The following is a 60,948-nucleotide window of genomic DNA, read 5'->3' on the forward strand; positions in this document are numbered from 1 at the left end:
CTCCACTATTATTTGGATTGTCCACAAATGGCAAGTTCAGGTCAATTATACATAGTAGTAAAAAGCCAGATTTAGGGTTTTTGATCAGCGCTGCCAACGTAGAGATGGGACGACCTGATGGTATACAGGTGGTATATAGAAGATAAAACTATTACGTCCGTACGACATGTTCCAAAGCCAAATTGGCATCTTCATCAGACACCAGTTCGGGGTTGAAATGCATTCTACGGGCAAATAAATGTATCTTCTATATACCATTAGTTCGTTTTGTCTCTACGCTGGCAACATTGCTATAAAAAAAAAACTAAACCCGGCTGTCTACTGCAACTTCTGATCACACTATTATCAGATGGCCTTGGAAGGGATAAGGAGTAGTGGAATATTTAACCTTCGGCTCACAATAGTGTTGTGTCTAGTACACAACCAAGCAAGGTTACCATACCATATTTCTTCAAAACCCTTCAAGTTGCCTGAACATTCTTCACTACGGGCACCATCTCCCCATTTCTCTGCCCTTTTTTTTCCTAATTGTACATAGTAACCCTGGTTTGTAGCATGATGTAAGAACCATGTAATATTGCCCAAGTCACTTTGTCTTGGAAAACTATGCCCAAAATAATGTACATAGAGAGTCTAATGCAAAAATAAATACTTGTAAATATGTAAGAGGCTGTCCTATGGAAAATCTTGTTTTCTGTCGGGGATGTTTGATACCACTGTAGGCGATGTTGAGGGGTGATAAATATGTAAAGCTCAGGAGTTTATGGGAATAGTCAAAACATTTGTATGATAATTAAGATAATCAGATTTTTAGATTTGGTTACAAGATAAGAGAGCAAGTAAAATAGTAGGACATATATATAGTAGGCAAAGGCGTAGCTGGGCGTTCCTCTACCTGGGGCAAAGACTCAGTTTGCTGCCCTAGCCCTGCACCTAAATACCCTGACTAAGGCAATGTGACTCATTGGCGCACCCTGTAGAGCAGGAGGCACATGCCTTGTCAGCCCACTTCCATAGCCGTGCCCATGTAGTAGGTCAGATTGGAGAACTGGAATGGAGGAAAAATGGGAAGAACTTTCATGTTGGATGTTTCTACCATAGTGAGCAGCAGGAATTTGTCATATGTTCATGGGTTGAACAGGAATAGTTTCCATTTTTCATATCGCAATACCAAGATACACCAGTCTTACACTGGCCCACAATTCCACTACTAATTTGCTCCTTTTTTAACCTCTACTTTTAATAAATGAGTGTAAAAGTACATTTACTGTTTGATCACATCCACTTTCTCCCCTATTTCTATTTTGGAGTGAAGAGACAAACATCTTGAATTTTTGCTCAAATTTTAGATTTTACTTTTTGACCTGTGCAATTTTTTCTAAAATCAGGCGTAAAGTGAATAATAAATGTGGCCCATTGTTTTTGGGAAGTGGGGCAAATTAGAGGAGGTAATCTGGAGTTTACTAGTTCTCCTCCATGGATTGTGGGGCCGGTCAATTTAATAGACAATAATAATTAAAATCTGTTGTTGGGAGTGTTCGGTAGAATTAGATAGCAAAAGTTTATTCAAGTGTTGACTTTATTCCAGCTCAATAAAATACTCTTCAGGTCAATTGGTGTAACAGTAGCCATGGTGAATAAGGCTGCGGCTATATACAGATTTTTATTTTTTTTGCGGGACAGCTTAATTAGCATATCACCCTTAACAGCTTCAATGGTAACCGGCGCACCCCTTTCATGAGACTTGTGAAGCTTTTTCACAACAAATGTTTACTTTAATCGATATAGTTGTCCCATGCAGTCACCTGGTGTAAATTTATTTTGTTTATTTCCTGCTGCTAATATAGAGCCAACATATTCCATAGCGTTGTACAGTGATTGTCACCATTCACATCAGTCCATAGCCCCAATGGAGCTCACAGTCTAATTATCTAAACTTCAGACACACACTAGGGGCAATTACATTGCAAACCAATTAACCTATCTTTGTGTTTTTAGAGTGTTGGTGGAAACCGGGGTACTCGGATAAAACCTACAGAATTACCGGTAGAACATACAAACTCCATGCAGATGCAGATTTGATCCAAGGGCCACAGTACTAACCACTGAGCCACCATGTTGCCCCAATGCAATCTTACAGACCTCTACTGTCACCCTACAAAAGGTCCATGTTAAGTGCCAGACTTAGAAGCTCCTTACAACAGAAAGGAATAGAAATAAGAAACTGGTTTACATACTTAATTGTGGACGATCAACATTCACACAACTGCAAGATAACTTTGCCAGGTCTTTAAGTGCAAGACCCTCAGTGATCAGCTCACTGTTGGGGATTTTGCGGCTCTAAAGGGGTGGTCCTGGTGGGTCATCCCTTTTTTTTTTAAACATATTTTTATTATTTTTCAAAGAAAATACAGCAAACATATAAAACATGTAAACACATATAACAATGCATCATGTTACATACATATACAAATCAGCAGTTATAAGGTTACACAACATTCTTCTAACCTCCAATCAATATACTTGTGGGCAATCGGGAAGACGCTTTATTACGTGGTGCTGGCTAAGTTTGGATTGCTACTTGGCATCTCCGCATACTCATTGGGGAAGTCTGAAAACACCTACTGTGCCTATTAAATTCTTCCGGTTGTACCATTCTTTCTGAAGGAACATACCAGCTCTTTAATCTCTGTCCTGGAATAGTGCGCCCCAATAAACATTTCCAATATAAAGAAAACTTTGCTTATACCCTTGTCTTTATTTAGTTCTGTATCTAAGAGGTCTGTCCCCAGTAGGTATTTATATTTGGTGACAAACATAAATATCTCCGAGACCTCTGTTTTAAGCTGTCCATATACTTAAAGGGGTTTTCCCCACTAATTGCATTGATCCCTTATCCACAGGGGATAAATGTATGATTGCTGCAGGCTCCCCCATTGGGACCCCACCAATCACTATGACGGGGGTCCCGACCCCCGCTACACCTCACTGCACTTTCATAGTGAGAAGGATTTTGACTGGAGCAGCAATTGAAAATGTCCGCTGCCACTACATTCAATGTCTTTGAGCCCGACAGAGACAGTCGTGTACAACGCTTGGCTGATTCTGTCAGCCTTAAAGACGTTAAATGGAGCAGCAGAGCACACACGCTTCATTCAAAATCCTCCTCACTGTACGATCACTACCACAGGGACCCATGTTCTAGTGATCATGATGGTCCCAGAGGTAGGGCCCCCAGCGTTTGACATTTATCAACTATCCTGTGGCTAGCTGATAAATGTAATTAATGAGAAAACCCCTTTAAGACAGACATTTTTTTCCGACTCTCACACACACATGCACGCATGTGTGTTTAATGGAAAGAGGGGAATAAGTTGGTGGCAGACACCTCTAGCAGTGCCTTATCTCCTGCGGCTTATCTCCTGTATTGGACTTCAACAGGCTTGATCCTTTTTTCCACCAACATCTGCCATGGGGGATAAAGTTGGGAAACTCACATATACATATATACCCTCTGAAATCGGCGAGTTCAGCCAAGTGTCATCTGATGTATATGGACACCTCTAAGTCACTGAGCATAAAGACATCTTAATGCAACCAATGAGTCATCACTTTAATGTCTGTGTTTAATGGACAATAAATAATGATAGAACTTCAAGTTTTGCATATTTAATTATGACACAGATTATTCTAAGGGTTAGACATAAAGCACCATTGAGAAATAATAGGGAATAAATTACTGAACTTCTTAATTATAATGTGCTGCTCACTAACACCTCCCTTCATTCAATGGCAAAAGTTACAGTGTGCTGCCGAGCTACATTATAAAGGCTAAATTAGAAAAGGAAGATGGGAATTATACCTTTACCGGGATTTATGAGATGTGCACAAAAAAAATCTGTAGATATAAATGTAAGTAATCTATCTATCTATCTATCTATCTATCTATCTATCTATCTATCTATCTATCTATCTATCTATCTATCTATCTATCTATCTATCTATTTATTTCTCTATCTTTATATCTACATATTGTTATCAACCATGACTAATATTTATTTTAGACTCTCGAGTTCACGTTTTGATCTACGTCAAATATATACACTTGTATGACAAAAAAAAGGTATAGAGATATATACTGTTACATACTCATAGGTGTCTTGCTACTGTTTTCGCATATGTTGGCCAACTTTTTTTTTAGGGTACTGAAAAGCATGGACTATCATCTTCTGGACCACAAAAAAAACTTAATTTACTATATATTATATATTTAAGACAGAAGACAACGGCAGACAGTTAAAAATATATGGGTATACATTCGGATTTGTCTGGAGAAAAAAAAGTCCCATTAATAAATACCCTATTAGGGGATTCTAAGTTCATAGAAGGGAGTTTGTCATTTGGTACCTCCATCTATTAGTAACAGCGAGAAGCATATACGAAGAGCACCTTCCTCTCTAGAGGAACCAGCATATCCATGTATGACAGCTTATTGATTTTTATGCACAACATGCAATGCTTCATGTTACCTGTGGGGGTGCTAAAGGAGAATTGAACGCTTGTTACCAGATTCCCCGGCAGAATACAGCTGACTGATGAAGGTCCCAGAACACACTATGATCAGTTTATTTTTGGGGGGGCCTTCTAATATAAAGATACTGGCGCTCTAAATTGTAGATTGGTGGCTTTTCTGTGCTAAAGATGATTATTGTCTAACTTTCTTTTAAAGCATTTTATATATTCAAGTACTTCAATTAACTCAAAGTCTAATTAATATACATGTTGAACGTAGAATGATGTCAATGAAACTGCCAATGATGAAGAATCAGAACGGGAGATGTGGTCTAGTAAAGCTGACTATCTGTTGTCTATGGTGGGATATGCAGTGGGACTTGGAAATGTCTGGAGATTTCCATACCTTGCTTTCAAACATGGCGGAGGTAAATAGACATCATTACTGAAAGAGGTGAAAGGTACATTGTCTGGAAATAAGTTTCAAACTTATTTATAACAGCAAAAATAAGTACATTTAAAGCAGATCCGTCATCAGACTATGCTAAGACTATGCCTATGTAAGGGCAGCATTGTATGGGGATAAGTCTGCTCTCCTATTAGCCAAATGGCACAAAAAAATATTGTGCCGTTTGGTTAATTGGAGTGATCAAAGAATACACCGGACCCATAGCATTGAGTCCAGTGTATTCATGAAAGGAGCGCTCCCATTGCCTCCCCCGTCTCTTTTTGTCATCCTCATAGTGATTGATGGGCTGCTGTGTATACACCACTGAGAGGGGCTGGAGGAGCGCACCCCTCATGAATACATCGTGAGGGCGAGAGTATCCAATTAGCCAAATGGCACAATATGTTTTTAGCTCCTACCTTACAAAGAGCAGCATAGTCTGATGACAGATCCACTTTAAATTGGTTCCTCAGTTCTTGGGTTATATATATGAATATGCTATTTGGACTAATGAAAGTCCCACAAATTAGGTGCTTCTATAGAACTACTTTAGTCTATGTAAAACATTGCACCAACTTACACTGGCATAAGATATTTATTGCAGAAAATGTTTCACATCTTTTTTTAAGTACACCCACAGTGCCCCTATTTTTATGCCTTCTATAGTCCCCATAAGTGCTAAGATGAGTGCATCAACTTAAATGCCACATACAGTGTCTCCACAGGTACCAGCCATTCTGCCCATCACAGGGCCAGAAGAGCAGTAAACCTTGCTCGTGCGCTGCCCCACTGGTGATTGCCCCTGATGATCAATCAGTTTCTTTATTATAGCCAATCTATAATTGACCAAGGTGAAATTTTCTGTTTGCTTCGGGTCTTAAATGAGGGCATCAGTACTTGCACTATGCAGATCAGCCACCTTCTTTATAAAGAAATACTCCCTCTGTTGGTTATAAATTGAGGGGTAATAGGGCATTCACTGATAATGTTTTGAGCCATGTAGAGAGATGCCCAGGTATTTCAACATTGGGGCACCCCTGTTAACATTTTTGAAAGAAAGAGTAGAGATAAGACCAAGGGTGTATATACCTACATAAATACAATTGCTACATAGTAAGTACATTGTCTCAGAGGGGATTAATCTTCCACATCTTCTTGTTTCAGAGCATGCTCACAATCTAATGACTTTCTCATATTCTTCCCACATAAAATTTAATATGTAATCATCAATGTACATAATATAAAACACCTCCTGTTATAATATTTGGATTGTGCTCCCTGAAGAAACCTACTATTAGTAAAACGGATCTCCACCCATAACCATTTGGAGCTTGATGTTAAGCAACTCACTTCCATTGACATGATCCAGTTCTCTGATAGAGCCCTTGTCATAGAACTAGAAAATGTTACATTTTGGATAAACGCACCATTTTAAAGGATATTAGAGCGATACACAGAACAGTCCCCCTGATATATACTATTAGGGGACTGGACTCTTCTATTAATTGTTCACTGAATTGGTTGAAGAGGCACTGAAAATATGCAACATAGCGAGATCACAACAATAATTAATAGTGAAGAGCCTGGAGATAGGCAGTGACCCCATAACAGTGCGTCCCCTGCTGGACTAGTTTAGAACTATGCAGCCACACAAACTGGAGTTTGGTCAGAATTGTAGTGGTCATGCTTAACTAGGTTATCTATGTTTTATACAATAACTGGTGCACTTTACATAAACTTACATTTTTGCTGCATGACTTTTGTCAGATGCTCCTTAGCAAAAGGATTAAAATCAACTACTGTCAAATGATCCTTGAAAAATGCTACACTATGTTGTGCGAATATCCGTAATTCGAATTGGGTTCCATTCGATCGAATCTGACATCCGATTTGATCAGAATTTATTCACACGAATAGCAGGTGCCTGATTGCCCTGAAAACTCGTGTCTGACTCTCTGATGTCTACTAGGACTGTTTGGGTTGGCCACTTTATGTTTCTTTTCACTAATGTGTGGGAAAAAGCATTTTGTGCCACTCCCTAATACATAGTTATCAGAAGATCAGTCTTTCTCTATGAAGCGCTGCCCCTTGTTAGCACTTCTCCACAGACTGTACGGCGCTCCTGTACTGAACATGGCCGCTGATGGAGGGACATGTGACCAGGCGCGTCCATCACTGGCATCCATTGAATAATACTGTGAACAGCAAGGATAACTAGCACATGCCAGTGCTCTTGCCTAGTCTTATTTAATGTAGGCCGCTGATAAACATGCTTTGTGATATCCCTCTCCATCAGCGACCATTTTCAAAACTAGAGCGCAGTACAATCTGTGGAGAAAGCTGTACTAACAAGGGGGCAGCGCTTCACAGAGGAAGACATCGGCGCTGATCTTCTAATAACTGTATTAGTAAGTGGCACCTAACGCTGTTTCACACACATTAGTGAAAACAAACATAAAGCGGCCAACCCGTATAACACCAAGCCAGCATAATGGTGGCCGCCACTTCGACTAATCCAAAACTTTTGGGAACTTTGAACCAATTTTGATTTGTGTAGAATTTATTTTTCCATCTCTATTGCTAATGAACAAATTACAAAGCAAGAGACTTCTGCTAAAGATCTACTTTACTCCAGTCCGTTTGTCAGCCATTGGCTGTCTTGTGAGCCACGATGTACTAGGTGCAATGCTCTCAGGGGCACCTATTCCCCATCTGGGACTACCCCATTATTTCTGTCTCTTGGAATCAGGTGTATCACTTTATAAACTCTTGTCTGGGGCTCCCAGGAACCTGCATCCCAAAGATTTGGAATTGAAACTCCTGAGCCCCAATGCAAAATCTATAATATTGACTTAATCTACCAAGTGCCATTTACAATGCTGGTGTCTTCTTGTGTGGCATAGTGACTTTTTACCCATTCAGGCACCAAGGCCAGGTGCGACCACTACCTCTGCAGTCTGCACCCCCTATAACTACTGCCCTACTGCTTCCCTGGGGTAAATTTACTTGGCTTGGAAGAAATCGTCCCTTATAAACATGAAGGACGGTTTTTATGTCTCCTTCTGTTTTATGCCCAGAAGCTCCTATTAAACTAGACACCCACTAAGACCCCTCTTAACCATTGCATTTCTGTACTAGACAATGCTCTTTCCCTTTACAAGCTCATTTACTGTACGTCTCTAGAGATACTCCTGAGAGATTTTGAATGGTCTGGGGCTTATGGTCCGATGCCAGGACAAACTCCTCTGCAGATAATTGAAGTTTTCTCCGTAGTAGTACAGTATGATTGTAGTTGTGGTGCCTCTCCAATGTTGACCCTGTACTTGATTTCTTGAGATTGGTTACTCGGTACCCTGTTAGTTTCAAGTTAATTCTTCAAAGCAAATACAAATAATACTTTAAAAAAAAGGATACAGCTGACATCATTTATAACTACTCAGAGAAAGGAAAGTTTTACTTTTAAACAAGGAAATGATAGTATTTCTTTATTCAAATTAGTCCCCCAGGTATGCAAAGACAAACAAAATAGAATTTCTGTATTCTGGGTGGAGTTACTCTATAAGTTACTTTACGCAACAACCATACCATTATAATACAATTACATGTAAATAATACAGTGTGTAGTACGTTATGTAAGCTTGTGCATTTCTCAAACAATTAAAGTAACATCCACAACTAGTGAAGAAGTGAATGCATTTTATCACCATAATAATATTTATTTCCTGTTATTTTTATAGCGCCAAGAAAGTTTGTAGCGCTGTACAGATATTGTCAGCACATCTGTCCCTGTCCCCAATGGGCTCACAATCTAATTTTCCTTTTCTTAGACACACACTAGGGTCAAATTTATAGGGAGCCAATTATCCTATTAATATGTTTCTGGAGTGTGGGGGGAAACCGCAGTACCCGGAGAAGAACCCATACAAACACACAAGGAGAACATACAAACCATGCAAATATCTTTGGTCAAACCCAGCACTGCAAGCCAACAGAGCTAACCATTGAGTTACCATGTTGCCCATTTTCAATTATTTATAATTAACTTAAAACACACTGCAAATTCTAATTCTGTTTGAATCTGCCATTAAAAAAAATATGAATATAAAATCAAAGTCATATAGAAATACAGTAGGGTCCACATAGACAAACTATGGGTGCAGCATTATAGCATTATACAACTCTGAGCTTGTAGAAAGCCATTTACAGCCGTGTACATGAGCCAATAATTAACCTGTGTACCTGTTTCCAAAAATCAAAACCGGACCATGTGGAAGAAGGATCCTCTGTTCATCTTCAAGGATCAGGAAAGTTTACGTTTTTTACTACTCAGTACAGATGGTAGAGACGATTCTCCAGGTTCGAGATTTGCCGCAAATCCGAATGATTTAATCCAATTTTTGAGAATCAATCCATTCTTAAAGATTCTTTGATCCATACAGATAACAAAGAAGTAACAATGTTTTTGGATTTTTTTTAGGAGCCTTCCTAATCCCTTATACAATTATGCTGGCATTGGCTGGTTTACCAATGTTCTTTTTGGAATGTTCAATTGGACAGTTTGCCAGTCTGGGTCCTATTGCGGTATGGAGGATTGTGCCACTCTTTCAAGGTAAGATATAAAGTCTTCATTTCAGTTGTTATATTCTCTTTGCTGGTTACGGGAACGTTTTTAAGATGGTTGCAAATTTCAATTTCAATTACAGCTACAGTGATATGGAAATGTATTTACCCACTTTGATTTACATAAGGAACAAAAAGATGTTGAAATAATATTGTATGAATGTGCATGTTGGGCAGGGGCAAATCTAAGAAAAAAAGGTGAACCTGGGGTCAGATATCTCATCTCGTTTTTGCCGCACATTTTCTAAAATGGAGTGACATTAATATGACCCTCCAGTCCAGGTGAAGGGAGTGTTTTATCAAACTTTTAACAAACTTCTTGCCTCGATCTGTAACGCACCTCAACTCACATAGACGACTGGATTTTATGTGTCATTGAATGGGGCACTTGAGATTTACTACATAGAGAACATATGCTAATAACGTACAAAAGAAAAAATATATATTATTTTAATGTGAAGCTTTTTTAATCTCAAATATTTGTTATGCAAAACTCCAGTCACGTTGTTTATTGAATTTTCCACAAAAAAAGGAGACAATACACTTTGATATAGTAAATTCTAACAATTGTGAATGTAAGGACTCATGCACACATAATATTGATCCGTGTTGAACGGATCTATAATAAAACACCCATAAATCATACTATTAATCTCCGTGTCATGAACCATAATTGCTGCTTGTTGCAGAGGGAAAATGATTGGCCCTAGGTTGCATGATACCATGTGTGTTACCTTCTGTGGGTGCCCTTTTTCCATATGGAGTATTGTCATACAGTGTACAAATAACCATACCGCCCAAAACACAGTGCCATATGTTGGCCAAATAACATTTCCAAACAGTTGCCTAAATAACAATGCCTAACAGTGCTGCCACCACTAATAAGCTATTAAGATTAATAGTAGTCACAAGCTTAAGGTATCAGGCCATCTGTGGCGCACTTATAGCTCCCAACAATTGTGTCCTCATTAGCGGGACACTTTTGAGCCCCACCCCGATCCCGCTGAGAACGGCGGCAAATCATCCTAAGCACACCCACTTTCATGCAAATTTGCATAAGATATGCCAACTTTGCGGCACAGTCGTGGGATAGTGGAAACTGCACAGTTGGGAGGCACGTGCAGTGTACATGGTGCACACCCCTAAGGCTGGCCCTGAGGTGGGAGAGTTCGTTTTTCTGAAACCAGATTAGTATAAAGAGCCTGGCGTAAAGTTGACACTTCCCAGAATGCAAAGTATCTGCAAGCATTGAGTCTAGGAATGCTCAGAGATCCCAGCACTGAAGCCTGCAGAATTATGAATACAGCTCTGGACTATAATACAATCTTGCAGTACAGAAATATGTTAATTAAAACAAATACATCCTTTACCCTTGTGAGTGGCATAACTAGAGGCCTATGGGCCATGTAAAAATCTCTGCACCGCTTCAGACCTTTCTGCTCTGATCTTTTAAATTATCCTTACCCAAAATATTTAAATATCTATGAAGAGCTACCTGGAGAAAAACATATCTGACTTACATGCACCGTGTTTGTGCTGGTTCCAGTTGTGCCGACTTTTCAATGGTCACAGGTGTATTCAGTACATGGTACTCATATATATGTAAATTCCATTGATTTGAATGGGGGCCATAAAATACTACATTCCTATTGGAGTGGCCATCTGCAGTAAGTTGGATGGGACAACCCCTTGGAATAACTTTTCCCTGTAATAATGCAGTTATATATAAAGACAACGATGTTAATAAAATAATGGTGTAGATGTGGTAGTTGTAGATGGCATAGTAGTAGACGCTGCAGAATGGTCACAGGTGTATTCAGTACATGGTACTCATATATATGTAAATTCCATGTGGTAGTTGTAGATGGCATAGTAGTAGACGCTGCAGAATGGTCACCCTCCTAATCATTTCTTTAGGAACCCTTTAACTTATTTTTTCCACTTCATATTCCATAATGATCTAGATGTGTCTGGTATTAAATGGTCTATGATTGTACCGCCTCTATTTCCATTGCAGGGGTTGGCATCACGATGGTTCTCATTTCAGGACTGGTATCTATTTACTACAATGTTATTGTCGCCTACAGTCTATATTATCTATTTGCCTCATTTAATAGTTACCTGCCATGGGCGGAGTGTTTCCACTGGGCAGATAGTAGATGTCGTAATGGTATATCAGGTCAGTATTTTCTTTTTATTTTATATGTTCTTTCTATAGCCTTGCTCTCTTATGGTAGGGGAGTATGGAATGTAATTGGGACATGGAGGCTTCTTTTATGGGGGCACTGTGGTTGGTTCTGCACTGGGGCAGCCAGGGCTCAAACAGAATGTAGGCATAATACACACATAACCGTATATTTTAAAAAACACACTCTAGTCTTTTATAATGGGCAGGATGACCAGAAATAGTGCCTTAAGATGGACAGATAAATTGTAATTCATTACATTCTTTTTTTTATTCTAGGATTATGCAATGTAACTCTGGACAATGCTTTAGTAACTGTGAATGTGTCGTGGGTAAACGACAACAATCTCTCATGCATTGCTGACAATGATACTGAACTACCAAGTAAACAGTACTGGGAGTAAGTATACGGCCATGTTCACACACTGAGGACAAAGGCTGGGTTCACACGTGGCGGAATTTCACTTAAATTCCGCTGCGGACACTCCGCAGCGTTAATCTGCAGCGGAGCCGTTTCTCCATTGACTTCCACTTTAATTTAGCAGTGTTCGTTTAGACGATGCGTAAAATTCCGCTGCGGAGCATAGGCTGCGGAGCGGAATTTGGTGTCCGCAGCATGCTCTGTCTGTTGCGGAGCAGTGGCGGACTGGTTGCGGACTCATGGCGGAATTTCTCCATTGACTTCAATGGAGATTCTAATTTCCGCAATGAAGTCCGCAGCTGTCATGCACATGTTATGTGTGCTGCGGATGCATCTTGCTTTTTTAACTTGACATTTCTTCATTCTGGCTGGACCTATGTATTTCTAGGTCTACAGCCAGACTGAGGAAGTCAATGGGGCTCCCGTAATGACGGGAGCGTTGCTAGGAGACGTCAGTAAATAGTCACTGTCCAGGGTGCTGAAAGAGTTAAGCGATCGGCAGTAACTGTTTCTGCACCCGGGACAGTGACTACCGATCCCAATATACAGCAACCTGTCAAAAAAAATAGAAGTTCATACTTACCGAGAACTCCCTGCTTCTGTCTCCAGTCCGGCCTCCCAGGATGACGTTTCAGTCTAAGTGACGGCTGCAGCCAATCACAGGCCAATAACAGGCTGCAGCGGTCACATGGACTGCCGCGTCATCCAGGGAGGTCGGGCTGGATGCCGAAGGAGGGACGCGTCACCAAGACAACGGCCGGTAAGTATGAATTTCTTTGACTTTCACAAGGGAAAGTGCTGTCCCTTCTCTCTATCCTGCACTGATAGGGAGAAGGGAAGTACTTTTACCGCAGTCCGCAGCAGCTAGTCCGCATCAATTTACTGCACATTTTGTGCAGATCCGCAGCAGAATCTGCAACGCAGATTCTGTGCGGCATTGATGCGGACAGTTGCGGAGGAAATCCGCCACGTGGGGGCATGCCCTTAAAGAGAATTGAGACACGGATAATGCGCCTAAATCCTACTCAGATCCGCTGACATTTCGCATGCAATGCAAGTGAATGGGGTTTTTGCAAATCCATGAAAATGCTCCGGGAAAAAAATCAGCGACAAATAATGATCATGATGTCGGTTTTAACATTTGTAGCATGATTATAATTGGCACGGATTCTGCATTGAAAAGCTGCGAATTAGCCCCATTGAATTACAATCCACGTGCAGATCCACTGGCACAGGCGCAGCAAAAACTCGAGTTTATGGCCTGATTCAGACGAACGTGAGCTTTTTGCGCACGCAAAAACCGCTGCGTTTTGTGTGCGCAAAAGGCACTTGACAGCTCCGTGTGCCCTGTTCATATGGATGCGCGGCTGCGTGCTTTTCGCGCAGCCGCCATCTTTATGACACTCCGTTTGGATGTTTGTAAACAGAAAAGCACGTGGTGCTTTTCTGTTTACATTCATTATTTTACTGTTATTGCGCGAATAACGTGGGGCATGCGTGATTTTCACGCACCTATTGACTTCAATGGGTGCGTGATGCGTGAAAAACGCCTAAATATAGAGCATGTCGCGAGTTTTACGCAGCGGTCTAACTCTGCGCAAAACTCACGGACTGTCTGCACTGCCCCATAGACTTGTATTGGTCCGCGCGAGCCGCTTGAAAACCACGCGGGCTGCACGGACGCAAATCATGGTCGTCTGAATCCGGCCTTAGAATCAGATTTCTGCCACAGATTTTCTAAAAAATCCACGGCGCATTTGCTGTGAACTTAGCTATAAAGTAATTTGGAATATAACTAGGATTAAAAATAGTGGAATGCGAATTTTCAGCAAACCGTATTTGCAGTGAAATGGCACCAAACACATGCAGGTTATTGTCACGGTGTAGTAATGCTTAAACTCTCTGCTGTACCATTTCTGGTGAATACACCCAAAAAGCAATTACTTTCCCCTAGAAATGAAGAAGACTAGAGTATTTACACATGCTATTTCTGTTGCGCATTTACTGCCGTTTTTGGCACATTTTTTTTCTGCTAAAGAAAAATCATAAAAAGCCACAGCAAAATACAAGGGGAACACCGCATCAAAAACTTCACATGTGAATGCACTCGAATGGGAAACCTTGTATGTTAAACCGTATTTCTGGTAATATGACATCATTTATGGGCTATATATGTCTATCCCCTGTATTTTTTCTATAGGGTCTTTTTGCTTAATTAAGGAAAATAGTAACACCCCAAAATAATGAGAGGCAATAAATTCTGCTCATCCCATCATCTTCATAACATTGATGTACGCTTTAAACTGAGGTTTGCACCATCTTAGCAAAATATAATTTTAAGAGTTAAGACTTTGATCTCAAATTATTGTTTCTAGGTTCACCTCTGTCATTGAATACAGTACTAATCTGAACTTCGTCATGTTTTTAGAAAAGTGACCCTGCAGCAGTCTGGTAGCCTTGATGAAACAGGTCACGTGGTTTGGTACCTAGCTCTTTGCTTGCTGTTGGCATGGATTATAACTGTTGCTTCATTATCTAAAGGCATAAAGTCTTCCGGAAAGGTACGGTTACAATCCTACTACTACTTAATCATTTTATAGATTCTATAATTATCAAAAATAGATTGGTAGTAATGTATTGCCTCTTAATTCCTAAAATTAGGTGGTGTACTTCACAGCCCTGTTTCCCTATGTCGTCTTAATTATCCTCCTTATCAGAGGAGCTACACTGGAGGGGGCAAGGGATGGCATTGAATATTATATTGGCCAACAATCTGACATCAGCAAGCTTAGTAATGGTGATGTGAGTATTTGCAATCTAACTTTGCATTTCACTTTTTATTATTTTTTTTATTTTTGGGTAGTACAAACTAGACCCAACTGGACAACTTTTGGACCCTAACAAGTACTATTTGTGATGGTCGCAGTGTTGTCCTAGCCTACTTATGATTACATCTGTGCCAAGTTTTAATTGTCAACGTAATTTTCTTTTCCCAGGTGTGGAGAGATGCTGCTACCCAAATATTTTACTCTCTTTCAACGGCCTGGGGAGGACTGATCGCTCTTTCATCTTACAACAAATTCCACAACAACTGTTACCTGGATTCCATAGTGGTTTGCATAGTAAACTGCCTGACCAGTGTACTCGCAGGATTCTCAATCTTCTCCATATTGGGACACATGGCGTTAGTATCAGGGAAAAAAGTCTCAGAAGTAGTTGATGAAGGTAACAAAATTATCTTGAATGCTGCTGGAAGTAGCACTGAACTTGGAGTATAAAAGAGCAACAAAAACAATTTAAAGATATATATTTAGAAGTTCCTTAAAAAAGAAAAAAAAATGGAGATCTTTTTAATTTGCTCTTGTAGATTTTCTTCTAGGGCACCACTGTTAAGCATCAGAGTCTGTATGGAGGCACTCAGAGTCCCTGGGGCTATGTACTATGGTGCCGTAGATAGTCAGTGTGCATAGATTTTAGCATGGGCAATAGGGGTAAATGTCCCGTTGCCCCCATTACCTCATCCCATTTCAAGTAGTCTTTTTTTAACTTCCTCCATGGCAGGTCAGCTCATATCTATATCCAGGTGATGTATGTTGTATCATTTTGGGACTGTTACTTGGGTTCTGTATGAAACTCTTATGTGGGCACTATGCTTGCTGCACTTTTTTTGGTACTGAATGGTTCTATTATATGGGCAGTGTAAAGTATTATGGTAGCAACTGAGTTCATCATGTTCCGGCTTCTAAAAAATTGGTGGGGACTCCCAACTACATGTTCCGTACATGTTTTACCCAGGGGCCTCCACCAATCTAGATCAAGTCCAGGATGTGCCGCCATATGTTGCCACCATACAGCACCATATTATGAAGGTATTCTCCCATAGAAGGAAGGCCTTGGTAAAACGGTATCCGATTGGAGAATTCCACAATATACTGTATATTTTTTGTCATTCATATGGAAAAAAAAAGCCAGATCTGCATTTCATCAAAAATTAAAAATGGCCTTTTCAGTTTGTTGTTTGATCACCAAAAAACATAATCACTCAAAGCAAAAAGGAAACTCAGTGCCTGTAGTGTCTTGGTGAGTACAAGCCGGAATCACCAGTAATACCCACTGAGCCATAAAAAGTTGTATACTTCTGTATTGTCGATACCATTTTTATATTTCTGTAAATGTTACATATTGATATTCATTTCAGTCCTAAACAGACTAAAAAAGGAAACTTGCTTTATAGGATTTGGCCTGGCATTTATCGCTTATCCAGATGCACTGGCAAAACTACCAGTATCTCCACTGTGGTCTATTTTATTCTTCTGCATGCTCTTGACTTTAGGACTTGACTCACAATTTGCTACAATCGGTAAGCTGAAAATCTTTTTATCATTCACAATGAGGTGTAATGTATAGTATGTTTTAGTCATTTAGGCCACTGTGAGAAGTGGGTTATTTTTGTTTTTTTCTGTAGAGATCCTAGAAATAGCACAACACCTATGAGCTATTTGTCTGAATATGCGGCATGATTCAATTTGCCAGTAAACAATGATTGATGCCAAATGAAGCTATTTAATTTATAGTAAATGCCAATTCAGTCCGCTAGCATGAGGTTTAAATGACCAAAAATTTACCTCATTGTTGACTGTTATCATCCACTGGAATGTGTATGTAATCTGATGTAGGTCAGACTCAGGGATGATGGCTGGACTACCCATCATCCCTGTATATAACCCAAATCATCCCTGTATATAACAACCATCATTCCTGTATATACCGGTCATCATTCCTGTATATAACCCCATCATTACTGTATACACCAGCCATTATTCATGTATATAACAACCATCTTCCCTGCATATAACCCCCATCATGTCGGTATCATCCCTGTATATAACCACCATCATTCCTGTATATAACCACCATCATTCATGTATATACCAGCCAGGCTGGCATATACAAGAATGATGGGGGTTATATACAGTGATGATGGCTGGTATATACAGGAATGATGGATGGTATATACAGGGATGATGGGGGCTATATACAGGGATGATGAGGGTTATATATGGGGTTAATGGGGTTATAAATGGGGATGATGGGGGTTACATACAGTGATGATGGCTGGACCAGGCATTATCAATTTATATAACCCCCATCATCCCTGTATACAACCCCCATCATCCCTATATATGCCAGCCATCATCCCTGTATATACCAAACCTCATCCCTGTATATAACCACCATCATCCCGGTATATAACCTCCATCCTCCCTGTATATAACCTCCACCATCCCTGTATATACCAGCCATCCTCCCTGTATATACCAGCCATTATCCCTGTACATAACCTCCATCATCCCTGTATATAACCTCCACCAACCCTGTATATACCAGCTATAATCCCTTTATATACCAGCCATCATCCCTGTATATACCAGCCATTATCCCTGTATACAACCTCCATCATCCCTGTATATACCAGCCAGGCTGGTATATACAGGGATGATAGGGGTTATGTACAGGGATCATGGCTGGTATATACAGCAACAGAGATGATATTTGGTATATACAGGGATGATGTGGGTTATATACTCTAATTCGCTTTCAGAGAGGTCTGCAACACTTTCCAATGCAAACTCCTCTGTCAGATGTCAGAGAAATGATTAAAAGCTATGTAGACCCTAATGGTATGGTGCAAATTACTTTTTGAGATACAGCTGCTTTGTATCCTGTATACAAAGTGGCTGTATCTAGCGCAAAGACCTGAATCCGTCAAGGCCGACAGCGGGTCCTTTGTGTCTCTAACACCTAGGATCCACCTGTCATCGATAACATCTAAGTTACAAATTTAGGCTTCGTTCACATCTGCGTCAGGGTTTTGTTCATGGGTTCCGTCAGATCTTTTCATCGGGGAACCCATGACCGGAAACCATAGCTTTCCATTTGCATTACCATTGATTTCAACTATGCTATTGATTCTGATGAAAAAGACAGAAACCTTACGGAACGCAGACAAACTGAAACCATTAGCAACAGAAGCGTTACCATTGAAATCATGGGTAATGCATCGGAAAGCTATGGTTTCCGTTTGGTTTCTGTTCATGGGTTCCCCTGACAGAAAGGTCTGATGGAACACATGATCACGACACAGATGTGAACAAAGCCTTAGATGTGATCGGTAACAGCTCGATCCTGCATGTTACATGCGTTGGGCGGGCCCACTAAGTTGGGGCCCACTCAGATATGTTTCCCCCTCCTTCTGTGCTATACTCCTAGTTACGCCTCTGAGGTCAGTACTTTTAGACTTGCCTTAAAAGGGGTTGTCTGCTTTGGACAAGAACTTTTGGGCACCTAAACAGTAAACTGTTTAAAGGGTGTTCTGCTGCTGGGGCCAACACTGATCAGCTGTGATCTGTGGAAGGAATTTGACAGAAAGTGTTTGATTCCTCTGCAGTGCTACCGAAGGTGAAATTAAGTATTACACATTTCCCATTCAAATTAATGGGCTGAGCAAGAGATACACTTTGTATTCATTATCCACTCTGGCTAAAACTGTAGATGAGTTTCCTGAATTGAAGGCCCTCCTCTGGTAACTCAGAATTCCCTAATAGGGTCTTTGAAAATGTTTTTCTAAATCAGACTATCTGCATCTATCTGAAGGAAGCTTGAGTATTGTACAATAAAAACGTCATAACATTTTCTAATATACTTTAGGTAATTTCTACTTACTACTGTACCAGTAGTAAACATTATTATTATTGAAAACCTGTCCTAAACATTTTTACTAATACAGGTGCGTGGCTTGTTACGTGTATTAGAGATCTTTCTTTTAACAAGCCCTTCACCTGTATGGTGGACATGGTCAACCTCCGGATCTAAATAATAATGTTTCCACTTATTGACAGCAAGCTAAAATTTTGCAAACAGTGAGGAAATAAACCCCAAGGTATATTACAAAGTTGCATAACTTTTCTTTATACACTGAAAAAGCGTAAAAACTGAAAAGTCTGTTTAATAACAGACATGGTGGTTAGACCCATTATTGCGAGTAAAACCTAACAATATTTCGTTACTAAGAATGCCAAAGAGTTAGAAGACGAATGTGCCATCCTGAATAGTTTTATTGCATGAAAAGAGAATATGTTTGTATAGCCTTGTGGGGGTGATAGGAGTGTATAATAAGCAGCAGGTCATTTGCGTTCTTTTTCTCTTTTACATTTTCAAGAAACTATTACGACAGCCATACAGGATGCATTCCCCAAAGCAATGAAGAAAATGCGGGTTCCTCTCACAGCAGCGCTCTGCGTGTTGTTGTTTCTTCTTGGTATCCCATGTGTCACTCAGGTAGATATTGCTTGTTGAGTTAAATTTACCTGTTATCCTAAACTAAATGCAACATAAAACTGATTTCATTAAAACACATCCAGTGATCATTACTAGATTACATTTCATGGGGAGAGAGTCTGCACCATGTGATAAAAATTACAACATTAACTGGTCATGACACAAACTAAATTATGACATTTTTTGTATCATGGAATGGTCATAATTTTATTTATTTATAAAATGTATAAGACTGGATTCACACTCAGCAATTTGACGTGTTTTCAGTGACATTTGTACCATATATTTTTATTTTTTTGCCCAGGTGTTAATTTAAAGTGTACCTCTACTTTCAAAAAACTTTGACATGTAATAGTGACACGTGAGAAGTTTTGATCAGTGGGGGTCAGAGGTAGAGGATAGGCCATCAATATTAGATTGGTGGGAGTCTGACTGTTGCCACCCTCTCCGATCAGCTGTTTGAAGTGGTGGCGGCACTCGTACAAGCACCGCAGCCTCTTGATTGTTTACTTTGTTCCTCTCCTGGTTTGCACTTGCACGCGCCGCTACCTCTGTCCCACCATAAATCTCTGTTATCCAGAGGCGTAGCTAGGTCCTCCAGCACCCAGGGCAAACATTCAGTTTGGCACCCTCCTCTACAAACTTCTTTCCCAACATCTAGGGAATCCATGTTTGTTTTTTACATTTTTTTTTAAAAAAAATTATGTAACTTGAGCATAAAACCATTTGTACATTTTGCAAGCAACATAGTTATATAAGGTAGTTAACATAATAATAAATTAAAAGAAAATAAATTAAAGAGGTCAGTGTGCCTGACTAAAACACATTGTATAACTGAGGCTAATAAGACTATATGGTGGCATAATGAACACCCCCCCTCCCTGTTAATAGTGCGACACAACATCCCGTAGATAGTGCCACACAGCTCTCCCTGTAGATAGTGCCACACTTCCCCCTTGTAGATAGTTCAAACACCCCCTTGTAGTACCAACACCCCCCGTAAGTGCCACCCAGCCCCGTGTAGATATTGTCATACAGATTCCCCTGTAGATAGTGCCACGCAGCCCCCCTGTAGATAGTGCCACTCCCCTTAAGATAGCGCTACACACCACACCTACCTCCCTGTAGATAGTGCCATTGGGGCTCCCACTAGGAGTGGAATCCTCGTTCTGGCCAGGGATTCCTCTCCTGGAGAAGCCCCTGACGTCACTATCCATATATGGAGAGAAAGTACTATGCACACCAGAGGGGAAATTCTTTTCCAAATGAATGTGACAGAGCGACGTTTCGGTCAATATCATGACCTTCCTCAGGCACTGTGTCAATGCTGGATCCTGTTTGATGGTGCATTCGTATGGCGGCTGACCGCTAGAGTGCGGCGCTACCTAGTACTGGCTATAAATAAATCATTCATTTGGAAAAGAATTTCCCCTCTTGTGTGCATAGTACTTTCTCTCTATTGGATCGGGTTGGGCCCCTACGCATGCACCCATGCTTAAACCTAGTGCTATCCGAACCTTGCTACAGTGATATCCATATATGGGCCAACTCCTGGAGCGGAATCCCCGGCCAGAGCGCTGCCGACGCTCTGCCCAAGAATTCTGCTCCAGGAGGAGTCCCTGACGTCCCTGTCCATATATGCCCCTGTCCATCAGCAATGCTCTGGCCGGGGATTCCTCTCCTGGAGGAGCCCCTGACGTCACTGTCCATATATGGATAGTGATGTCAGGGGCTTCTCCAGGAGTGGAATCCCCGGCCAGAGCATCGGAAACACTCTGGCCGGGGATTCCACTCCAGGAGGTGGCTCTGACGTCACTGTCCGACAGCAGGGGCTTCTCCAGGGGCGGAATCCCCGGCTAGCGTGTCTGCAATGCTCTGGCCGGGGTTTCCACTCCACGAGGAGCCACTGACATCCCTGTCCATATATGGACAGGGATGTCAGGGGCCTCCTCTAAGAGCGGAATACAGCCCAGCCCTGCGCTCCCTCCCTACCTGCCCCTCCTTGCTACACCCCTGTGTTATCTGTAGGTGTCATGGTTGGTCCTACAGCTATTTTACCCACGGTGATTGTCGTACTATACAAATGCGATAAATCGCAGTACAATATTGCACGTTATCGCCGCTAATATTATTCTGATATCTTTATACTACTGTGATTTACCATGATTTGACAGTGTGATAATCTATTTGTGTAAAAAGAGATTATCACACATCGACTATTTATTACGAGATCGTCGGGGGAAAATTAGGTGGAATACATAAGTCGCTTGATAATCACAAGGTCAGAATTCTTATGATCATCGCCCTCAACCTTTTCCCCCATAGGAAAACATAGATTCAACACAACTCACAATTCTATACCAAGCATCGCCTGACTAAAAGTCACCATATTTTAGGGTGACTGAATTTGAATTTATATCCAAATTGCATTTTTATTTTATGTAAGTGTCTACATATATGTATATATTTTTTATTTGACTCATCTTAGTGCTTTCATTTGCAGGCTGGAATTTACTGGGTTATTCTTATTGACTCCTTTTGTGGAGGATGGGCTATTTTATTTGTCGCAGTATTGGAATTGGTGGCACTAATATGGATTTATGGTAGGTATAAACTAGCATATAGGTTATTTATGTCACTAGACATAGACTAAAATCTCCTCAATCATATGAACGTTCAGATACTTATTCTTCATCAGAACATTTGTCTGAAAACATGATACATGCTGAATTGTATTGTCATTCTGCGAGATGAAAAAATATCACATCAAAAGTTTTATCAGATCAAACTTTAATCAATTGGAAATTAAAGAGGAGCTGCCAGCTCTCCTGACATGTCTGTTTTAGTGAATAATTACTCCTAGAAATTTTTGAATAAATTGACAACTGGTTGTTACCATCACCCTTGTCAAAGCGGCGTGTTCCTACATAGTTTGAGGCTGTGAACACTGATTGGACAGTGTCAGTCTGTATAGGGACACACCCAGTTGCCAATTTATTACTAAATTTGTAGGGGGAATAAGAGAGGAACGGCACAACACAGAGTTATAAGGGAAATACAAGCATTTTCTTAGGCCCCATGCACATGACTGAAAAATCGCCCATAATTACGGGCCTTTATTACAGTCCGTAATTACAGGCCCATTCGTTTCTATGGCTGACGGACACCTTCCGGTATATTTACAGGAAGGTGTCCATGTCGTAGAAACTTGTCTAAAAAAATAGGACATATCCTATTTTTTTATTTTACGGACCGTGCTCTCATACTTTATAATAAATTACGGGTCATAATTATGAGCACGGTCGTGTGCATGGAGCCTTAAACAGACTTGTGAGGGGAAGTAACTGTTGACTTATTTCCCTTTCTTTTTGGACAACTATATTTCTCAAATGCAATATTTTTGGGGTTTCAGGACTCAGGCACATGGTAGTGCTGTGTGCACAGGCCCAGTATTGAAGTGTCCGTACATGTCCGTTTTACAGATCCCTGGGCACTCTGTGCAAGTACATTGTGCCTTCATGAGGTAGTAGGTACCGTAATCTCCCATAGAAGTAATGCTCCTCTGTAATATATCGTGCAATAGAGTATGCTGATGCCGAGTGGTCCTGGCACCCACATTGCTGTTAGTAGTTCTGATTTAAAACACAATAGGACACAGGACATATTCTAGTCACACTCCCCTACATTGCCGCCACTGGACCTGTCCTGTCACCACCGTGGCTTATGTCTCCCTTCCCTCCTACATAAGTAATGGCTAAGATGGTCACCTGGCGCATGACAATTAACCTCCTGCCCCTGTCTTTGTGAAAAATTGACAGACGTCAGTAACCGTCAATTAAAAGCAGTTGATGGCTTCTTTTCTTATGCAGTGATTGCCTATGCCATCTCTTGGAGCTGTGGCCTTATTATTCGGGTGTGGTAAGAGTAGTGGAAAAAGGGATAGATACTGAGGAATGGTGCAAGTAGCCAGAGTGCGTATGTATATGTAGCGAAAGTGTGCGTCTATGTATGTATGTTTGTATGTTGTGTGGGTGTATGCAGTGACATGCGTATGGGTGATTTTTCGTCCATCTATATAGTTAGTGTATGTGTGATTGTGCTTTTATGTAGGAAGTTACTGCGTCTACGTATGTAGCAAGCATGTGTGTTCTTGTGTGTAGTGAGTGCAAATATGTGTGTGTAGCATACGTGCATGTATATTTTGAGCGTGCTTTTGTATGCCTGCATGTATGTAGGGAATGTGCATTTGTGTGTGTATATGTGCGTGTAGTGACTTGTAGTATTTTTTGGGCACTACATGGCTGTATTATTTTTAGAATTTATGGCTGTATTCTTTACAAACTATGTAGTTCTATTATTTAAACATTGTAAAGTATAATATTATAATTTAAGCACTGTAAAGTGGCATTATTTAGGATTTTTATGGTGGTACCATATTGTAGCTGTATAGCAGCACTATTAGGTGTTTATGTGGCGTTACTATTTGTGCACGTTATTTCAGCACTCTATATGAATATTATGAACTTTATGATGGCAGTATTTGAGCACTTTATGATGCTATTTGACATTGTATTGGCGGTATTAATTTTGATTGAAAGTCATCTCTGTTCATGCCATGTTGATGGGCCTCTTTATTAAGAGTGTTTTACCTGGGCACCTTGTAGCACTATGTATCTGGTCTCGGAATGCAATGTGTGTCTGCACAATGTATAAACTCAATTTTTGGTAACTGTATGTGCTTTTTATTTAGTCATCGTATAACACTGTTTATCGGATTGCTGTATGGCACTAGTTATCTTATTGCTTTATGACAATATTCATTTTGTTGCTGGATGTAATATTTCAATGTAATTAATTTGTGTTTATTGATAATTATTTTTAATAATAAGCTCAAGGTTCCACATTCTCATACTGGCTAGTCCACCCTCCCCTTTTCTCATCATCTTTATGAAAATAGGGTTTATTGGTAATGGGGGCGTCGTTTTAGCAGTATGGTCAGTGTGACTATCCTAAAAACCATTTCAGTGGTGTGCTGCATGCCCTTCAATTAGGGAGAGTTCACACAGAGTTTTTTGACGAGTTTTTTACGTGGAAACCGCACCGCAAAACGCGCCAAGGAACAGCCGAAAATGCCTCCCATTGATTTCAATGGAAGGCGGAGGCGGTTTTTTCCTGGCTCGCGGGAAAAAGAAGGGACATGCCTTATCTTCAGGCGTTTACGCCTCTGACCACCCATTGACATCAATGGGAAAAACGGCGCGAAGAACAGCGCGAAAATCAGCGTGCAGGCAGAGGAAAATCTGCCTCATAATTCCAAACCGAATTTTGAGGCAGATTTTCCTCCTGCAAAAAACTCTGCATGTGGCTTATGGTTTCTGCCAGATCAGGTTTTTGGATGTACCCATTTATGTACATACTGTATGTATTTGTGTATGTAGTGAATGTGTGTATCCACTGTATGTATGTCCCGAATATGTACGGATAATAAATGTATGTATGAATACGTGCAGTGCAGTATCCATAGGTATGAATGTTTACGTAATTATACTCAGTGTGGCAAACCATTTTAAATTATGGGCTGGAGGGATGCCTACACTTTCCAAGCAGTCCAGGGCCCATGATACCCTTAATACACCCCTGGCTGTGACTATTCATTGCATTGTAGCTACTAAGATATGGGAACAGTGCAAGAACCCCTAGAGGCATCTTGTGTTGCCACCCTGGCATACACATATCAGAGATTAAGAAACTCAGGTTCTGTACCACCTTCATTTCACAATGAGATTATTTCAATGATGATATCATCAATTAAGTGGAGGTATGTATGCAGTCAACCGAAGAGAAATAATTATACACCAGCAATCTCCTAATAAAACGCTATTAGGTAATCTTTATTGACTCTGTTGGTTGATAATTGTTTGTTTTGCATAGACTGATTATTATTATTATTCATCTCACCTTTTCTTTCATTTACATAATGAAGTTTACATTAATTTTTCAACTCAACAGGCGGCAATAAAGTAATTATGGACATAGAGATGATGATTGGAAAGAAGCACTGGATCTTCTGGTTGTGGTGGAGAATCTGCTGGTATTTTGTGTCGCCGGGGCTCTTAGCAGTAAGTGTTATGTATGACCATCTTCCAGATAATGCTAAGTCAATTATTGCATTTACAGAACAATCTCTTTGGAAAGCATTTATTCAGCTTGGGGTGAATGTTATTAAGTTGTTATTAGAAAAATGTACTTCGAGGAGAACAGCAGAGGACATTATTAAAGGCATTTTGCAGGTTTAAAAACCCCCATTAAATATACCCTATTAAAGGGGTTTTCCCAGAATCATAAATTATCACCTACCCACGGATAGGTCGGGGGCCCCAGCATTCAGAAGATTATCACCTATCCTATAAATACCCCCACACACACAGTAATGGTGCCCCCATTCATTAAGTGTCCCTATTCAGTAATAAAGTCCCCTTAGTACCCCCCACTCAGTATTGGTGCCCCGTTGTGCCCTCTGCTCTGTAATAGTACCCCCCTTGTGCCCCTACTCAGTAATAGTGCCCCTTAGTGCCCCCACTCAGTAAAGGTGCCTCCTTAGTGACCCTCACTCATGAATTGTGCCCCCTTAGTGCCCCAAGTTAGTAATGGTCCTTCAGTCTACCCTCCTAGTAGTGGTACCCCCTAAGTGGCCCCACATAGTAATGGTGCCACCTTAGTGTCCCCACTCAGTAATAGTGGACTGTTAGTGCCCCTAATTAAAAAGGGTGACCCCTTTTAGTGCCCCCACTCAGTAATGGTGCCCCTTAGTGCTCCCACTCAGTAATGGTGCCCCCTTAATGCTCCCATTCAATAATAGTGCCCCTTTAGTGCCTTCCACTCAATAATGGTGCCCCTTTAGTGCCTTCCAGTTAGTAATGGTGCCGTTCTTAGTGTTTCCAATGCAGAAATGGGGGCACAATAAATAATAAAACTAATACTCACCTAGCCCAATTCCCATAATTAACGGAGCTCTGTCTCTTTAGGTCGTCAGGCTAAATGCCCGCCTGCAATCAGCTGATGCTGGCGAGCACGATTACGTCACTCCATCATGCTGGTCTTCCCAGGAGTCCCCGTCCTGACATCACATAGAGAGTAAATGGAGGAGCAGGGACTTTACAGCTTCCTGTCCAACCACAATATTCAACTGTTGAATGTAAAGATGAATGTAAGCGGCACTCACAAATCCTTTTAAAACGGTCAGTGTACTGCACAGGAGGACAATGATTCCTTGGCCTACAGCCGTTTCACGTGATGTCACTCTTCCTCGGGGCCTCATGGGATACATACTCCCTTTATATGGTAGTTACTTGTTTTTCACAATGAGTGTAAACATACAAGTTTTAGCAAAAACAGTTTAACACACAGCGCAACCTATTTAAAATACATTACATTACCTCATAATAGGGTTAAGATATCTTACAAGAAAGGACTAAAATCATTTTTATCACTTAACCGCACATGGCCCAACAATCAACGGTGCACTTTGTTACCAATTGGGAATGTATGGAGTGCCTGCCGGCAAACAGAGCCCTTGTTTCCCAACTACTAAAATTAAATTAACAAGTTTTATTTGGTATAGACGACCATAAACAGACTACATAAAGGTTAAAATTCCTGGTCAGTTGCTGATTGAAATCAGCATAGTGCAATGTGTGGACACTCGGAAAAGCAAGGTGCTAGCGACTGCAGACCGCAACACCACGCTGTAAGTTAAATTACTAGAGAATCAGCAAGACCAGGAATTTTAACCTTTATGTAGTCTGTTTATGGTCGTCTATACCAAATAAAACTTGTTAATTTAATTTTAGTAGTTGGGAAACAAGGGCTCTGTTTGCCGGCAGGCACTCCATACATTCTGAATCTCCTGCGCCCACCAACTATTGGGGTCCACCCCCTAGTAATTGCTTTGTTACCAATTGTAGCAGACTTCTATGTTTATCCGCACCTGTCATTACTCGCTTGATGCCTGCAAAAGTAAGTATTTTTGGATTTGAATTATGTGCCTCACGTACATGCTCAATCAGATGCGGGCACCTCTTTCCAGTTATGATAGAACAACAATGTTCCCTAAGGCAAACAAAAAGTGGCCTAATTGTTTTTACCACATAATTTACATAGGCAGAATACCACATATAATACATATGTTCACCTAGAGGTTATGAAGTCAGTTACATTGTATCGTTTTCCTCCTATTTGAACATATGCTTTATTAACCATTTGCGGGCAGAATCTGCAAGTGCCACTTCTATGGTTCCTTTGCGGGAGTTCCATGTCTAATCATTTGTGATCATTCTTCTTAGTTTCATCAAATGTACTCCTTACTATTGCATCTTTTGTGTTCTTAGACTTCATAAATGAAACAATGAGAAGTGCTTTTGCTCGATCCCCCAAATCCTTATCTGTTGCCAAGATGTGCCAACTACGGTGGACTGCCTCCTTTGTCTTGTCTGCCATTGGATTATATTTGAAAGAGAAAATGAATATTTTCTCCTTTCTTTTTACCTTATTTACATAGATTAAATCCATTCTTTCAGCTTGTACTGCTTTTGGAAAGGCTTCAGCAATTATTTCCTCTGGATACCCTCTCTCCCTGAGTCTCATTATAAACTCCTTTGATTGCAGCAAAAAGCTACTATATTCACTATTAATTCAGCGAAGCCTTCAGAAATTGCCCATACGGCAGTGACCTTTTTGTATAATTAGGATGATAGCTTTTATGGTGCAATGAGGCATTTGTGGAGGTCATTTTCCTATAACCCATTGTATGTATAGCACTATTTTCAATATAAATGGATACATCTAGAAAATGCATTGTTTGTCCTCCAAATTCTGCTGTAAATAGGGCTTTCATTCAAATACTACACAAAGTGGAAAAAAAAATCTGCTCCAATACCTAATATATGATACAAAAGGGGTATTCACTGTGTATTCACATATAATCTTCTTCCCAAATAGCCAGGAAATGTTTTGCAGGGGTCCCCATGGCCAATCCAGTTTCCTGATGATACCAGGAATTCCCAAAACAGAAAGCTTTATGCTCCAATACAAATCTCAGTTCTTCACAGATGTAATCTATACAAACACTATACATACACTGTTCTTTTCAGTCTTCATTAATAGTCTGCGGACAGCATTAATGCCATCCTTATGTTTTATTCTTAAATAAAGACTTACTACATATATAGATGCAAGTCTTCATTCACCATCTATGACTATTTTTCCTCTTGGAGCAACATTTTGGTATCGCTAAGGTAAGAGGGTACACTACAGAGAAGAGATCGCAAGTACCAGTCTAGATACTCAGACAATGGTTTAGTTATAGACCCACAACCAGAGACGATTGGCCGACCAGGAGGGTCGACCATTGTATTGTGAATTTTAGGTATCAAGTACCAACTTGGTTTACTTGGAGTTTTTCTGCCAATCCCTTTTGGAAGGCTCAATTTTAAACTCCTTGGCACAACAGTGTGCGTAACTTTTCTCTAGTTTTGCTGGTGGGGTCACATTTCAACTTACTATATATGTCCGAGTCCCCTAGCAGGCGTAAGGCCTCTCCGCTGTGTTAATCCCTAGACATCACTACAATATTACCGCCTTTGTCGGCTTGTTTTATTATTAATTGTTTGTTATTTTTTAACCTTTTTAATGCTTTCCCTTTAGGATAAATGTCCGCCTACAATGAGCTGATGCTGGCGGACACGATTACATCACTGCATCATGCTGGTCTGCACAGGAGTCCTGTCCCAACATCTCTTAGAGAGTGAATGGTGGAGCAGGGAGTTGACAGCTCCCTGCCCAGCCGTAATATTCAATTGTATCTTGAGGAGGCAGATGCAATTGAATGTGTTGGTTGCCCGCAACCCCCCTCCCACACCCCAGAGGAGGGGAGGGGGTGATGGTTGAAAAAAAAAATAACCAAACAAATGTTTACTTTTATTAGCAGTTGGCACATCCTGGCAACAAGTGTTCATTTCCCCTGCAGAGCCATCACAGGGGAAAAAGGCATTACATTGGATATGTCCATGTAATGCATGGAAATGAAAAGTTCTCCAGAGAGAGCGAGAGTTAGAGATGTTCTCTGTACCACTGTCTGCTCTGGCTGATAGAGGAACCCCTCTCTATTAATTAAGAACTTCCTAATAGGGTATTTGAAAATGGGTTTCCTAAACCAGGCAATCCCTTAAATTGATATTTACATTTTTTTTTTATTTTTTTTTTAAATACAGAAATAATGAGCCTCAAATCAACATTTTATATTGAGTTCTAAATTTGAATTTGATCATTAGAGACATGATTTATTTTTTTCCAGGTGATTTTGATTTGGTCACTGGTAACATTTGAAGCCCCTGAATATAATGGCGTTGTGTATCCTAACTGGGGAGTAATCATGGGATTCCTTATGGTTGCTTTCTGCCTCATATGGATTCCGATTATAGCGGGTGTCAAGATCATCCAAGCACGAGGAAATATTTTCCAGGTTAGTATATATTGGAGATGTTCAATGGCAGACAGTGATTTATTTTATTTTGACTATGTTTTAGCTATTTTTGAGATTATTTTTAGCTTAAAACATCCATTTTTTTAGGTATACTGCCTCTGAAGGCAACTCTGCTGCTAATTTCCATGACCTGCTCTGCTCCGAGTCGATAATTCCAACAAGTAAATCCACTCAAAACAAACTGCTCTTCTCCCGAATTTCCAACGTTATTTTAATTACCGATTGTAGCTTTGTAGTTATCAAAGGGGTTGTCTAATGGGGTTGTCCTTCACTCAGGACCCCTCTTTATGAGGCAAAATGGCCTCCTTTTCCACACATAATCCCACCCCAAAAATTATGTTTACGTCCATTGACTTCCTAGGTCCATTGGCTTCTTAGAGGTCCATTGGCTTCTTAGAGGGCCATTGGCTTTCTGTCAGCCATACTGGTCCCAGTGGCTTATGTTAGTAAACTTACACAAGTAATAGTCCAGAATTATGTCTATTGTAAATTAAATACTACCAAGTTAATGTAATAAAAAGGTTGTCATAATAACAAAAACAACAAGGATTATAATAAAATGAACTAGTAGCCCTGATATATTGAGAAGAGGCTTTAGATGTTATCTGCTAAAGACAAGCAGAATAAGGGGCAGATTTAATACAATAAGTCTTGATATGATGATAAAGTTAATTTTTTCCGCTTACAGCGTATTGCAAGTTGTTGTAGACCGACTCAAAACTGGGGTCCTGCCCTACAAAAAAATCGAGATGAGAGATACCAATATATGAAAGATGAAAGTGTGAAGAAGGAAGACAAGGGAATGGAAATGTCAGATAAAAAGGGGATTGAAAGATACATACAAATGAAAGATGAAGCGGTTAAGGAAGAAGACAAAGTGGTGGAAATTCCGGAAATTACAGGGTTTGATAACCCAACATTTCAGAGTGACTGAAAATAACTCATTTTGCTCTTACTTTGAATTATATTTATTAGTGCAGTATCTGTAAGTTGTTTTAAAAATCATTTGAATGGACATTATCACTCATCGGAGTAACGAGTAACCATGGGGCTCAATAGCAAAACGTAGAATAAGTCCCTACTCCACCATAACAACCAAGAGCAGCAAGGGAGGAGATGGAGAAATTTTGATCCTTCTTTCCTTGGTGCCTCAGTGTTTTTTAGTCAAGGCCTTTGCACTGCCTCCCGTTTTCCGACAGACAGAGCCCCCTGAATTTTGAGGAGGCTCCTTTAACAGTGTTTTGCATGTTGAGCCCCCATAGCAACGTCTACACCTGACACCCTGACAATTACACGCTTGTTCTCACTGCATGTAAAATTATCAGTGGAAAAGTCTGTGAAAATTCAGGACAAAATTGAGACAAATGTTAATATGCTTTAAAATGATTTTCTGGAACGTAAACATTGATGGCCTATCCTTAGGAGATGGGGATTAAACATGAATAGGACTAAGCTGCAGTATATAGCCCCTCATAAGGATGAGCCGCTGTACCTGTGTAAGCAATGAAGGGGAGCGACATGGCCACTTCATTGTGCTGGTGGGCAGGGGTCATGGAGTTTAGATCCCAATGATCAAACATTGATGGCCTATGAAAAGGTGATTTAAGGTGTTTGCCATGTACACGAGGTCTTACAATACTATTTTCTTCACCCTTAATGTGTGCAAATTTTGTCTTTCCTTTTAATGATTAGAGCAACTATGGGAAACCATAAACTGCTGCAAAATATAGTCAGTAAAGGGGTTATTCAGCTTAGAATACCCATTTTCATATATGCTATTAACATTTTTATCGCTTAGCCAGAGTGAAGAGTGGTTCGGTTACAAAGAGCGTCTCTCGTTCTGGAGGACCTGTCCTATTCTGCATTACCTAGACAATCCATTGCTGTGAATGGGCACTGTGTAATGCTTAGTTTCCCCTGTGGTGGCACTGCAGGGAAACTGAACACTTACTGTCAGGTTTCCCCACAGATTACAGCTGATCATTGAGGGCCCCAGCAGGGGGACACTTTGTGAACAGCTTATTATCAAGGGTTCAAAGCAGACAACTCCTTTAAATGAAATGCAAACTACAGACTAAAGTAATTGTATCTACTTATGGACGGCACCGAAACTGCAGGGAATTGGAATTTTTCTGCATGTCAGCTGACTTTCCAAGTCTATACCGCCAGAACTCCTGATATGTTTTTTTTAGCTGCAGCTTATTTATTGTGGTCTGCCCCCTGGTTGTATCCTCTTAGTTGTAAATATGTACTGCTGGCCCGCTGTCAGCTTTTGCGCCTAATGTGTGATGCTCAATGTCCACATGACAGATATAGAGAGAAGACCAATCCCAGGCAGGCACGGGAAGTAAACATGGGCTGAGTTTTAGTGGGGTAGTTGTGGCATATATATATGAGGGAGACACTTATGAGAGCACCTAAGGTACACGTTTATGTGGCCAGCACTTCTTGGGGCATCTTTGGTAGACACTTATGGGGTAAATTAGGCACTAATGGGTCATTTGTGACACTTATGTGGGAATCCAAGGCTCTTATGGGCACACATGACACGTGACAGGCACTAATGGCGGCACCTGTGGCATAGGAACTGATGATGTGGTGGCATACACTGTTATGAAAACTTCTATTACCTTTTTCTGGGTACTTTGTGGCCAATATAACAACTACGTGTACCTATAGGAGGGACTGTGTTAGCATTTGGTTGTACCCACTCCTACGGTATTCAGCCAAGTATTAGTATTAGTATGTTCTGCTGCTTCCCTCTCTACTTAGCATAAAATGTCAAATAATCAGAATTTTACTGCTGTAGTAATGTGTTTCTTGGCAGTAAAATATAGTAAGATATTTATGGTGAAATATTCAGGTTATCTTGAACAATCTTCACCTGAAGAATGACACTTAAAGAGGCTCTGTCACCAGATTTTGCAACCCCTATCTGCTATTGCAGCAGATAGGCGCTGCAATGTAGATTACAGTAACGTTTTTATTTTTAAAAAACGAGCATTTTTGGCCAAGTTATGACCATTTTTGTAATTATGCAAATGAGGCTTGCAAAAGTCCAAGTGGGTGTGTTTAAAAGTAAAAGTCCAAGTGGGCGTGTATTATGTGCGTACATCGGGGCGTTTTTAATACTTTTACTAGCTGGGCGCTGTGAAGAGAAGTAACATCCTCTTCTCTTCAGAACGCCCAGCTTGTGACAGTGCAGATCTGTGACGTCACTCACAGGTCCTGCATCGTGACGGCCACATCGGCAGCAGAGGCTACAGTTGATTCTGCAGCAGCATCAGCGTTTGCAGGTAAGATCGACTTACCTGCAAACGCTGATGCTGCTGCAGAATCAACTGTAGCCTCTGGTGCCGATGTGGCCGTCACGATGCAGGACCTGTGAGTGACGTCACAGATCTGCACTGTCACAAGCTGGGCGTTCTGAAGAGAAGAGGATGTTACTTCTCATCAGAGCGCCCAGCTAGTGAAAGTATTAAAAACGCCCCGATGTACGCACATAATACACGCCCACTTGGACTTTTACTTTTAAACACGCCCACTTGGACTTTTGCAAGCCTCATTTGCATAACTACAAAAATGGTCATAACTTGGCCAAAAATGCTCGTTTTTTTAAAATAAAAACGTTACTGTAATCTACATTGCAGCGCCTATCTGCTGCAATAGCAGATAGGGGTTGCAAAATCTGGTGACAGAGCCTCTTTAACAGATACATATCTGGGAGAAGCCTAAATGATCTTTCTATGACAAGTCTGAATACATTGATATGCAAATGAATGTTAGAAACTATTAGGGACTTGGCTGGTACTGTTAATGGGGGCACATGGTTGGTTGAAATCACAGAAAAAGGGTAATATTTTCAGAATTGCAGGTTCAAATCCTCATCTAACATGAAATGGACTGGTGTTCATACGTTTTCTCTTGTAGGGTTTATTCACACATGCCAGTATGCATTGGTAGGTGGTAGCATGAAGCAATAGCCCGAGTTATTTGAAGAGTTTCCTGTATCCTCCATGTCACTCTTGTTTTTCATCTGCACCCCCTACCATCTTTCTGGAAATAATTGGTTTGGCCTTAATCCCCTCCGCATTCCGCTATGTACAGATGTAACCATCTTTATCTTGACGTTTAACGCATTAAATACACAATGTCAAGCAACATAACTTGACTTCAATGGATTTTCAATCAGAGTCAATATAAAGATGGCTACATCCATAGGGTTGGCCCGTTTAGCTGTCCAATAGTGTTGGGGATTCATGCTCCCCTACCTCATGTACCTTAAAGATAGCCCCTTGTTACCCTTTACTTCCTCTTCATCCTAGCAGAAGACCTGGAGGTGCTTATTCTGCACGTCAACTAATAGCAATAATTATAATGTTTCCATCCGGCTATCTACATCAAATACAAAAAGCTACAAAGATTAAAAACAAAACATCCCAAGTCAATGATATACATTCCTATAATAATACTGATAGATAATTCCCGTCAATCAGTCCTAATGTCTCTATTTTCACAAAGCAATTGGTTACGCACCATATTAGACTAATACGCCTATCCATGCCGTTCTTCAGGGAGAACACCCTATGTAAACCAGCAAATGATAGTAGTGCTGGATCACCATTATGTACTTCTTTAATATGCTCAATAAATCTAGTAGAATTCTTTACCACTAGTCATAAAATATATATTCTCGCAAAATCTCTTAAAGAGGGGGCAAATTGTTTTAACAATGTAAAAAAAATTACAACGGCAAAAAATAAGATAGACTATGAAATCCGAACGACATGTGACTAGTTGTATTACCATATGTTGTACAGCACTCACACTTACAATTTTACCTGACTGCTTACAATATGAACAATGTCCACATTAATCATTCCCCTAGGGGCCAAATCCCACAACCAATTACTCTTTGGTCCTAGATCTTCCAATATATTCCTTTTTTTTGTTGATTTGTTCTGCCAGGGGAATATTAAAATGAGAAAAAAACATAGTCTTCTCCAATTTTCTACACAGGATTCTTCTTTAGCTGACTTCTGCAAAATTATTTTAATAGTTTCAATGTCACCAGTCAATCGTGACCAATTTATAGGAGCCATGCCAATTCATGTGTTCTAAATTCCGCAATAACACCTTTGTATCAAGTAAGAGGCTTGGTGTGTGAGTTTAGCATTACGTTGGGTAATAACACTTTTTTTGCACTGTCTTTGTGCTGAAAACTCACCAAACCATTAAATGACTATTCCAGTTTTTAGTACCCCCATAAGGGTATCAAATATGAGAGTAGAAAGCTGCTAGTTGCTTTTAGGATGGCAGTGGACCACCTTATGTACTGAGCCCCTGTGCAGCTGCACAGGTTGCACAAATGGTATGTCTGCGTAGTAGTATTAGTAGTAGTACTTTTCATTAATTTGCTACATCCGCAGTAATTTTAAGGCTTTATTCACATTGCCTTTGGACTTAACATTCAGTACATACGTCAGAAAAATCTCCCGTCTTATACGCTGAACATAACCCGACATATGTAACCGTAGGTATACCATATACTGTAGTTGCATAAATCATCCATAGGGAACTGTTGTAAAAAATCTGTATAGCAGTAGGTTACAGTTTCACATACGGTAAAAAAAAAAAAGGATATGGCGTAGCCACGCTGCACGTTATCACCCTGTTATAGCGCGGCAATGCAGTCAAGATAGCAACAGTGCGCCAATAATTAAGATTGCCAGCAAGCCAACTATCATGCCACTTGTCCAAGAAATGGCCACAACGTTACAGTGCAAACAATGTGAAACAACTACACAATAAAACGGGCTACATAAGTGTAATACGTTGCACAGGCCCCTCCTCCTTCCAGACACCACCTAGGGGGAACAAAGGCACATAACAGGCAGCAACAGCACGTTACACTGCAGGGCATATAAATGAACATACTATACTTATAATACTTGTATAATATTTTCAATGCCACTAAGGGCCAAAAATACACTAGTCCCTTTTAAGGGGGCTAATTATCCCCCACATCCTTACATATTTACTTAATAGTTCTGACTTAGGCTGTGTTCCCACATTGAGATTTGTTGCAGATTTTGAGGTGGATTTTTGAGCCAAATCCAGATGTGGTTTCAAGAGGAATGGGAAATATAAAGGTAGAAATTATAAGTCTCCTTCCTCCTGCATCCACTTCTGACTTTGGCTAAAAAATCTGCACTATTTTTTTTGGGTAACATTTGTAGATGAGCGTCCACATACTACAGATACCGCTGCAGAAGTGACCAATGCCCCCCAAATGTCGGAGGGAGACTGCAGTGAGGCACTTGAAGATGAAGGCGCTGTCTACCAATTGATGCACCTCGGGCTGGAGGACAGAAGAGCTCTGGAGTCATTTGCGGTGACAAAGAGGATTCTGATCACCTAGCACAGATCATACTCTGGTCAGGTTGAATTTTCCTGCAGTAGAAAGTAATAGCTCTGTAAGGTCTAATTCACACAGGAGTTAACAGTGTTATATTGTTGTGGTTGGGAACTGCTCCACTTATCACAACAATAAGATACAGAACTGGCACTATTGTCTGTAAGGGGCACTATTTTCTATAAGGGAACTCAAAGACAGACATTAATATTATTATGTGGGGCACAAAGCGGGTTATTATAAAAGTTTTTGGGCAGAAAGGGGGTTGTATTAATAATAATAATAATAATAATAGTAATAATAATACCCAAAACAATAATAACAATGTATTTGTATCCACACACAATAAAAATGCCCACCCTTATTAGGGGGCACAAAGGGGCATTATTACTTTGGATGGGGCACAATGGTGGGGATTATTACTATATTGGTGCAAAAAATGGGTATTATTACGGTGTTGGGGCAAAAAGGTGGGCAATATTACTGTGTGGGGCCTAAAATGGGCACCATTACAGTTTGTAACCTCTGGGAAGATCACTATTACTGTGTGTAGGAACTATTACTGTGGGGTATAAAAAGGGTCTCTATTACTTTGTGGAACACATAGGGGGACACTTTTAGTGCATATTGCACTTTTACCATCTGGGCACCTTCTATTTGGCACAATTATTTTTAGGGGCACTTATTCTCATAGGTGCTGTCTGTGTGACACTTATTTTTGGGAGTAACTAATGTATAGTTAACACCATTATTTCTGACATACAGTATTTGGGGGCACTCTGCAACACAGCAGGTACAGTAATAGGGGCATATGAGGCAGCAACAGACACAGATTTGGGGTGGCAGCAGGATGGGGAGTTTGTGTAAGTGGGCAAAAGTTAGGATGGGTGTTTAAAAAATGTGAAAGGGTGAAGATGTCTATGGCAACAAAATGTGCAGACATAAGTTGTGGCTGGGACAAGTCTGCATGGTCAGGCCAGATGGAAAAGATGGCAAAAGTGAACAACTAAAATCAGAGAAGACGTGACCTGTGAGTCCCTGGATGTAACTGTATTGTAATCACTTCTCCAGTAACAAGTCCAGTGCTATCAGAGGTGGCCAGTGTATCTTGTGAAGACTGGCACTAGTAACCTTGTATACCAAAGTGCTGTGGTAATATACACTGTTAGCATTTCACTAGCACTGGTAGCCACTTCACAGAAAGCTGTACCACTGTCATACTACAAAAAAAAACACCGCAAAATATGCATGTAACATGTGGTTTTCCCACTGTTTTGCCAAAATGCACAACAGTTTTATATAACAAAACAATCCTGAAATCTTTCTATGGGAAACTGTGTTGCCGTGCTGCATTGCATGTGATGGCATTTTTCAATTCAGGTTTCCCCAATCATGTCCATGGTGAAAACCACAGCAAAATCACAACAAAATGCAAAAAACTCACAACCAATTGTGCATGCCAAAACGCAGCATGTGTTAGGGCCTGTTCACATCACCGTTCGGCTTCCGTTTTTAACGGATCCGTTAAACTGTAACGGAAACCCTGTTAAAACCGGAAACAAACAGAAGCCCTCATTTGTGTTTTTGATGGATCTGTTTTGACGGATCCGTCAGTAAATGGATCCTTTACATTCCGTTTGCGTCCGTTCGCATCCGTTTACAACGGATCCGTTATTGTTGATACTACTTGTTTTTGTTTCTATTTTTAAAAACTCCTCATACTGGATGAAGGAAAGAGATGACCAGGAAGAAGGAATGTTCCCAAATCAAATATGAATGCAAACCTTGCAGAGGAGAGTATCATTGTGCTTTGGATATTGCCAGAAATTCTTTAAAAATGCTGCCTGCACAAGTGTCCTATATGCTGTGCGCAAAGAAAATATAACATTTTTGGCAGCGTCCTTTAAAAAGTCATATTTACACACCGCTGCAATACCCATATACACCCCAAAACAGCCAAATGCATAGAGAGCCCACAGAGCAGACCGCTTCAATAGCCATATACACCCCAAAACAGCCAAATGCATAGAGACCCTTTACAGAGCAGACCGCTGCAATACACATATACACCCCAAAACAGCCAAATGCAGAGAGAGCCCACAGAGCAGACCGCTGCAATACACATATACACCCCAAAACAGCCAAATGCATAGAGAGCCCATAGAGCAGACCGCTTCAATAGCCATATACACCCCAAAACAGCCAAATGCATAGAGAGCCCATAGAGCAGACCGCTGCAATACACATATACACCCCAAAACAGCCAAATGCATAGAGAGCCCATAGAGCAGACCGCTGCAATACATATATACCCCAAAACAGCCAAATGCATAGTCGACTGCGCTATTGATTCCATCGTTAAAACGGAAACCTGCCGGAATGGTGACGAACGGAAACGTTTCCGTCACCATTGATATCAATGGTGACTGAAACGGAAGCGGGGTTCACACGACGGAAAACTCAGACGGAACCCCGGAACAGAAAGCCAACGCTGATGTGAACAGGCGTGTAAAATGTAAAATCTAAACTTAAAAACAATGACAAAACCCCAAAATACCTTTTTTTTTTGGGTAGAGTGAGCACTTCTCTGCTCATAATGGAGTGTCTGTGTTTTTTTGCAGACTGTGCAAGTTGCAACAATTTCTAAACATGCTCAGCTCTGCAAAATGATGCGTTTGACGGAAAGCATAACGGAATGCCTTCAGTTTGCTTCTGTCTGCTTCCGTTGGCCCTTTGACTTCAATGATAAAACAAAAACGGAAATGTCATTTCCGTTAGGGATCCGTTTTATCGACGGAAACAATAGTGCTGCAGGCTGCGTTATTGTTTCCGTCCAAAAAATGGATCCCTAACGGAAAGGAAGCAAACTGATGCCAACGGACACTTTAATAAATTCCATTGAAATCAATGGTAATACAAACGGAACGTCTACTTTCCGTTTGTCTGTTCCTCTGACGGAAGAGATAAACGGAAAGCCAAACGGAAGCCGAACGGTGATGTGAACAGGCCCTTATGCATTAAGTTTAACGGATCCGTTTTTTTCTGCACATGTGCAGACTAAGAATGGAAAGAAGAAAGGTGCAAAGATAAAAACGGATCCGTTAAAAAATCGGGTATAACTGATGACAAACTGACACAAACGGAAATAAAAGAGTCCGTTTTTTACGAATCCGGTAAACTGATCAGTCAATAAAAAACATATTTTACCTTCCGTTGCATTCAGTTTGGCATCCGTCAGTCTGTCCATTTTTTATTTTTATTTCAACGTATCCGCTAAAACGGATTCTACAACACAGATGTGAACAAAAAAAACAACTTGTATTGTTGGTTATTAAGGTGAAGTATTCTCTTCATTAGAATTGTAAGCTCACATGAGTGGGCTGACCTTACATATATTATGCATAAATACCATACCGTACATTGTTTTTTCTCCAGAGCTTATATGAATAATATAAAGATATAAAGAAATATGTCGCGGGATAGATGGATCCAGGGTCAAATCCGATCGCCAAATATGGGGTCAGGAAGGCATTTTTTCCCCCTCTGAGAAATAATACTCCGGGGGTTTTCTTAAAAATATCCAGTGGAAGGCCGTCATGTGGCTCTCAACTCAGAACATGAAAACAATCGTTTCTGAAACACTGGTAGACCGGTCACAATGACCGTGGTCAGTTATTTGGTCTCCACCGGGACTGATTTGAGAGTCATTGTAATCATTATTTAATAAAGTGACAGTTATAATTTAATTACACCGCTGCTTATTGCTATTCAAATAAAAACATATAGTTTTAAAAAATGTGTTGTTTTTGTCTGTTTTTAATCATTGGTATCATATTAAATACCATTCATACTGAAAAACGGTCACAAAATCGACGTGGTCCCCTGTCTGAAAAACTCTATAAAAATCTACCATATCTACAGTATCGTCCTTACATTGCAAGTGAGTTCCGGAAGACGCCTTCTAGGTTCTTCATACAGTAAAGTCACTGCAAAAATGTTGTATAAAATTCAATTTGACATATTTTTTGTACCACTTTATGAGCTCTATGGCTCTATATGCTTGTTTCCACTGATGAGGCAGAGGATCCGTTGGGGTCAATAAGTGAATATGAGGTCAATAGTCAGTAGGGGAATGACCTCAAAAGTCAACAAATCATTGTCCATTCCCAAAAAATTGTTTCCTTAATATATCTTTATTATATGAAACACAACATTCACAGAATGCAATAACATGATTGCAGGAAATAAACCCAGTGAACAATTTTTTTCCTGTGCTGAAGTGCAATCAATCCTATAATAAGTCGCATGCATGGATAGCGAGACAACATCAAACCCACATAAATACTTGAATCGCTAGGATTTTTTTAGCCTTTTATTTTTTACTTTCACAGGATAAAATTTGATTAACTAATTACCCATTTTTTCCAATGAGCTGAAAATAAATCCTACTTCTAAGACATGTCTGAAGTGCTCAGAAAAAATATAGAGCAATGCCTCTAAGGGTATGTTCACGCGGCTTATTTTCAGCTGTCCCCCCCCCCCCAAATGGCTAAAAATACTGAGGCTGAACACCTCCAAACAACTGCCCAATGATTTCAATGGGAAAAACTGAATTTCGTTCCCACGGGGTGTTTTTTACGTGGCCATTTGTAAAAAGGCGCGTAAAAAGCGCACCGTAAAAAGAAGAGCATGTCACTTCTTGAGCCATTTTTGGAGCCATTTTTCATTGGGTCGATAGAAAAACAGCTCCAAAAACAGCCGCAAAAAAACGCCTCAAAAAACATTTGTCGTTTAAAAAACGGCTGAAAATCAGAGGCTGTTTTCCCTTGAAAACAGCTTTGTATTTTACAGCCGTTTTTTGTTTAGCGTGTGAACATACCCTAACAAAATGGCACAGTCCATGACTGACGTCCTCTATGTGACTGCCAGAAAATAGTGGCATAGCCAATGACCACTTCACCTCTCATGACTACTATGGATTCCTGTACAGGTATAGTTATGATGGAAGGGTATCAGAAACACTGCTGTGTGATATACACGGATCTAATGCTACAAAGGTGGCTGTCATGATAAAATTGTGCCCACAGGCATATCACCGAACATCACAATGGGTCATACCACTATTTAAAGAGATTTTTAATTACCCCACCAAAGGGTTCAAACGCTCCCATGTAGCTCCACCCCCCTAGGAGATAGGGGATACCAATGTAATGGATTCATCAATCCCCTGGCCGAGAACAATTTGACATTTCGTCATAATTCTGAATATTTAGAACTACATTTAAAATAGTTGGCTGCACCATTTGAAATTTAGTATGTATTGAATGATGCCTTGAGAAGGTCTAAAAACGAAGAATATTTAAGGGATTCTCCAGGATTAGAAAAACATGATTGTTTTCTTCCAAAATCAGCGCCACACCTGTCCATGGGCTGTGTCTGGTATTGCAGTTTAGCTCTTTTGAAGTGAATGGAGCTGAGCTGCAAGACCTCACACAAAATGTCAACAGGTATGGCATTCGTTTTTTCTAATTCTCGACAACCACTTTAAGTTACTGTTTAAAATCCTGTTATATATAAGATGTCTAGTAGTGAATAAGAGAAGATGGCTAGAAGGCTGGAATACTGATAAAAAACAAAATGCAGGAAATGTCACATTAATAGCCTTAGAAAATGACTGAAGTAAAAGGACATTGACTTATCCAGACTGCTTGTTGAATATTTTGCAAAAAAAAAACAAAACGTAAAATGTAGCATTATAGGGAGGTCCAAATAATACATAAACCCACCGGGTCCACCATAGCAAGAGCCACCACTGCACGTTAGCTGCTCTTTACACTGACTTATAGATGAGGCGACCCCCTTCTATGACAGCCATGTGCCCTATTACCGTAGGCGATATGGAAAGGAGTTGTCAAGTTGAGACAAGCCCTTTAAGCATACAAGTTTGGCTCCCGTTGATTTTAGATGCACCTGTAATATTGCGTGACCAGTCAAAGACGTGATCAAGCAAAATGCCAACATGGCTAAATAAAATGTAATGAAACATTTCATAGGGTTACACAGTAAGGGTATGTTCACACGGCCAAATTTCAGACGTATACGAGGCGTATTACGCCTCGTTTTACGTCTGAAAATACGGCTCCAATACGTCGGCAAACATCTGCCCATTCATTTGAATGGGTTTGCCGACGTACTGTGCAGACGACCTGTTATTTACGAGTCGTCGTTTGACAGCTGTCAAACGACGACTCGTAAAAATACAGCCTCGTCAAAAGAAGTGCAGGACACTTCTTTCAGACGTTTTTGGAGCTGTTTTCTCATAGACTCCAATGAAAACAGCTCCAAAAACGGACGTAAAAAACGCCGCGAAAACGGCGCGAAAAACGCCGCGAAAAATCCGAGTTGGTAAAAAAAACGTCTGAAAAGCAGGGTCTGTTTTCCCTTGAAAACAGCTCTGGATTTTCAGACGTTTTGGTTGACTACGTGTGAACATACCCTAAGTATGAAATCAACCTTTTCATAAATCATAAACAGGCCAGGTTGTCAAACTATCGGGTTCTCAAAAGTTCCATTCGGCTCCAGTACTTTAGAATTACTACCTCCTTTGGAGGAGTTCTGATGGCTGATTGTGCTCTGTAATAGTCTTATACTACTAAACAGATGCCTGAAATTCTCTCTAAATTGATTCCCGACAAAACAATACAATAACGGGTTAATGCAACTGTTGGAAAATCCCAGGCAAATACTCAAAGGCATAGCGGCTTCAACAAATGTTTCAGTTCTACAGTCATTAATAATTTTCATTCTTGTTAGAACATCCAAAAAGGTCAGAACATGGAACGGCAGCCAACAAATTAAAAAGCACACAACGATGGCCGTAACTATTTTCAGGACATGATCTCTGGTCTTCTTGTTCAGTATGGATCCTTTTGTCTTTTTTAGATGTAATCCGATCATGGAGTAGCAGGTAAGGATAACTGTTATTGGGAAACAGAAGCCTACAGTGATCTTCAGTAGGGCCATTGCCACGCACCAGCTCGAATACTCCTCCATGGGAAAGTCCATTATACAGGCATGGACACCAAGGCTTTTAATGTAGTAAGTGTTCCGGAAGTAGAACGTAGGAAGTGTTGACATGATGGCTAAAGCCCAAATAATGAAAGACACAAAAATTGCTTGAGTTGGAGTCCTCCTTTGTGATCGGAGAGGATAGACGATGGCCAAATACCGGTCAACGCTCATACAACTGATGAAGAAGATGCTTGCAAATATATTCAAGGTTAAAAGGGAGCTTGACATTTTGCACATTACTGCCCCAAACATCCAATTTAAACCAAAGGCGTAATACGTGGCCCAAAAAGGTAGGGTCACCAAAAATAATAGGTCGGCTACAGCCAAGTTCAAGATGTAAATGCTCGCCACAGTTTTCATGTCTCCTTGGAGACAAAGGACTGAAATGACCAAACTGTTCCCAATGAAGCCGAAGAAAAATATAAAGGAGTAGAATGCCGGGAGCAGATCAAGCTGATAATCCGGAATAGTGTTATTAGCGCAGGACAAAGTCAGAGATTGGTTACTTGTTAGATTTATAGACATATCCTTTAGTTTCTCACTCATGACATTGAGCACAGAATAGTTTTGGTATAACATCCTCTTTTGTGGATGAGAATTCGAACGTCTCACATTTGGCACCATGCAACAACCTGAAAAATAGAAAAACAATTTGTATAAACAGTTATAACATTTGGTTGGGCCATGCTGTACTGTGTGTGTGACCAGTTGTAAAAGAAAAGACAAATAAGGTCATTTATTAAGTTCCAGCATACAATAATATAATGGAACAGATGGTTTACAGGCAAAAATTCATACCAGTTCACTATCAGATATAAAGATGTAGCAGAGCCAATTTTTTTTCGAGCCTACATTCTTTATGTGACCTTATTCCCCTAATAATAGGTCTACTTGTAGTCCCAAGAAGACCCCACATACAAAAAATTGTAATATAATAGTTTCAAGAGACAAACCAGTTCCGCTACATCTGTATATATAACTATTAGTGATTAAATATTGAGAAGAAATGAATATTAAATGTTTAAATGATGAAAATGTAGTTTAGTTCATCGGTTTGCATTGAGTCATTAGAACTAATTATTATAGTAATATAATAATATACAAAAAAAACTGTAAGAACACAAAATGCTAATTTAATATAAAGTTGTTGGTCCATATTATACTATTTAGGGCACAAGTAACACAGTAATATGCTATATGCTAAATTTCAGCTGTGTGTGTGGATCTCAGGTGGTAGATTATATACTCAGGGGTGTAGTTATAGGGGGTGCCGAGGCAGTATTCCCACCCGGAGCCTGGTGACTGAGGGATCCCAAAAGTCCTTCTGCCAAATAAGAAGGCACCAGTATTATAATTAGCACATTGTAGGTGGGGGGCGATGTTACAGATTTTGCAATGGGGGTCCAGGAACTTCCAGTTATGCCTCTGTATATAATTCCGTATGGAAGCAATGCATACAATAATTTTCATTAACCCCTTAATTTGTTTCTTTTCTTATATATCTCTTCATATTATCTCTATAAAGCAGCAATCAAATAGTGAACATAAGGCAGATGTGTCAGATAAAGCAGAACTGAGTCGTCTTTCACAACTCTTTTCGATATGATAATTGAAAATTTGTGTTATCTGCAGTTTTACATAGGACTGCTAGTAAACTCACTACATTATCTTTATTAAATAAACAGTTCAATAACAAATACAGCTCTGCTATATCTGTGTACTGCTTATTATACTCTGGGGATATAACTATAAAAATGTGGAACTGACATTTTAGAAGTAATGAGTAGATAAAAATATATATTCAGCATAAATAAACACATGGTTATGTAATGAAATTTCTGAAACGAATGAGCTGGATAAATATAAAAAAAAAACATAATATTATGCACAGGTATATATGTAGCAGAGCTGAGTATGATAGATGAATCAGAGATGAGTTTGTCATTTGGCACAACTGATTGTGATATAATGATGGACTTTTACATAGGACTGCAGGTATACCTAATACAGAGAATCTCCAGGATCCATTAACAATGAGTTAAATGACAAATTCAGCTCTGCTACATCGGTAACAGAGTATGTTTAGGTGCAAGATCTGATTGAGTGATAGATTCAAGTATTAATTCTATATACACATAAATACAGAAGGTAAGAAATAATGTCTTAAGGAAACTTATTACAGAGATTGTAACTTACCTCAGTATAAAGCGTCTGCTAGGAGTAGTAGTACCTTTAGTCCGTCCTCGTCCTGGGTGCCTGAAATGTCTGGTTTCTTTCTTATATACTCTGTTTATTCCTCTGGGACATGTTAGCCTACATCACTGCGAGATCGGAATGGAAAGTCTTGGCACAGATCTTTTTGGCAACTTTAACTTGTGTTATTTCACATTGTATATACTGTATAACTCCCAAGAAATCATAAGGGCAGAAATACAGAGTTTCCTTTAGTGATATAGAGCTCCACATAGAAATCTTACTGGTATCAGCATGTGTTGTAGAGGTTTACATTACATAATGGTACCCAATGTGATTATTGATCATTTGTAGCGAGATGTTACAGGATTTCTCCTATAAAGGAAATTTGATTCCAGAAAGGTCCCTATAAATTTGGGTTTCTGTCCTAACAAATTGTACTCCATTTGTCATGGGTTGAAATGTTCTATACCACTAGAATAGATAGAACTAGTGGGTTCTATACCACTAGAATAGATAGAACTAGTGGGTTTATTGCAACCCACTATACAGTCCCTCGAAGTCCCTCACCCGGTCCCTGCACTGATCAGCTGCTCCGGGCACTGGATGTCCATGCCAGAAGCTGATTGGTCTGGTCACAGAATAGAGGTCAAGCTGCAGTACTGTATTCAAGTGAATAGGAGCAGAGTTGCAGTTCTGCAGCACGGCCTTAATGCAGTGCACCGAGTGATCTGCTTCTGGCTCCGAACACAGCATAACATCCTGTGCCCGTAGGCAGCTGGAGTAGCTGATCGGTGCGAGATCTGGGTGTCGGACCCCCACCGATCATATACTGATGAGCTACCCTGTTGATAGATCATCAGTTGTCCGTGCCCAGACAACCCCTTTAAAGTTATAGAACCCCTTTAATTGCTCAGCAAGTTGCGCAGCTCAAATATTATGTCCTCCGGATGTTAATAATACTGTAATCATGTATATAGACAGATCTCTCTGCAGATATAAAAACTGTATATGGTGATCCGGTCACATTTCTACCTGTGAGACACTGCGTAATAACATCTCTTTATACATCGCAATAGTCTCATTTCATCACAAAGCAATAGCAGAATTACTGAAAATAACATAAAAAGGTTTGCAGCAATAAAAATATGACTTGCTGGACAAAAGCCTAATACAGTTCATGAGGATGTAAATGTGTACAGTTGAAGACAGCAGCTGGCAGTGGGTATTTAGGATCGAACACATTGGTTTTAGGGTATGTTCACACGGGCTATTTTCAGCCGTTTTTCGGGCTGTAAACGGCAAAAAAAATCGGAAGCAAAACACCTCCAAACATCTGCCCATTGATTGCAATGAGAAAAATGGCGTTCTGTTCCGACGGGCCGTTTTTTTACACGGCCCTTTTGAAAATCGGCCACCAAAAAAAAACGGCCGCGAAAAAGAAGTGCATGTCACTTCTTGGGACGTTTTTGAAGCCGTTTTTCATTGACTCTATTGAAAACAGCTCCAAAAACGGCCATAAAAACTCTGCAAAAATCAGGAGGTTTTCCCTTGAAAACAGCTCCATATTTTCAGACGTTTTTAGTCTAGCGTGTGAACATACCCTTACCATAATGCATTGCAGTGCATGGATGAAAACTGACTATGAAAAGGGTCAAATTGGACAATGTTTGGCATTTTTATTTGGGCATTGAATGGCTGCACTGTGTGACCAAGATATGGCCATATGTGTTCTGAGGCCACTATATGGTAGTATTATTTGTGTACTGTATTGAGGTATTATTGAGGCATTGTATGGTTATATTATTTTATATGTGCCACTTTTTAAATTATGAGAAACAATGTCTGACATAGTGAGTGGGGGGATACATTGCGTGTTGCACAGGACCCCATTTTCTATAAAACTGGCCCAGAGGGTAAGGAACCACCATTAAGGACCATCAATAAATGCTAATCTAAAATCTGCTAGAAATAACTTTATTCGAGGCACAGGAATCTCCTCATTTCTTCTCAGTTTTCTGCTTCTGGTCTTGTGAGATTGCAAATAACCTTGCAGTTATGCGCAGTTTACTATAGTGTAAGAGGCGAGACATAAGTTTAAGCAAAGATCCAGGGGCGGACATACCACCTGTGCATGGATGGGAGCGAGGGGGGGGTCTCTGCCACTGTAGGACTCAGACAGTAGCTGGATTTTTGGAGACATTACTGTGCAACTGGGAGGGACAGAGCTTAATGGTGTCACATGGGCTTCACTCAGTATCGGGGGCATGGCGTTGCAATACTGGGGTCTGGTTTTCTCTCCAGGTAATGTTTCTTACGTTCCTCCAAGGATATACCAGTGGGCAGACTAGAAATCTGGTTATGTGTGAGTGATTGACATGTGACAGCATGCGAGTGGAGCAGGAGTGTTTTGTGAGTGATGCATGAGTGGCATGTGTCCAGCGGGTGAGCGGCATGTGCTCAGTGCGTGAGTGATGCATGAGTGGCATGTGCACAGTGCGTGAGTGATGCATGAGTGGCATGTGCACAGTGCGTGAGTGATGCATGAGTGGCATGTGCACAGTGCGTGAGCGGTGCATGAGTGGCATGTGTCCAGCGGGTGAGCGGCATGTGCACAGTGCGTGAGTGATGCATAAGTGGCATGTGCACAGTGCGTGAGTGATGCATGAGTGGCATGTGCACAGTGCGTGAGCGATGCATGAGTGGCATGTGCACAGTGCGTGAGCGGTGCATGAGTGGCATGTGTGGCGCTTGAACGGCAATTGTTCAATGTATGAGTGGTGGGTTATGAGGGGCCCCCAAATACATCTTGCATAGGGGTCCTCTGCTGTCAGTTTCCGCCCCTGCAAAGATCAATATAAATATTTATAGATTATAAAAGTACAGCAAAATTGCTTTAATCCAGCCTCCAGTAATCCATAAAGTTAGTTAATGCATCACTAGTTTCAAGAACAGACCTGAAAAATAATGGGGAAAACCCCAAGAGCGGGAACAGAATCCTAAGCAGAGAACTAATTATATTTCTCTGAATAAAATACAACATCATATTATGCCATTTGTACCAATATTTGAAAGTCTAGCCTTACACATGAGTTTTAGATACCAGATTAAAGGAATTTTACAATTTGGCAGATTTATTAAAACTATTGCAATGGAAAAGGAGAGGAGTTGCCATTAACATTAACTTGCTAGGAAGCAATGCAGTGATATATCTACCGTGATGTCAGTTTGAAGAGCCCAGCAGAGCACGGGTCTGGGGCTAAATTTCCAAAAGAACCAGGTCTTGTCTACAGGGGTGTAGCTATAGAGGGTGCAAAGCTAGCAGTCCCCCATGGCCCTGGTGAATGAGGAGGCCCAAAGACCCTTCTGCCATATAAGAAGACATTAGGTAGGGGGTTCTCTTACAGATTTTGCATTGGGCCCCAGTAGGTTCAAGTTACCCTTCTGCTCTTCAATCTAGTTCTGAATTGGTCGAGTGGGGGGATTGAGGAGAAGTTGGGGCTTTGGGGTAGAATTCGGCTAATTCGTGATGCCAGAACCTGGTCTGGGTGTTGAAGAATGGCATGATCATAGTTCAGGAGCAGGAGTGTGCATGATGGATGGGTAGAGGGCATTTTGATTTTGTTTTTGGATGCCCCCTTTACAGTTAATGTCTTTGACATAAAGAATAGTAAGACATAATAGATTGCTCAATAAGGTAAAAAAAAATCTCATGGTTTTCGAAGGTCTGATTTGTTTACCACTTGATGCCCCGCTGTGTCTCCCACATGTCTCTTGCTCTACGGACGTGATGTACTGTTCTCATACGATAACCAGTGGTAAATAAAGTAAAATTACAACATATGTTTCAAATATTCGACTTCAGAAATCACAGCAAAACTTTTATAAAGAAGTTAAACTAATATTCAAGTTATTTCTATACTTCGTCCTCCTGCCAGCAGTAAGAGAACATTTTATTACGAGAGAGAGAAAGTTCATCGCTCTTGTATACAACAATATGTTCTCGGTCTTGTCATGGGATTACTCAACAGCCCACATGACAAACTGTGGACAAGAGTGCTGAAAACGAAAAATATGCTCCTCGGAGAATTCACACAGTATTTATCGTACATTCACCAGTGTTGCATAGAAACAGGGAGTGTGAGTATTACATATGAAATGTGAGCCCAAAAAATGCCAGTATAAATAGTGCAGAGGGCATAGGATATGTATCGATAATAGGCATTATCACACTCTTTCAGAATATTATGCTACAAGGTCCAGCCAGGAGTAGGTAGAAGTAGAGACTATGGACAGGGATGATCTGAGAGACAGTAGGTCCCCCATTTATGTAGGACAAGGCACTTGGTGACCTGGTCTTAAAGTAAAGTAGTTATAACTGTAACTGCGTTTCTAGATGGTTACAAAGGCAATGTTTCAGCTCATATCCATCTAATATCCATCCATAGTCATTTGTACAGTAATGGGATAGAGGTTAACCAGTCAGATAATCTGGAGCAATGGCATTGCTAGCACCTGGCGTCAGCACCTGGATATTTTTCCTGATGCCCAGTCAACGGCATTAGCAATCACCACATTCAATTGAGTCCTCCCTATCTGCCAGCACCCTATGGTGCCCCAGTTATCTTCAAAATCTACAGCTACCCTTACCTGTAGCCATCTTGTTCAAATGGTGGTTTCTTCAAAAGGTCAAACTTTGCTTTGCTAAATTTAGTGAATTAAAAAATTCTAGTAGAACATGGGCTCTACTTCTTCGTATCAATGACTAGGCTAAGCAATAGGGGCATATCTATAGTGGATGTTGAGGTAACAATCCCACATGTACCCTGGTCCCTGAGGGGTCCAAGAGGCCCTTTTGTCACATAAGAAGACACCAGTTTAATAGAAGGCACATGGTAGGTGGGGGGCCGTGTTACAGATTTTGCATTGGGGTGCAGGAGTTACAAGTTTCACCTCTGATTACCAATATTCTTTGAGCAGAAATGGTTTCCAGTTTGTACAAGTAAATACAGTACATCATCCAATTAGGTCTCGAATACTTTTTTTTTATTATTCCATGGGAACAAGAACAAGCTAAAATAAGAAATACTGCAATATGACTTTTAATTAAAACCATGTTTAACTATATGACAAAATGTGTACTCAAGATAGATTTGTTGGCTGCGTACTTGTACAAGATGTGCTGAAATATGTTACTACTATTGTCAACCAGTCTTTTTACATGAACATAACAACATCCACCAGTTTTTCATAGATATGCTAGGAGATAAAAAAAATGTCACATAACAAAATGTCACATTTACTGCAGTGTTGTACTTCTCATCATAAAGGACAGAATACAAGTTTTTGGCTGTGAGAGACAGAGTTTCCAATAGGAACAAGTAATCTGTATTTTTGCAAAACCCCCTATATACTTGTGTTTCGTGGCTCTAGACTTCCATGTTTTCCAACTCGACCTCGTGCAAGGATCAGCCTGTATTCTCATGGCTAAAATGGGTGAAACCACTAAGGACTGAAAAGGTAAAGCAATATGGCAAATGTCCATTAGGCAACTCTTTTTAATGAAGGCCAGCACATAGAATTCTATATCTAGCTCACAAGGTGCCAAGGCAGTGACCTAGGGCCCATAAAATAAGCACAGACAGAGCCTCTGATGTAATAAAGCTTTTCAATGGGGACTGTTGACTTTATTCCGGTTTCCCGGTTTGGCCATGATCCATTTCTGTATAAACCCAGCCCCAATATAGCCCAGTTCTACACAGTACAAATACTCTGAAACTTTCCCCTTCTACTTAAAATGAATAGACTAAATAATAAAATAGCATTTAATAAATTAATTAAAAGGATTGTCTGGTTTACTAGGGAATTGTGAGTTAACAGAGGGGGCGCTCAATTGAGAACCCTTTTCTATCACTCAGAGGAGAGAGTGACTACAAAGGGTATGTTCACACGAGGGCGTCCGTTACGGCTGAAATTACGGGTATGTTTCAGCCGGAAAACATCCCCGTAATTTCAGCCGTAACGGCATGTGCAGGCGCTTGAACGCCGCGTCAATTACGGACGTAATTGGCGCTGCTATTCATTGGAGTCAATGAGTAACGGCTCCAATTACGGCCAAAGAAGTGACAGGTCACTTCTTTGACGCGGGCGTCTATTTACGCGCCGTCATTTGACAGCGGCGCGTAAATTACGCCTCGTGTGAACAGACAAACGTCTGCCCATTGCTTTCAATGGGCAGATGTTTGTCAGCGCTATTGAGGCGCTATTTTCAGACGTAATTCGGGGCAAAAACGCCCGAATTACGTCCGTAAATAGGCCGTGTGAACATACCCAAAGAGTGACTCTCAATCTGGAGGGTCCAGCACATGCATGCAAGCATGTTCACACTTACAACAGAGGCCACGATGCTCTGCCGGATCCGTTGTATGAAAGATACCCCATTGACGTAGTGTCGGCTGCATGCAATGCTAGTCCTCCTGCTAAATCTGACAGTACTTGCAACCGAGGTCCTGAAAAATGTACACATAACTATATGTAGCCAGCCCACCAATTTTTGCACTGTGTTATGCTTAATCTTTCTGCCTGGTGGCGCTGCTGGGAAATTGAACACTTGTGACTGGGTTTCCCCACAGATTACAGCTGATCGCTGAGTGTCGCATTAGCAGGACCCTGTGATCTCTCCCCCTGGTGGCACTGCAGGAAAATTGAACACTTGTTACCGTGTTTCCCCACAGATTACAGCTGATCGCTGGGCGTCGCATTAGCAGGACCCTGTGATCTCTCCCCCTGGTGGCACTGCAGGGAAATTGAACACTTGTTACCTTGTTTCCCCACAGATTACAGCTGATCGCTGGGCGTCGCATTAGCAGGACCCTGTGATCAGTTGATTTTATTCAATTAAGGGCAGATTCACACGAACGTTGCGTTTTTGCGCGCGCAAACAACGCGGCGTTTTGCGAGCGCAACAACCATTTGACAGCTGCGTGTGTCATGCGTGTCTGATGCGCGGCTGCGTGATTTTCGCGCAGCCGGCATCATAGAGATGAGGCTTGTCGACGCCCGTCACTGTCCAAGGTGCTGAAAGAGCTAAATCTTTCAGCACCCTCGACAGTGAATGCCGAACACAACAGCAAAAAACCTGTAAAAAAAAAGATAAAGTTCCTACTTACCGAGAACTTCCCGGCTGTTGCCTTGGTGACGCGTCCTTGGTGACGCGCCTCTCTTGACATCGGGCCCCACCTCCCTGGATGACGCGGCAGTCCAAGTGACCGCTGCAGCCTGTGATTGGCTGCAGCCTTGCTTGGCCTGTGATTGGCTGGAGCTGTCACTTGAACTGAAGTGTCATCCCGGGAGGTCGGACTGCAGGAAGGAGACAGGAGTAATCGGTAAGTTAGAACTTCGGGTTTTTTTACAGGTTCATGTATTTTGGGATCGCAAGTCACTGTCCATGGTGCTGAAACAGTTTAACTCTTTCAGCACCATGCACAGTGAATGTCTCCCGACGTCGCGGACCGGAGATTTTTTTGCCGGGTTCGGCCAAAACGAGTTTGGCCGAACCCGGTGAAGTTAGCTTCGGTTGTCGGGGTTCGCTCCTCGCAAAGACACTCCGTTTGGATGCTTGGAAACAGAAAAGCACGTGGTGATTTTCTGTTTCCATTCATCCTTTTGACATCTCGTGCGCTGTTTCAGTCGGTTCGCACGGAAGTGCTTCCGTGCGACCTGCCTGGTTTTCACGCACCCATTGACTTCAATGGGTGCGTGATGCGTGAAATACGCAGAGTTATTGAACCTGTCGCGTATTTTGCGCAGCGAACAAACGCTGCGCAAAATACACGGACTGTGTGTACTGCCCCATAGACTTCTATAGGGCATTGCATGCCGCGCGAAAACCACGCGGCCTACACGCTGCCAAATCACGCTCGTGTGAATCCCCCCTAAGTCAAAATCAAAGTCACCGATACGTGTGAGAAGGTCCCATGGGTGATTTCGGGTCACGGCTGATTTCTAGGACAAACGAGTTCTGCTAAGATCTTTAACCCCTTATGCACTGTTCAGAGATTTCTGCTGCTAAAAGTTGAAGCGTCATTAGGCTATGTTCACACTGAGTTTTTTGCAGGAGGAAAATTCCTCCTGCAAAAACTGCTCCAGACATTTTTTGCACAGTGTTTTGACAAAAACTCGTCAAAACACTCGCGTTTTTTTCCTCTTTCTGACTGATTGAAATGGGGTTTTGGAGGCGGAAACGGCCTCAAGAAGGGTCATGGCGCTTCTTTTTACCGCGACGCGTTTTTTTTACTTGCGGTAAGAAAACTCATCCAACTCCCATTTAAATCAATGGGAGGCATTTTCAGGCGGTTTTTGACGAGTTTTGCGGCGCGGTTTCCGCGTCAAAAAACTTGTCAAAAAACTCAGTGTGAACAGGGCCTTATAAGCAATCACAAAGGGGTTGGCGTATTCAATTGACAAATCAAAGGATCCACCCATGTGATCTTCAGATGTATTCATGATATATCAGAAGATCATTTGGACTAGATCTCCTGTCTACAGCCGTTTACACAAACAATAAGAAAGATATCCATGCAAATACACAGAACCAGACATAAACCTATATATTTGTTTTAGCTTCTTCAATAACAACCTATGGGCAATTCATTCATTCTATCCATGACAAGTCTAAACAGAATTTCAACTTAGACTTACACAGAAGATCGAGTGGGTCATACTTAGCAGAATTGTTACAAGGTGCAAATAAACAGTTAATTCTTGAGCAGAATCTATGGAGCTCTCCAGACAAGTGTCCTCCTCAATCATGTTCTCTTGGATGCAGACCACTCCATTGTGGGTGAAGACCTCTGAGGTTGTCCTGTAGGACAAGGCAAAGACACAGTTCAAGCCTCGGATCGATCCTTCGTAGGTTACCATCCAGTTGGCAATCCAAGCCATGCTACAGTCACAGCTCCATGGGTTATAAGAAAGGAAGACGTCTTTCAGTTTAGGCATATGGGAGAACAAATAACTAGGGAGAGAGGTCAAATTATTTTTATTCAGTTGAAGGAGCTGAAGCTGCTTTAGTGAGGAAAACGCGTTGTGCGTGATGTGCGTTAGACGATTGTTATTAAGATGTAATTTTTTCAAATGGACAAGACTATTAAAAGAGCAATTGACTTGAGCAATCTTGTTAGCCTGTAAGTACATAATCCTTAAATGGTCTAATCCCCTAAAAAGCTGATTAGGCAAATGAGATATAGAGTTATGGCCTAAATTTAGCACACTCAGTTTGTTCAGTTGGTTGAAAGCTTCATCATGAATAGCCCAAATGCGGTTTCTTCGTAGATTAAGATCTTCCAAGGCTTGTTGATATTTGAAAGAATGTTTTCCTACGGCTTCGATGTGATTATTTTCCAGAGATAATTTGGTCACTTTGTGGAGTTTCCTCAGTGCCTGTGGGATGTAATGCATCTTATTGGAGCTTAAATCAAGAAATTCCAAAGAGGACACATGTGAGAACACGAGAGGGTGGATGTCAAAGATGTTACAATGAGACAGATCCAAAGAGATGAGGGTTAAGAGGCCACGGAAAGTGTGGGCATGGAGGTAGGTCAATCTTGGGTTCCGGCTAAGATTTAATTCTTTTAGGTTGCAAAGTGCAGCAAAAGCACCAGGATACAGGAAGGTCAGGTTGTTCTGGTCGAGCCATAGGATTTGCAGGGCAGGTACATCCCGGAAAGTGTTGAATGGAAGGATCCGAATGTGGTTCCCTGCTAGGTTGAGTAGCATGGAGGAAGCAGGTAGATCTGGAGGTAGACTTTCAATCCCAACTTTATGGCAAAAGACCTCATCATCATCCGAACACTGGCAGACATTGGGACAGGTGGAGTTACTTACAGCATTGCTTGTCTCAGCAAAACATCCACAGAGGATGACTGAAATGATAGATGTTCTAGAATAGATCATACTAAAGACCACTGAATGGTAGGCTGGCAGCATAGTTGGGATTTGTGATCTTTGCCATTTAGATAAATGTGACGGGACCACCACAAAACTACAGGCAACCAATCAAGTTGTTAGACCATCATAAGCTGATTACATGTCGCAATGTACCCACTAGAGATGGGTCGCTTCCCTGTAAGGGGATGGTGACTTTTGGAATGGAGTTTGCTCCTGGATATAATAACATATTACAATTATATACATATTTTAGACCAGTATGAATTGCAGTTGTCTGCAACCATTGGCTCTCCCGCACGCCCTGACATCCCAGTTTGAAGGGCATTGTGTGGAATCCAGTATGGTGCAGTGTCACACTGGGGATCCTGGGGTCCACACTACATCTATTCTGAACATGGACATCTCCACTTTTAATTTCATTGAAAACTTTGTTGTCATTATTGTACACACAGGATATATTATTAATACAATCTCATAGGTTATTTGTGAATCATTTCATATGAAATAGACCCAGTGACAAGTGATTGTCTGCAAAGTCACCTCCAAATAGGATTGTCCTCTGCTGGACCATTATTGGGCCCAGCAGAGGATCTTCTGGTATTCCAGTCGAAAGGTGTACATATCGTAGAGACAGACTATGCGGCTGATATGGGGCCCTTGGAGAAAGAGGACACGGCCCTGGTTGGTCTTATTCCGTTTGTTATTAGGGGATAAGAAACTGTGCAAGTTTCCGATCTCTAGAGGAACGGCATTGTTAGCAAACAAGCGGGTGGAGAATTGACGCAAGAGACATGCGAAGGGCATGGAGGGGAATACAAATACCAGGCCCCCCTGTCCTAACCTGACACCCTAATGAGGGCCACCTCTCTTCTAAAAACATAACTGCCAATTTAGCAGACATTTGGGAGGATGGTAGTATATTTTAGTACATTTGGATATCAATAGTATACCGTATATTATCAATAGCAGGTCTAATAGTTCATCAAGAACAATTATATGTAGGAAGATTACAAGTAGTTAAAGGAGCTATCCTAGAGTGTAGGATAGTCCATCAATATCTGATCAGTGGTGAGGCTCCGATCCCCGCACATCAGCAAATGTAAACGCTGCGTCCCCGTTATTGTTTACCCAGCCACAGTGCCGCAAATTTGGTTGTGGCTGGGCCTGGTACTGCAACTCAGTTTCATTCCCTTGAATGGTATTACGTTCCTGTGAGCTGCAGTACCAGGTGAAATATATGCCACTGTGCCAGGGATGAATGGGACATGGAGCTCGCTGAAGTGACGCAGCCCCTTCATTTAAAGTCTCCCACTGATCAGATACTGATTGTCAATCCTAAGGATGGGACATTAATATTACAGTCCCGGAAAACCCCTTTAAGCTATCTGAAATAATAGGACTTCTGTAAGACTAGTTTTGGGGAATTGTATGGCACAACCTTCAGTTATTGAAGTTCTTTAGTTATTCAGCACTTTTAAAAGTTATTTCAAGAGGCCTCTTTAGGGTGCAACCCCAGATGCCGCGCTGCTTTCTGACAATGATCGTGTTTATTATACAATCTACATTATGGTTTTATCTTTTCTCCCATAATTCAATGCAGTGCAACACAGTTTCGAGCTCTCATATCTAATGGGGAACTATATCCCTTTTCTTGCTTTATGAATAAAATACCAGAACTACAGTGAAGACTGACACACAAGAAAGGCAGTAGAAGAGAGGGGTGGGAATGAAACTGCATAACAATAAAGATTTATAGATCATGCTTGTGGCACGCTGGCTGAAAATCCCTCTGGGCAAGTGATCTGGATGTCATCCAGTAAGATAACTCAGGCTTTTCTTCAAGAACCAATACAAATGAATGATGATTCTTCAGCTGCACAGTAAATAGGAGGAAGGTAATAAAGTATCACAGGCCTATAATAAAGCTCCACTAGGGACGGAGATAAATGACCCAGTTTAGTCATAATCATAAAACTGGTGCTGAATCTCTGACAAGTTGGAGCACATCTTCATCCTAAATGATGCGTCGGTCGTCTGAAATTCTAGGCGTAGTTTGGCTACACCTCTGCCATCTCGTGATTGTGAAAAAGTTCTACGATCCAAGGAAGGCCATAGACACCCTGAGGAAAGACATCTGTACGAGAAAACACAGCGCTGGACCAAACTACTGAGAAGTGAAAAACTACTATGCGAAAGGAATTAAAGGACATATTTGCGCAGTCTTTTAATATTAGATTCAGTCATCTCCTACATGAGTAATAGATAAAAGCTAATAGAAGGCCAATAGAGGTCGTCATCCAGCTTTCCACAGATCCTGAAAGGCAGATATATTTGCATAGTTATGCAGAGGTAGGGTATGTTCACACAAGCTATTTGCAGAAGTTTTTCGAGCCGTAAACGCTCCGAAAAACGGCTGAAGAATCGGAAACAGAAGGCCTAAAAAAACATCTGCTTATTGATTTCAATGGGAAATATGGCGTTCTGTTCCTACGGGGCGGTTGTTTTACGCCTCATTTTCAAAAAACGGCACGTAAAAGGAAGCCCCATAAAAAGAAGCGCATGTCACTTCTTGGAATATCTTTGAAGCAGTTTTTCATTCACTCTATAGAAAAACAGCTCCAAAAACGGACGTAAAAAACGCAGCGAAAAATGATAGTTTGATTAAAAAACGGCTGAAAATCAGGAGCGGTTTTCCCTTGAAAACAGCTCCGTATTTTCAGACCTTTTTTATTAAGTGTGTGAACATACCCTTACATTCCTTCCTCTATTAGGCTGAGTTCACACTGGGCTGATACGCTGCGTAAAAGAATGCACCGTATTGGCCCTGTGCGCAGAAGGGGATTTCGGGCGAAAAACCGTACCAAACCGTGGTGCAGTTTTTCGGCCGGAATGTCTGCTGCGAGAAACTGCAGCATTTGGCCGGCCTGCAAGTGAGAACTGACCCTTACTCTGCCTGTGTGTCAGTCTTCACTGGAGATCTGGCATTTTATTCATGAACCAGGATGAAAACTTGCAGCTTTTTTTGGCATTATGTTTAATCTATTCCAATACATAAAGACAACTTACTACAGGCCATCTATTACTTAGTACTAACTATACACAGACATTACTTTTCGTTGTTTAAAGCAGAGAAACAATGTGCACAGTGAGCTAAAGACAAAATAGAAGCTTGATACAGTAGTTATGCAACTGCTATAGCTCAGGATCACATACCAATAATCTAAATAACATGTTAAATCTTGAGATGCCTAAAAGAATTAAAAGGATTGTTCCGTATTAGGAAAAGAAAAAAAAAAGTCTGCAGTTTTTCTAGAACCAGCGCCACTCTAGTCCACAGGCTGTGTCTGGGATTGCAGCTCAACCCCAATCAAGTGAATAGGGTCTAGCTACAATGTTATGTTCATGGACAAGAGTCGTGCTTTTTATGAAATAAAGCAACCAGTTTTTCCAAATTTTCTTTCTCGTTATCGGCGGGGGTCCTAGAGGTCAGACCCCCACCCATGGTAATGTTTAAAGTAATAAGCCATAACATTATAACTCTATGGCTGTGTGAAGGAAAGCAGGGCATTTGGAGCTCTGTGTTAGGCAACCAGAGCAGAAATTAATAGGCACTAAGTGCTGTTGCGCACGACTGAGTACCACTCGGGCCGCCTTTCACGGCATCCAAGTGGCACCTGATAGTTTTCACTGACCCATTCACTTTAGCGGGTGAATAGAGTCCGTGAAAACTGACCAGATTCTCCAATACGTGGAAAGATATCTTTCCACAGATCACGGCCGGTGCACAACAGTCGTGTGCATGAGGCGTAAAGAGGCACACGTCAGAAACTCAGTTGTAGCGGCTATCCTCCTTTTCTCTTGGCAGCTTGGACTGGAAGTGTAGCATCTTTCTTATTCAACGCTTCTACCGAATGTGACACAATATTCCAAATCTCCAGAACGTGAAGATCCAGTGGTGTCACCCATCATTTGCAGCCTCTGTTGCTAAGCAACAACATAGCTAAAAAAAAATGATTCATTAGTTGTCCTTTGTAAAACCCCCTTTATGCTCTATTTACACTGAGATCCTCCTGACATATACCTCCAATGGAGGCCTTAAAGTTGCATATGTCGCCTATTGACTCCTATAATAAAAACCGTATACTGCGTAGTATAAATTTCTTGCGAGATGCCTCTATATTAAATAGCGTAGACGACTACACTATTCATTAGTTTTAAAAAAAAGTTATGCCAAAAGGACACTCTTTTGGCATAAGTCGGATCAATGTGGGCCTATGGACACGTTCTGTGTACGCATCAGTAGTATTTCCTGGCACATACGTACAACATACACTGCAAACACAAATGCTAACATTTTGTTCAGGCTGTATATGTTTGTGATCTCCAGATTTGCTAACGCCTTCTGTCTATACTTTCCATACCTAATGTATACCAGGGTGCACTTACCATCGAGGCGGCCCCTGCGGCTGTAATGGGTCCCAGCCCAGGTTTACCCCATTCACTTTGCTATTGACTGGCCATAACCCTCCCCAGTACAGAGAAACTGCATTGCAAGCATACAAGCGGGTGGGGAAAGAGCAGGGAGGGGAAATATCTGCGTGGCAAAACCTGGCACCGGTGTATGTTTTAATTTGTCAACAGTCCTGATTCTTTGTGGGACTGTCCTGCCAACCTGACTGCAAAGGTTTTGGGGTTTATACTAATTTGCCTTTAATGGGGGTGTTTAGGAGCTGTTCCTGGTGGTTTAAAATGTCTCATCATTTGGGATGCAAATGTTGGGGAACACATAATAAATATGGAGGTGCTGGCTTCTCTTATTCGTGCACATTTGTTTCATAAGCAAGTAACAGCTGTGAACATCAAGGATTATGCATATAGGGGCGCAGCTATAGGGGGTGCACGGTAGCAATCATACAGGAGTCCTGGAGCTTGAGGGGGCCCAAGGCCACCCTACCACATAAGACACCAGTATTATAAATGGCACATGGTCGTGGGGGTGCTGTAACAGATTTTACTTTGAGGCCTAGGAGCTTCAAGTTACATCTCCAGAAGCATACCTATGTTTTATATGGAGAATACATGTAGAATATGAAGAATTCATCTTGAATTTTGGGCTCTCTTTATATTATAAATGGAATATCCCTTTAAGTTTGTTAAAAAAAATATATATATTTTTTTTAACCATTTCTCTTCTTTGGCGCTCAACCACAGGGAAGGCTCCGGTAGCTTAGGTTTCTTATTAGTTGTGCTAAAAGTA

At 40.9% G+C, this 60,948-nt stretch overlaps 2 protein-coding genes across 2 annotated transcripts; one reads left to right on the forward strand and one right to left on the reverse strand.

The window, feature by feature from the left end:
* The first annotated feature begins 3,849 nt into the window (after positions 1-3,849).
* On the forward strand, positions 3,850-31,048 carry LOC142658780 (sodium- and chloride-dependent neutral and basic amino acid transporter B(0+)-like). Its single transcript, XM_075834394.1, has 14 exons — positions 3,850-3,912; positions 4,793-4,940; positions 9,438-9,569; positions 11,598-11,759; positions 12,045-12,165; positions 14,615-14,747; positions 14,848-14,988; positions 15,183-15,411; positions 16,421-16,546; positions 19,406-19,524; positions 22,028-22,127; positions 25,534-25,643; positions 29,876-30,043; positions 30,753-31,048. Exons 1-14 carry the CDS (start codon positions 3,850-3,852, stop codon positions 30,996-30,998), a joined length of 1,998 nt encoding a protein of 665 aa, XP_075690509.1. The 3' UTR covers positions 30,999-31,048.
* An 11,661-nt stretch (positions 31,049-42,709) lies between these two features.
* Positions 42,710-45,850, reverse strand: AGTR2 (angiotensin II receptor type 2). The gene is made up of 2 exons (XM_075834395.1): positions 45,747-45,850; positions 42,710-44,182 (listed from the first exon to the last, which is right to left on the reverse strand). The coding sequence occupies exon 2, from the start codon at positions 44,172-44,174 to the stop codon at positions 43,023-43,025; it is 1,152 nt and encodes a 383-aa protein (XP_075690510.1). The 5' UTR covers positions 44,175-44,182; positions 45,747-45,850; the 3' UTR covers positions 42,710-43,022.
* Positions 45,851-60,948: the final 15,098 nt, after the last annotated feature.

Source organism: Rhinoderma darwinii, chromosome 8 (genome assembly GCF_050947455.1).
Source record: "Rhinoderma darwinii isolate aRhiDar2 chromosome 8, aRhiDar2.hap1, whole genome shotgun sequence".
Taxonomy (NCBI): Eukaryota; Metazoa; Chordata; class Amphibia; order Anura; family Rhinodermatidae; genus Rhinoderma; species Rhinoderma darwinii.

What these genes read in the sequence shown, in the direction of transcription:
- LOC142658780 (XM_075834394.1), top strand. Translation starts at nt 3,850, where the DNA reads ATGGGAATTATACCTTTACCGGGATTTATGAGATGTGCACAAAAAAAA. An exon ending in CCAAGTAAACAGTACTGGGA is followed by an intron (nt 12,166 to 14,614) that starts GTAAGTATACGG and finishes TCATGTTTTTAG; the next exon opens with AAAAGTGACCCTGCAGCAGT. An exon ending in CTCAGAAGTAGTTGATGAAG is followed by an intron (nt 15,412 to 16,420) that starts GTAACAAAATTA and finishes CTTGCTTTATAG; the next exon opens with GATTTGGCCTGGCATTTATC.
- AGTR2 (XM_075834395.1), bottom strand. Translation starts at nt 44,174, where the DNA reads ATGGTGCCAAATGTGAGACGTTCGAATTCTCATCCACAAAAGAGGATG.